General features: G+C 39.8%; 1 protein-coding gene across 1 annotated transcript; it reads right to left on the bottom strand.

Annotated features, from left to right (window-relative positions):
* Positions 1 to 6149: 6149 nt before the first annotated feature.
* On the bottom strand, positions 6150 to 49869 carry LRRN1 (leucine rich repeat neuronal 1). Its single transcript, XM_055557979.1, has 2 exons — positions 49424 to 49869; positions 6150 to 11802 (listed from the first exon to the last, which is right to left on the bottom strand). Exon 2 carries the CDS (start codon positions 11521 to 11523, stop codon positions 9373 to 9375), a length of 2151 nt encoding a protein of 716 aa, XP_055413954.1. The 5' UTR covers positions 11524 to 11802; positions 49424 to 49869; the 3' UTR covers positions 6150 to 9372.
* Positions 49870 to 72089: the final 22220 nt, after the last annotated feature.

A 72089-nucleotide genomic window follows, 5' to 3' on the forward strand; every position in this document is an offset into this window, starting at 1 on the left:
ACATTACTTTACCAACAAAGGCCTGTCTAGTCAAAGCTGGACCTACTTTTCTAGGTCCAACTAGAAGTTCTCTTCACTCGCCAAGGGAAAACCCAAGTGAGAGAAGGGGTTAGGTGTGATTGTAGAAATGTCAGACCACTTTGTCTAGAGAAAATGAGGAAAATGGGAGGGGAAAGGAGACTGACTCACAAAAGATCCATTTAAAAGGCTCTTTTTCAGCAAACTTTGTCCTTTGTCTGCTCCTACCGTGGTTGCATGGTACAGAGCTTTTAGGGAGGTGGATATCTCTCTGCTCTCTGTCCTTAGATAGTTGCCTGTCTACATTGTCCCCATTTTTTGGCATTTCTAAAGTGGCTGCATTGCAAGGCTTTTTTCCCGTTTCTCCTCTAGTGGCGTTACTCTCCCCAAAACTCTTTTGCAGCCTTGCTATTGGTAGTTGTGAAACATGAGATACACTGAATATGAATTTCTGTTTGTCTTCAAAGCACAAGGTTTTATGAGAAAAACAACAAAAAAAAAGTGGGTGGCCATGCTATTTTGAACCAAGCTTCCAAAACTGCAGAATTAGGAAGGTGTACTCCAGCAAACTAAACAAAATATGTATTCATTTGCATGGGGAGTGTCTGAGGCTCTCAAATTCACTGATGGTTGCTATGTGCCCAGACAGTGTAAGCTGCTGTGTGGTGTGTTCAGGAAATCCCAACAATCCTGGGTCACCACAAGTGGCTCAGTCCAAGCAGATGTTTTAGGCTGCATGATGCCCACAGACTTGGGTTGAAGTTAAGGCAAAATTTCCCAGTCCTCAATACAGAAAGAAAAAAAAAAAACACAAAAAAAACAGGAAGAGCAGTCTGTTCCCCAAATCAACCAGACGCACAGCTTGCTCCCTGCCGCAGTCCAAAAATCTATTACCAGACAAAAGAAAATCTAACTGGGAAGATGAATCTGTTTCTAGCAAAAACTTGTTATTCACTCCAAAGTCAAAATTGTGAATGAATTCATTCATTCAACAAACCACTATTGACTTCTGGATTGCCCAGTGTTTCTCATTGTCTATAAAACTGCTTGTCTCAATTTATATACCTAATGGGAGGCTAACTATAACTTACACTGTCTGTCTAGGGAATGAAGATGATTCCCAATGATTGGAATGAAGATACCTGTAGAATGGTTATTTGAATCTTTCTCCAGAGAGAGACCAATACTTCAGAGACTGAGTTGATGGAAGGTATAAACAGGCTTGGACAGATTTCCCAGTGGTGGGGGAAAATACTACTAAATATTATGTCCACTAATATACTTTTTAAGAGCAGAATTAGGAAAAAGAAACTTCCTATCAGTCTCTTCTTGCTGTCATGAATTTCTATTCTCAGGAATTAATCAAATTAAGAATCCCAAGGAAATCTCATATGAATAGATTCTAGATTCAGAAGTATTTTATATTAGGTTACACTGCAGTGTCTCTGATCTGTTTTACTTTGGGGAACAAAGAGTGGTCCAGTGTGTGAGTTTGGAGGTAGATGTAAAGGTACAGCTTGTTCTTTATTGCTATTGCCAGCCCAAGGCCTAGTTTAATACATTAAAAAATCAGATTTTTTTGAAACCAGAAATGTTTGTATTCAGTGGGTAAAGAGCAAGTTGAACAGAGAATTTTTGTGCTTTATAATCGCACATAATCAGTTTCCGTTTTCCAAACATGCTTCCTATTTCCTTGACACCAGGATCACTGAAGGAAACTTGAACTAATTGCAAGCCTCTCTGATGGTAGCAATTAGGGCAATCTCTCATCTGTGTAATGCTTGAGTTTTACCTATCTCCAGTGGAGACTCCATGTTTAGGCCCCAGGGATTGGGAGGTTTATCAGGTTGCTCCTGCAAGCTTCTCTTATCTCCCCAGGAAGGCCCTCCTCCAGGGATTGTGTGGAAAGGCTAAAAGGAATTAAACTGGGGACAAAGCTCCTTCTGGAGCCGATACCCTCCTTGTATTACTCAGCCTCACCTTCTCATCCTTGCACAAAAACTATTCTACCTCAGCTTCCTGTTGAGTTACTCTGTATTTTCAGTAGCCCTTTCCTCATCACCAGAGTGCCTCCAGAACCCCCAGCTTCTCTGAGAAGCCTTCTTCCAGGCCACAGGACACTCTGTGATCACGGGGCTTTGTTCCCTTCACCCAGGCCGCCTCTCTCTGATTGTTGGCTTGTTGAATGCTCACCTCATCTTCTAAATCTGAGCTTAGGTGGTGAGATTTGACGTCCGAGTTCCTCAGCTGACTAGGATTCTTTTTCCCTGTGCTTTCATGCAACCATTTGATCCTCTTGGTGGCCGAGCTCATACTGGGTGATGGTGTATGTGGATGTTCATCTTCCTTTGTGACTGTGCCCTGGAGAGCATGGGCACAGGATGCTTATTTTTATGCCTCTAGTCCTTGAGAGAGGTAAAATGCTCCCAAGAGAAGGAATTTTTCAATCACCAGATATCCATAATCACTGGATTATACAGACTTTAACAGCAGGCTTTCCATGAGAATTTAATAAATAATATGAGAAGATGCTCATTTTTTTTTGCATGAAGGGAAAAAAAAATATACAAGACCATTTATACCAGGATTCTCAATTCTATATTCATAAAGATGTATATTTTATAATTGTTGTATATATACATATATAAATATACACACAGAAGGGAAAAAAGGATTAGAAGAAAGTATACCAAAATCTCACTTGGTTATTTTGATAAACACTATTTGTTCTTACTATTTTTCTCCAGATACTCTATAATGAATATATGTTACTGTTATAATAGAAGGGAAAAAAATTACTATTTAAAAATGAATGGCAAGTAGGACTATCTTAAGATGTCGTGGACACATCTAAGCCAGTTAGAATAAAAACTGGTGAAACAGAACATTGTTATGTGTCATATTCTAATCAGAGGAAAAATAATACAGGAGCATACATTTTTAGTTACTGTTCATAGTGGGCTTTTTTTATAGTTTCATCGGTAGAACACGAGGTATTTAAACCAATTTGCTTCTTATAAGATAGAAAGTAATGTATTTTTAAATTAAAGTCTATTGAGATCACAAAGATATGGGATTAGTCTAGAACTCTTCACTTAATGGGTCCCCTGGGAGTTTATCTTCCCTTTCCTCCCACTATGGCCTCCCTTCCCCCACCCCCTGAATGATTTGCAAGAAAGTTAAGATTAGATTACTCAAGCATTTGTGTTCTCTGTGCTCTGAATGATGTGGTGTAGCTTTAAAAGGCAGAGCAGAGAAATGATTAAACTGTGAGACTAACCTTAACGTTTACAAAAGAAAAAGAATGAGGCAGCGTTTTTCTTCTTACCAGAAGTCTGTGGCGTTATCCCATGTTCATACATCTTTTGTGGGAAGGTCCTTTCAAGATCCTCACAAGGTCATGAAACCTATCCCTTTTCTTGCTCCTCACTCTCAGAAAGAACCAAATCAATCAAGCAAAGGAGCTGGCCAGCCCAGTCCTCTGGGTGCCTTTTAGCTACAAAAACAGTTCAGTGGTCAGTCATGGGCTTTAGAGTCTCACAGCCAGGGCTGAGATCTTGGCTTCATATCTGACTTCAAAGTAAGACTGATGAACTGAGGCTCAGTTTCTCCATGTGAAAAATAAGGATATCTGCATTTCATAAAAATAACCACTTCATAAAACTGTTAAAGATTACATGAGATAATATGGGTCAAGTGATAAGTACAATATCTGGAGCGTAAGTGCTCAGTATATGGCAAAATACGGCATCTACTCCAAGTTCTACCCCTACCCATCGCCCCCTGCCTTTTTTTGTTTTTGTTTTTTTCTTCTTCAGCTTCAGTGTCTTCCATCTGATTGTATGGATTTACTATCACGAATAGTCCTTTACTTTTTTCCTCTCTCTGGCTTACTGTTATTTCTGTATACTGATCTCAAGTTTGGGTCTTAAATTAGATCCCTGTACTCTGAGGCCTCACTGCTGGGCGTGCCTCCTTTTGCTCCATTTTCCCTTCTGTCTCAAGTGCCAAATTGGCTTTTGGGCTCAGTGTTCTACACTCCTGGTCCAGATTTAGCTTGCACACCATTTTATAATGGAAACACTGCAAGTTTTATTTATATAAATCTTGAGTTTAAGTTCTCCTTCTTAGAAGCTGTATGATTTCAGGTAAATTGCTTGCATCTTTGAGGTTGAGTATTCATTTTTCTCCTCTCTAGTGGAGGGACAATGCTACCTGCCCTGTACCCACTCCCTGGGGGAGGAGGGTGAATTAAAAGGATTAAATGTAAATAATCCACATGAAGCTCCTAGCAGAGGGCTACATACAGAAAAAAACGTTTTTCCCTCCTTCTTCCTTCATAAGTCACCACTGTACGTTTGGTTTTCTTCCCTCCAGGACCATCCTGTCTTGTTTGTATTAGTGAGACATGTTAAGGCACAGACTGAAGCATTAAAATGCTGCTTAATTCAGGGCAGTCCGCTAATAAGGAATTCATGACCATTTTATCAGGGCCCAGGCTGAAATTTACCTTGTCAGTTTAATCTTATGGGAGAGAGAGAGGAAGGCCAAGGTGCAAAGAGGAGGACTGCATGGTCTGACCCACTCTGTACCAAGAGCTACTTTCATGAAGGGAGTGAAACTGGCTTTGCTTCATATTAAGTAGTATACAACTGACAAAACTCGAGTATGTCAAGAGGGCTATCACATTTATTAAAAACAAGAAATCAAGACATCCTTTTAATGTCTTTCAGCCTCTGATACTTTTTTCCCCTGGAAACAGAGAAATCCCTGAATAAAAAGATCTCACCAACTCCATAAACTTGGTGGTTATGCAAAACCCATTTTTTCCAAGTATGTCAGACACACCCTTACAGTTATAGGAATTCCACATTTCCCTCTTTAAGCTTCAGAGCTATAGACTGAGTTTGTTACTAACTTTACATACACCTTCCATGATTTTCTGCTAAGGAACGGAGGAGCTTGGAATTTCTTCCACAGAATCTTTAAAATTTTCTGAGCATGTAACAGAGAGATTATAGGAGAATTGAAGGTTAGAATTAAAGTTAAGCCTCATGTGAACATAGTTTTGATGGGTATCTCAGGAATTCCTAGCACAAAGCTTTAGAGGGGAAGAGAGAAGAACTTGAAGATATAAAGTTTGCAGAGTCATCTCCCATGAATTCTCCGGTATGTGCTTTCTCTGCCTTCTTCCACATGCTTGTGACCTCCAGCCTCTCACCTTTGGTAGATGCTCCCCACCCTCCACCTTAGAAGGGTGCCAGGTGGATGTGGAGGAGACTGGAAGTGAAGGGCCCCATCCTGGCCACCCACTTACAGAACTGAATGGCGTCAGGCAAAAGGAGAAGGCAGCAGCAGAGGAGGAGATGGTTAGATAGCATCACCAGATCAATGGATATGAATTTGAGCAAACTCCAGGAGATAGTGGAGGACAGAGGAGCTGGCACGAGTTAGTGACTGAACAACAACAGCAAATGGGCCTTGGTTGTCTTTTCTATAAAATTGTGAAGAATAAATACCCAGTTTATCAGGACTATTTTGGAGATTAAATTAAATCTTCAAATTCTCAGGATCTGTAATACAGAATAGTAGCCTGAAGTAGCCTAATGGTGAAATGACTGGGAAATGCTATGTACTTCATATTAGTACCATCAAGTGTCTGAGGAGCTCTACAATACTAGACATCCATTTAGTTCTCTCAACCTGTGCTGGGCAATGCTGAATAAGCAGGTACAAAAATAAAGCACTCCCTTGCTATCTCCTTATTTTTACCATGTACCCTAAGTTCCTGACTTGGAGAACAGAGTGAAGGAGCTGGTATCACTGCAAGGGGGGCAGAGCAGAAATCTTGCCAACACCAGATCAGATCAAGTCCTGCAGGGATTCTAGGTCAAAATCATTCCAGAGCTCTGGATGAATGGTGATTGTCGAAGTCTTTTAAGAAACATTTTCCCTGCAGGTAATCCCTTATGAATAACAAAAAAAAAAAAAAAAAAGTCTATTCGCCAGCAGAGTGAGAGTGACAGAACTTAGGTGAAGAAGGCATTTTTCAGTTGTATTTAGAATGCATCGGAAGTAAACTCCCCTTTTCAGTGAATAGAAAGGCAAAAAGTATGGTTTTCCTGGCAAAATGTTAGGGATGTGGAAAATTCTTCCCCAGTAATGAAGAAAAGAAAATGCCCTGGAACGTGACTACAGAGATAGAAAGCAAACACCAAGTAAAGGAGTGATCATGGTGTCCTTAGCAAATAAATGAATGAATAAATAGAAAACCACATGAGAGAAGATAATAGATTTCAGTATTGTTTGTTTGTGAAAGAATGGATGTAATACCTTTTGGCCAATCACACAGGCAAATTAGAAAATTTGATAATCAAGCATTGCATTTGTTTTTATATTCATGGCATCAGTTCAATTAGGCAAATTTGGGAATGCCTGTTTTGAGAAACTGATCCAAAAATAACCTTGTAAAATCAAGTTAGAGATACATTATATGCCCTGAGGGTACAGGAAGTGAACGGGAAAAATATGAAATTACAAAGTGACCTATAATAGTCACTTCATTGGTAAAGGTGATATAACTTCCATTACCAGTCAAGACCTAGTTTGATGTCTAATTTCACTGGCTGTCTAATGTATCAAATTAAATTAGGTACAAATGAGAAAATACTTGGTTAGGGTAAAAAAAAGTACTATACCATTTTGCTTTCTCTCGACTGAAAACCAAACCAAGTAGCACGGACAAGGAAAAAGAAGCTCAAATATTTTATTGCAGAAGGAGTTAAAGGGTTTTACCCCCAAACTGACCTGGCTGAAGATAGTTGGCAAAAAACACTTGGATTTCCTGCTGCTTAGTGGTGGTGGTGGTGGTTTGGTCGCTAAGTCATGTCCGACTCTTGCGATCCCTTGTTACATATCCAGAATAGGGAAGTAGTTTTGTCATTGTTGTTGTTGTTGTTTTTCCATTTATGCCACTAATATTTGAGTGCTGATTATGTGCCAGGTTCAAGTCATTGCTGTATGGGATAAACAATGCCTCCTCCCTGGTCTGGGCCTAACGCTTTGGTATCATTTTCCTTTCACAGTTTGCAGAATTAGCAGAAGACTTTGTTGGATAGTCCATTACTTTTTGTAGATATTTGAAGACAAGAGTCCTCAGCAGGAAACCCTCCCCCACCAAGGCTGCATCCAAAGCATCTCTAGTCCCCGGTGTATCCCACATGTAACTGGCAAATACCCGTGAGGCAGAAGCTTTCCTGACCCTTTCGTTTGCCCTTTTGCTAAAATATGTCCTGAATAAATGGGAACTTGAAGATGCCATTGTGAAGCAAGGGCACCAGAGGTTGTGAGAACTGTAAGAGAAGCTCTGCACCGCAGTCTAGAAGGCTGCTGGTCCCAGAGCAACAGATGGAGGCAGCCTTCTCCATGGATAAAAGTCTGACCAGGGCAAGTTACAACCCTTCCCTGGGCCCCAGTTTTTCCGCCAACAAATGAAGGCTGTGGAAAGAGATGCTCTTATTCGGATGCTCTTTTTCTATGCAGCTCACTTGCTTCAGCATTTGAACTTCTCTTCTACACAGTAGACACTATGGGAAGGAAGGTGATGATTTTTTTCTAAGCGATTCACACACACAGAACAGGAATTTTACAAAGAAATCCTTCATCCTTCCTCACCTGCACTTCGTTCACCCTTTTCCTTGCTTTTGCTCAGCTGGCACCCGCTTGCTCTCAATTTCTTTTTACAATCTCATCGTTCCTGGTGTGACAGCATGTCTCTGGGAGCAGGTGCCAGCTGGAACAGTCTTTTAAAAACATTTCTCTGCTGTATCAATCTGCATCTTCAAGTGGGTCCTCTTTCCTCTAACTATACCTTTAAATCTTCCCCCTCCCCTACTTTGTGGATCTGGCCTCCTACCTAAATCTGGCTCCTGCTGTTCTAAATTTCATACACATTATTCGGGAAACACATTATTCTGCAAAACTGTTTATATATATATTATTTGGATGTACAAATGCCAATTATAGAGAAGTTGTTCTCTCTTCTGTTAATCACTTACTTTTCTCAGTAGCTATCTCCCCACTGATATGTGGATTATTATGTATCTAGGCATAATGACTGCTGTGAAAGGAATAGCATGCAATACATTTTGGAGCTTATGTTTTAGACTGAAGGGGAATGTGACTACTACTAAAAAAAAATCAGATTTTAACAAGACCCTTACAGAGAAGGAATGTGACATAGCCAATGTATCTATGTCTTTTGCTACATTTAGCTCTACATGGGATACAGTAATATACCTTCTTTCTTCATATGAACTTTTCCTTCCATTAGGTCTCATCAGTAATATTTAAAATATAGAAATCCTTTTCATTAAAATATTTATTTCTTCCCTTAGAAAAAGAAATCAAAAATTTTTAGGCCTAGTTTTAAAAAGCAACACGCTGTGGGTAATTTATTTTGGTGGTTGTTATTAGGGATGTGAAAAATATCACCACTGCAACTAGCAAGAAGTATAAATGATACATTATTGCAAGTGTTCTAAAAAATCAGAACAAAACTAATTTATTATAGTTCTGTCTTCATTATACACCACATGTTGGTGAGTTAAACACAACAAAATTATTCTTTTTTTTTTTAAAAGTGTCTACTAAAGATAAAAAGAATAAGGTAACAATTAACGTGTAGTTTGTTACATAAAAAATCTGATATACATATTTCTATTGCCTGTTAGCTTGTTCTAAGCCTTTTAACTATTACAAAAAGAAAAGTTGTTGTTCAAAAGCAAACATTCAATTTAGTTGATACAACATTACAGTACAGTCAACTAACATCATTCAACAAAGGTAACAAGTCTAGCCTTAGCTTCTTGAGTTAAAAGTCTATAGACTAGATTGCTACAAAAGTTTCAATGCTGCTTCACAACCTTGTGTTAGCTTTTTGGAGGACAGGGTACTGTCTGCTGATGGCTTCAGAAGAAGGGGTCATGCTACTGGTAAAAGCACAGGGGAACCCCAACCTGTTATTAATCATTTTATTGAGCATTGTAGTTAGAACAGCATTACTGAGTTTAGCACAACAACTAAAACAAAATAATAATAATAATATAATAATAATAATCATAATAATGATAAGAATAAAAACCGAACACAAACTGGAAGCCTAGAGACGCTGCCAGCTGTGTCAAACCCTTGCGATACGCTATACTAAAAAAATTTGAAATATCCACCCGTCCTCTCCACTCTGCCACAAACTAGCAAAGTCAAAAATACAAAAGTCTTCAACTTGTTACTTTTGCAGAATAAAGCAAAAACGTCTTTGTGCTCCTTACTACCAGAAGCAAAATATCCACTGAGTTACCACATGTAATAGCTTCTGGATGTGTCAACTTGAGTTGGCTTGGTGTCTGCAGTACCATCTTTGTCTTTCTCGCTGTCACCTTCCCAGAGGTTAATGAGTGGTGGGTACAGCTCATTTAGTGGGATGGAAGAGGTTTTTTGCATATACTTTTTCAATGAATGATGGTAGTTTTTCCTCTTAAATCTTTTGGCAATATACACAGCAATGGACGCAAGGCTAATGACGGCAAACATGGACCCCATTACCGCAGCAAGGGCTGTACTGGTTTCTTGATCAGAAATGTCCAGTGCAAAGGCAGCATTTTTGGTTGTGACATTAACACATGACTTTTGAGTCTGCTGATGAATATTGGACACTGTGAGACACACTTCATAATCTGTGGAAGGCTGCAGATGTGTTAGGTTGTATTCGTGAACATCTACCGGGACCCTGGCAGTGTATGTTATATGGGGGTTGTCAATCTTCATGGTGGCAGATGACCATTTTAAGTTTGATGTCATGACATTGGAATTGACTTTCCAGGACACTAAAATGGAATGAGATTCTGTCTGCTTGACATATATTTTCAGCACCTGGGCACCATCCAGAAGGGTTCCATTAACCTTAATCATCACGACTCGAGTGTCTGCCCCTTCCACATTCTGGGCAACACAAGTGTATCTTCCTGAGTCTTCAATCTGTATTTTAGATATTTCCAATGTACCTTCACTACTTAGCTTATATTTCTCTGAAAGGGTTTCCACAGTTATCTTATTCCCGAGGGGCGTGACCCAGTATATTTCAGGTTCCGGCTCAGCCATGGCCCGACAGTCTAGGAAAACCGTGGTGCCGATATCCATGTTTAAATGATTTGGAAATGTGTCATGAGATATCATTGGGAGGCATTGCTCACTGGAATCCTGGATTAAAACTTCCTTTACCTGTTGCCCTCTGTATTCAGGTGGCATGGCACAGAACATAGACAAGGGCTCCATGAAGCGGATGTTTGTCTTATTGGAGTTAATCCAGTGGATGACACAGTCACACCTCAGGGGATTGCTGTGGATACTGATCTCACGCAGATTAGGAAGGGATTCTACTGTCTTTTGATAAACGGCATTCAGAGCATTGTTGTTCAACATCAAGCTTTCTAGGGCAGGAACACTTCGAAAAGCCAAGCGGTGGATGTAAGATAATTTGGGGTTATTGGTGGCTTCTAACTTTGTGAGTTCAGGCAAGTTATCCAGGGCATAGCGATCCACAGAAACGAGCTCCCCCATATTGTTGATCCCCAGTTCTTTTAACCGAAGCATATTTTTGAAGTCCCCTTCCTGGATTTTGTGGATGGGATTTTTGTTGAGGTCTAAGAATTTCAAGTTAGGAACTTTTTGCAGGGCAAGTTGAGGGACTTTGACTAGTTTGTTATCATAAAATGACAGACTCTCGAGGCTATCCAAGCCCACCAAGGCATTTCCAGGAATATCAGTGAGATACATTCCGGCCAAAACTAAGCTTCTCAAATTTGAGAGAGGTTTGAAGTTCATATCCAGAATTCCAATCACGGGGTTTTCCCCAATCATGAGAATTTCCAGGTTGGGTGTGGAATCAAACCAGCGGCTATCGATCACTTTCAATTTGTTGGAGTTCAGGTGGAGCCTTAAAAGATTTTTTAAGCCTGAAAAAGCATTGGCAGAAATAGTGCTAATCTGGTTATGGTTGATGTAGAGTTCTTGAAGGTTGCTAAGGTCTTGTAGACAATAATCATTCATTTCCGTAATCTGATTTTCCTCCAGATGTAGAGTGGTGAGCTGGGTCAGGTTTGCTAGCCCTACCTCCTTAATATTTGTAAAGTTGTTTTGGGAGAAGTCTAGCTCCGTCAGGTTGAAAAGCTGCTGTAGCTCATCCACAGTCTTGGCGATGTTATTGCTCTGTAACAGAAGCACTTGAGTGTCACTGGAAAGGTTGCTGGGAATCCTTGTTAAGCGGAGATCATTGCAGTCAACAGTGGTAGCTTCTCTGTACGTTGACTGAGGGGTAAACCAGGGCCTAATTTCACATACACAAAGTTGTGGACACTCATTACTTTGTAGGGAAGACCCAGTTAATGAAGTCATGAGCAGGCTCAGCACCATCTGGTAAGCTGCTAAGACAAAGCTCATCCTAGCCATGCTGGCTTGCCAAGCAAGTTGAACTCCTGACAATTGTTAAGTTTTAATAAAACACGAGCACTATGTAGTGGTATGAAAGACAGCAAGCAAAAAATGTAAACATTTAAGCAAAGTCTCTGTTGAAAACCATAGAATTCCAGAGTCTGAAGGGATGATTTCCTGGAGTTTCAAAAGGCAGGAAGCAATCTGGAGTCTCTTTACCTGTATCTCTCAATTCCAGGCATGTGCACAGCTCTATGGCATAAGTTATTTCAGCCAAATCAAAGTCTGGAGATGTGCCTGAAAATCAGATTAGGACAAATGTTATGTTTACTCCATATACGTTCTACATTATAGCTTTTCTTTGTCTACTAAAAAGACAATCACTTATAAATCTAATAACATTCGAAGTAATTAAACAAGCTTTTAATTTGTAGAATACTTTTAATATATTATTACACTTACTAAACTAATTTTAATGTTCCTTCACTTTTATGATTAAGTTGGGACTTTTTGTATTACTGAGTGAAATCATTAAACACACAGGTACACACATACACACACACTTAATAAAAACACTTAAAAGCCCACAGATATCATTTCTTTCAAGATGAAGGTGACTTTAGAAACTACATATATTTATGGCTCAAAAAAAATTAAAAGGTCATTCCTCTTTGTATTTTAATTGTATTCTTCATTTGTTTTCATGAATTCTTTCTTTTCCAAATGGTAGACATATTCAGCCACAGCTGATCTAGCTCAATTACTCGTATGCAAAAAATTAATTTAACAGAACTGCAAAAGAAAAATATCAGTTTTTCTTGTATTCTCATAGACACATCTGATTTTGACTGAATGAAATTGTAAAAGGACTCTAGTCCACCACACTACTGGTCTTCATTAAAAATACAAATACACTTATACATGTATATATATAATTTTACATGCATGATTTCATCCGTCTCATAGGAAATGACATGGTCACTTAATAGCTATACAAGGGTATGTTATTCAACCTTATTTAACATGTTAAATAACAAGGGCATGTTATTTAACCTCTGACAGCCTCAGCTTCTTCAACCCTAAAGCAGGATTGGTCATAAAAGTATCTCTTTCATAGGATTATTGAGAGAACTAAAAGAATCTATGTAAAGCTCTTAGTGTAGTGCCTGGCAGATATTAAATGCTTATAAAAGTTAATTATATTTGTTATCTTATTATAGCTCTCATCTATTTAATTTTAGCTATGCAGTGGTTTGGAGAAGGCAATGGCACCCCACTCTAGTACTTTTGCCTGGAAAATCCCATGGACGGAGGAGCCTGGTAGGCTGCAGTCCATGGAGTCGCTAGTGTCGGACACGACTGAATGACTTGACTTTCACTTTTCACTTTGATGCATTGGAGAAGGAAATGGCAACCCACTCCAGTGTTCTTGCCTGGAGAATCCGAGGGACGGGGGAGCCTGGTGGGCTGCCGTCTATGGGGTCGCACAGAGTCGGACACGACTGAAGCGACTTAGCAGCAGCAGCAGTAGCAGCATGCAGTGGTTATTGGAGGATAAATAAAAGAAGGAAAGCTGGAGATATTTGATTTTATTTAGCAATGTATCATCTATTGATTTTGATAAGGTCTTCTGGAGTCAAATATGTATTGCTCACCTGCTTGTAAAGATCATACAGTAGCTAATGCCGATGGATTTTTAGATTACATCATGCGTAAAAGTCATTATGGATTCAGTGTCTGTCCTGCTCTCCCAAGACCAGTCCAGTCATTTGCTAAGATATTAAAAATAGAGATATATATTTTCTTACACTTGCTATAATGCAACTCAGCTTTGAGTACTGAAGGTACTTCAGTGACTAGTGTTTTCTTTATCTTCAGAAGATTACTGTAAGGATTCAATAAAGAAGAGCATATAACATGTTTGAAGCCTAGTGTTCAATACACAGCAAGCTCTCAATTCATATTAGCTACTATTACTACCCTCATTCTTTACAAAACACAGTTATCCTTGTGAGGGACCAAGAAGCATAATGCTACAAATAGTCCTGCAGTTCTCTATTTGTTATATATATATATATATATATATATATATATATATATGTAGAAAGAATGAAAAATTGTACATTTTTCAGGTTGTTTTATAAAATACACAAACCAAGTTCCTGGTCTAACAAGATGGAATTTTAAAAAACCATCGAGTACAGATCTGGCAAATCAGAAGCCGGAGAAGGGAGGCCATGTGCTGTGTAATGCTGCCGCTAAGTCACTTTAGTCGTGTCCGACTCCGTGCGACCCCATAGATGGCAGCCCACCAGTCTCCCCCGTCCCTGGGATTCTCCAGGCAAGAACACTGGAGTGGGTTGCCATTTCCTTCTCCAATGCATGGAAGTGAAAAGTGAAAGGGAAGCCGCTCAGTTGTGTCCAACTCCTAGCGACTCCATGGACTGCAGCCTACCAGGCTCCTCCATCCATGGGATTTTCCAGGCAAGAGTACTGGAGTGGCTTGCCATGTGTAATGCTAGATGCTCACTATCCTCAGTGGGGTGAAACATACTGACATCCTCCTCCTCTGGATGTGGATACTTGACCACATATCATGGATCTGCAAAACTTTTCAATGTTTAACACTACCTGATTGTGACTTTTATCAAGAAATTCCATAAAATAAAAGCATACCTCAGAGAATAGCATTTTCCAAACATCATTAACTCCACGAGTTTATTCTACTCTTGTTTCCATTTACAGTAATCTTAAAATAGGGACAGTGGTCACAATATATGTTCAGATAAGAACACTTTTGCCCCAGGTTTTTCCTTAATTTTAATTCATAATAGAAAAACCAGGAGTATAAATATACCTTTAATACATCTGAGATGGAATTTCAACTAATTTTAAAATTCTGACTGAACTGAAGAAAACATGGCAGAAAGTAAAACATATATTTAAGTTGTGTGAAACTCCCAAAACAGTCTGTTACCATTGAAGAGTATCTTTTATGGGGCTATCCTTTTTGAATATTGTCATGTGGAATCCCTCCATTTTAGTTTATATGATGAGGTTATTATATTGAAATATTCAAAATTCTCCTTTACACATACACAAACCTCTTTAAACAAACACACCACACAAGCTCAGAATGTCAGCTATCATATCAAACATAGAGGGAAGATATATTCTCTCAAACTAGCATTCAGTTCCTTTGGGAACTGAGAATAAAACTTCCTTAACACAAAAGGAGGTGTTTAAGATGTTTCTATTTGTATACCATTGTAAATTCTCTATATTTTATTCTCCAAGACTTATTTTTGAACATTATACATAGAACAAAGCTTCACAGAGTCCCTATACCATTTTAAAACATAGGTTATGTCTCAGGAGCCATTCATTAACAGTGTTTAAAAGTAAAGCCATTATTGCAACAAGAGAAGAAAACTACAGACCAATATCTGATGAATATTGATCCAAAAATCCTGAACAAAATACTAGCAAACTGAATTCAATGGCACGTTGAAAGGATTATACGCTACGATTAAGTTGGATTCATACATAGAATACAAAGATGATTCAATATATGAAAATCAATCACTGTACACCATATTAACAGAACAGATGACAAAACCCACATGATTATCTCAGTTGATTCAGAAAAAGCACCTGACAAAATCCAGCACCCTTTCATGATAAAAACACTCAACAAACTAAGAGTAAAAGAAAACCACCTCAACATAATAAAACCTCTATATGAAAAGCCCACAGCTAAAATCAGCCTCAGTGGTGAAAGAGTGTAAATTTTTCATCTAAAATCATGAACAATGCAAGGATTGGCACTCCTATTTACCTTAGAACTAAGCCACTCCTATTTACCTTAGTACTAGAACTCCTAGGCAGAGCAATTAGACAAGAGACAGAAATAAAAGCCATCCAAATAGGAAAAGTGAAAGTGAAGTCGCTCAGTTATGTCCGACTCTTCGCCACCCCATGGACTGCAGCCTACTAGGCTCCTCGGTCCATGGGATTTTCCAGGCAAGAGTACTGGAGTGGGGTGCCATCACCTTCTCCGTTTGCTGATGATATGATCTTCTATGTAGAAAGCCCTAAAGGTGTCATGCAAAAAACCTCCAAACTGTTAAAACTAATGAACAATTTAAACAATACTGCAGGACACAAAATCAGCTGTGTTGTTACACATGTTAATGACCCATCCAAAAAGGAAATTAAGGAAAGAATCCCATCTACAATAGCATCAAAAATAATAAAATACTTAGGAATAAAGTAACTCAACCAAGGAGGTGAAAGACTTGTACACTGAAAATTACAAAATACTGCTAAGAGAAATTAAAGAAGATGAAAATAAATGGAAAGAAATTCCATGTTCATAGACTGGAAGACTTACTACTGTTAAGATACTATCTACTCCAAAGGATCTATAGATTCAATGCAATCCCTATCAAAATCCCAATGACAATATTTAAAGATAATTAAATAAAAAATATTAAAATTTACATGGAATCTTAAGGAACCCTGACTAGCCAAAACAATCCTGAAAACAAAGAACAAAGATGGAGGCATCACACTTCCTGATTTTAAAACATACTACAAAGTAATAATGACCAAAGATAGACATACAAACCAATGGAACAGAAAGCCCAGAAATAAGCTCTTCCATATATTATCAGATCTTTGACAAGAGTGCCAAGACTATACAATGAGGAGAGGATAGTCTGTTCAACAAATGGTGTGGGTATCCAGATGCAAAAGAATGAAGTTGGGCCCCAAGAGGATAGCCACTGTCAAAAGAACAGAAAAGAACAAACTTTTGATGAGGATGTGAAGAAATTAAAACTCTTGTGCACTATGGGTTGGAATGTAAAATGGTGTAGCCATTATGGAAAACAGTATGGAAGGCTCCTCAAAAAATTAGAAATAGAATAACAATATGATCCAGCAACCCAAATTCTGGGTATTTATCCCAAAGAATTCAAAGCATGATCTCAAACAGGTATGTGCACACCAATATAAACTGCAGTGTCATTTATAATGGCAAGAAGTGGAAGCAACCCAGATGTCCACTGATGGATGAATGGAAAAAGAAAATATGGCATATACATAAAGTGGGATCTTATACAGCTTTAAAAAAGCTTTAAAAAAGAAGGAAATCCTGTCACATCTACAATATGAATGGCCCCCGGGGACATTTACACTAGATAAAATGTCAGTCACAAAAGACAAATACTATAAGATTCCACCTATATGAATTATTTAAATAATCAAAAGCACAGAATCAGAAAGTAGAGAGGTGGTTGCTAAGGACTGTAGGGAGGGGAAAGGGAGAGATTTTGAAAAAATTTTAAACTTCATATTGGAAACCTGATAAGAGTATCAGTTTTCTAAGATGAAGAAGTTTTGAGAGCTCTGTACAACAGTGTGACTATACACTTAAAAAATGGAAGATGGTAAGTTTAAGTGAAGGACAGGGAAGCCTGCATACTGCAGTCAGTGGGGTTGCAAAGAGTTGGACATGACTTAGCGACTGAACACCAACAACATTTAATGTTAGGGCTTTTTACTATAATAAAGTAAGTGAATCACAATACAGGCCAGCTTTTATCACCCACACACAAATTAAGATCTTAAATTCTGCAACAAATAACAAATGGCTAGCACAGATTATTTTAAAAAGTAAAACTGATTTGTTCTAGGGCTAATTGGACCAAAGTTGGTCAAATGTGAGAAGACTGTGTCTTCCATAAACAAGTGTGGCTGTTTAAAGGAACGGTCCCTTAAATAATAGCAAACCATAGCTTTAAAGGCCCAGAATTGGCCAGTGATGCCTTTCAAAGAGTCCACGAGCAATTATATAATTAAATTTGATGCTTCTTTTATATATGTTTGGAACACTCTGCTCTGCATATAAAATTTCAAAGGAAATGGACTGCATGGTCATCACCATCAGTGAAATTGGCACTGATTCCCATTTCCCCCATTGAATCATGCAGATGGATGTTAGTTTGATAGGAATTTGAGCTAGAATCTTTATGCATTAAGTTCTTAGGGAGTTGGGCAAAAGAAATAAGCAAGTCACAGTCACATGATGGTTGTGCAAATTGTAGTTACACTAAACCCAGATAGCTCTCAAATTACAGAAAGGATTCTGTCCTGGGGGAATCAAGTGATCTGGATTCAGAATCAGACTTCTTCACTTACTTACTAGAAGTGTTACCTTATACAAACTACATACATTCTTTGTGTCTCAGTTTCCATGGCTTAAAGTAAGACTAATTATACATACTTCATATGTGGAAACTAAATAAAATAATCTATGTGAAAGTATTCAGCCCAGAATCTGGGAAAGAGTCCAGCACAGACTGAGACCGCAAATCCTTATTTGAATCTCTGGAACCTCATCAAATTTGCCCGTTAAATTTCATTCTCACTCTGCAGTGAGATTGGGAGGTAATGAATAAGCAAATGTCTTTAAGACTCTTGGGTATGACAGGTATTTAGAAAAAGAGTTATTTTTTTCTAATTATTTCAAAAATTATTATTGCTTACCATTTCCATTATATTTTTACCCAGTATTATTGAAATTAATGTTAGAAACCCAGAGAGCAAATATTGCACTGGGGCTAAATTAAAACTTGTTGCAGGCAAGCAAATTGTGAAACAGAAACCTCTCACCTGGAAATTAACATCATCTCATAGACACTATTAGTTACATCAATGAAGAACTAAAACTTTGACCTGCTAAAAGCTGAAGAAAATGCCTTCAGCAGACGTATGCTTTTATGCAAAGTTTCTTTGGTGGCCAAATTCACACCATGTACATAATGTTCAGAAAAATAGGGCATAGATCCAGGGCTAACACAGAATTCAGGTTTGATTGTCTTCTTTTGGGAATGGCTTGAATAATGGAGAGAAGGGATTTTTATTCAAGTAAGCTTTCCTTCTGGTTAAAAAGAAAAATTGTCTCCATACACATTCTCTCTCTATCCACTCTCCTGTTATGGGGCCTGAAGTGGGGGTGGTACGGTAGAGCAAACCTCACTCTATGGATTGACCTCCCATAGGGAACTTCTGCTCCAGGTACAAGTGCCTGATGATTTAGATTCACAAAGTCTTTAAGCTTTTTGAAACAGGAATTTAGCATAGAGTTAAGAGTGAAGTTTCTGGAGAAGCAGACCTGGTGTCAAATTCAGCTCTGTAACCTTGAGCAAGTTATTGAAGTTTTCTAAGTCTGGTTCCTTTTTTCAGAAACTGGCTATCATAAAACCTTCTTTGGTAAGAGAATTAGGATGAGATGTTAAATAGGGAACTTTTGGTAGAGGATCTGGCACATGGCAAGTGCTCAACAGGTGTTAGCCATCACTACTTACAGGTTTGGTGTCTCATATTGAATCGGAGTCTCTTAATGGGCATTGAGGATGAAAGGGTGGTGGAAATCAGTAGACTGCCATTTTGGTAGCAGCAACTGCAAGTTCTGAAAAGGACTTGGCCAGAGGCCGTCTAACAAGGCAGATGGCTACAGCAGGTAGAACCAGAGAGAGAGAGAAGAGAGAGATTGCAGGGCTTTCTTATTGAAGGGTGTATTTTATTTCCCTTAAGAAAGAAAGAAGGTCTTGCTAATGCATTCTGAACTCTGAATCTGCAAGAACTGTTTTTAAAGGCATTCGTTTCTTGCACTTTCTTCTGGCCCTTGACCCTTTCTGACTTTTAGATTTCTTTCTCCAACCATTTCCCAAAATTATGCTCCTTGTTCGCACATTATCCAAAGTGAAGCAGCCTGTAGCGTGTGTTAGTGACCACAGATGGAGGGTGCGAACGGGAGAAAGAGCTATAATCACCTCCATAATACATTAAGGCAACAATAAAGTGTATCCCCTTGCAAGGATGTAATGGAGCTCGAAGAGGCTCTTTTGCATAAGGAACTGTTCCTGAAAGCCCACATTATTCATCAGCAAAGAGTGCAGCAGTATGTGTGAATGGGCTGAGCAACAGAATGAGGACACCAGGGAAACGATTCTTCATTTTGGCTTCACCACAAACTTTTCAGGTGACCTTGAGCAAGTCCAGTACTCTGAGTCCTATTTTATTTATCTCACAGTAAGTGGGTCAAGAAGAAAACAGTCACAGCTTCCGAGACCAACACAATCCTCGGGAAGTCATCTCATCAGTCCATTCTCCAGTGTCATGAAAACTACACTTCTCACCATTTCAGAGAGGTAATCCTTCTTCCTGCCCTTCATTCTTTCCTTTGTTTCTCTTTTTTGGTTATTAAATTGTTACAGAGGCATGGAGTTTGATGATTATGCCAAGAATCTCAAACTGCAGTGCCTTCAGGGGTCAGGTGGGTAAAGTCAGTTGAGTAGAACACGGAAGGAAATAATGGTCATGTAAAAAGCTGGAGAGTGCATGCACTCCAAAAGGCATCCACAGATATTTATATCTGTACAAGCTAAAACAAAACAAAACAAAACTATGTGCTTTATGAGGCCTGTAATGGCATGAGGCCAGTTTGAAATCTCTGAACTATTTAAATATCACCATAGGTAACAATATCACCAATCATGCTGAGCTAATGGGAGTATCTGATAATTAGATGTCAGTTTTATAGGTTTTCACGTGGGAAGTATTTGCCGATAATATTTGAAAGTTCAGTTCAGTTCAGTCACTCAGTCGTGTCCACAAAGAGTTGGACACGACTGAGAGACTGAACTGAACTTTCAAATATTATCGGCAAATACTTGCCACGTGAAAACCTATAATTAAAAGCTCAGCGTATTAAGGTGTGGGTGTGACTCTTTGCTCTGAAGAAAACTTCTTTTGTTGTTGCTCAGTCGCTCAGTTATGTCTGCTCTTTGCAACCCCATGGACTGCAGCATGCCAGGCTTCCCTATCCTTCACCATCTTCCAGAGTTTGCTCAAATTCATGTCCATTGACCAGTGATGCTATCTAACCATCTCATCCTCTGCCACCCTCTTCTCCTCTGCCCTCAGTCTTTCCCAGCATCAGGGTCTTTTCTAATAAGTCAGCTCTTCACATCAGGGGGCCAAAGTATTGGAGCTTCAACATCAGCATCAGTCCTTCCAGTGAATATTCAGGGTTGATTTCCTTTAGGATTGACTGGTTTGATCTCCTTGCAGTCCAAAGGACTCTCAAGATTCTTCTTCAACACTTTAGCACTTTTTAAAAGAGTATTCAGTTCAGTTCAGTTCAGTCGCTAAGTCGGGTCCGACTCTTTGCGACCCCATGAATCACAGCACACCAGGCCTCCCTGTCCATCACCAACTCCCAGAGTTCACTCAAACTCACGTCCATCGAGTCGGTGATGCCATCCAGCCATCTCATCCTCTGTCATCCCCTTCTCCTCCTTCAACACTTTAGTGCTTTTTAAAAGAGCATTACATTTACAGAAATTCATTTTACACCCCTTTCTTTTGGAACACCTACTTTAAAAGGCAGGACCTTAGAGATACCCTAGGTGATCCAGCATGACCAAGTTAATTGGCAGAGGAACAAAATAAAACACAGGTGCCTTGATCCTCAATTCAGCAGTTCCTGATCTGACCACTTTAAAATTCATTGTTGGTTTTTCTGATTCCTAGAGGAAATTGTGATCATCCCTTTCCTAATTTTATTTTCTTCTTGTATATGTTATTCTTAACTAATAAGGACTCAAAAATCCTCTGGTATGCTTAGGCAGTACAAATGCAGTAGTGTGTAAAGCAGAAGATGGCCACACATGATCTTTTGATTACCCCAAATTTTCCTTCCTGTTTTGGGCTGGGGCAAATCCATCACACTGCAGGTAAAGCATCAGCCAGCACCTCTGGGAAAAGCTCAGAGGTGCAGCTGGTCTCCAAGTTGAGGGTATAAGCTGGAGCCACAATTTATTAGGTTCCTGAGAGGAACTGGGCATGGACAGCACATTAGCCCTTGTGGGAGGGTTGGCCAGGCATGGTAAACAGAACAGGCTAGGACGCATGGACTGAAGAGTTGCAAAAGAAAAAATTTAAAAGATCAAAAGAAAACAAAAGCCAGAAGCCCAGAGCCAGTTGGGATGAACCCAAATCTAAATAGGTGGCTTGGTATGGTCGGGAAGGGGCTTGTGGAAGAGCCCTGGGGAATAAATCTACTTCAGAATCTGGTTTGGTTTCAACTGATCAAAGGCAAACAGGCTCATCTCCCTTTGAAATATGAGAAATACAAACTATGAAAGTTGGATAAGACCTTGGAGATCACCTGGCACATCTAAAACAAGCTCTCATTTCATAGAGGGACACCTCAGAGAGGTGAGATCACATATTTGGAGGCCAAGCTTGACTGCATTCCTACCCTCCAAACACAGGGCTGTTTATGGAACCCCACACTGCTTCACTTAGTCTTGGGTTAGTTGAAATTCATATTCTGGCAGGGTCTAAATGGGCAGGGTCCAAAACTCTCTGAAGAATGTTGGCCTCCAGCACTCCGTTAATCAGTTACCGTTCGTTTATTAGAAGCAGAGGAAAATGTCATTCCATTTAGTAAAAGTTCAGTGGCTTGTTTAGTAACCTCCATCTTAACCTTCGCTTAGGTGGATCACAGACAGGATAGCTCAATCAATCATGCTGATGGCCAGTTTATTCCAAAAAATTAGGTCAGCTAGACAATGTCTACTGATGTTTTTAAAACATGCTAGTGAATTGATAATAATGGTTGGTCTGTTCTACATAAGCACAACCAAATCACAAGTTTAATTTTTAAAATGCATTAACTTTTTAAAATTTGATGATGGACTGTGTATGTTGCAAACTTTGTAAGAAAGGGCACAGATATTCAAATATAATAAGTGGATTTGAAAAATTAGTAGGAGTCGGAACTGAGCATTCAAGGTAGAAGAGGCCTCATGAATACTATAATAATAATATGAATATAGCTAACTTTATTAATAGACTTACTTTAATAGAAGAATTACTATGGACTAACCACTATAGTGGGTGCCTTACATGTATATGCTATAATGTATGATCATCCCTATGTGTTATAGAGAGGTCAAGTAACTTGTCTAAGATCTCAAATAAGACTGAGTCAAGAACATAAAGCTCAGGCCATAATACGATCTAGTTGCGAATCTTTTCTGGTTTGGAGGCAGCTTGAAAATCAGAGTGGTGCCAGGATTGGTGGATTAGACCAACAGTTAGATGACCTGAGTCCTTAGCTCTGGTTGTGCCTCCAACTCAGATCATGCTGGCCATCTTTCCCGCCTGTAAGGGATGAGTTGGGGCCAAGTATAGATGATGTCTTAGGACTCTGGTAGCTCCAGGATTTTAGGTACTTGACACTTATTTTCTGAGTTTCTACTCATAGTAGCACCCACGTAAGCAGCCCTTCCTATGACTGACAGAAAAACACTACTTAATCCTGGCTTTTTAAGAGAAATTATGCTTAGCAATTTTTTTTTTTTTTTAAGAAATGGTCTAAAGAGGCAGACAGAGCTAGGTCCATATCCTGCCACTATCTATATCACCTTGGACAAATTAGTCCAACTCTCTGAGCCATGGTTTCCTCATCTGTTGGAAGGGGATCTTCATCTATCTGCCTCACATGGGTACTACGAAGATTTAATGAAAGAGCATGTCTTGAGCAGTGCCTGGGAATCTCAATAATCACACATTTACTCTGGAGTTCTCAACTTAAGAAAATACAGTCAGGTGCTGAAAACTGAGTTAATATCTACTCTTCCAACAAGGAAATGAACACATTTCCTGAAAATTATCTGGAACACCTTTCTCTTTCCTTTCCTTTTCTTTCCTTTCTCCTCTCTCTCTCAAGCCCAGTCTTTATGTAGTGCTTTACTTTTGCCTCACAACATCTTTGGGAGACAGGAACTCTGATTGTCCCTTTTCACACAGTAGAAACCAATGCAGAGATATTCAGTAGTGTGCTCAATATATACAGCTAGAAAGTGATGGAACAGGATTTGAACTGAGGCAGCCTGGCTCCATAGCCCATGGCCTACACACCCACATGTAACATGTGACCTCCCACATAATCATCCCAAAGAAGCCCAGACTTTGAATCAGAGGAGTATGATGGTCAATGAAGTATCAAAAGTATAGAGTGGCTGGCTGGGAGAATTTATTGCTCTTAAAGGCAATACAGATTCTTCCCAAATGATTGGCGCTTAATAGATCTAGGCATGGATCATCTCTTTGCCAAAATGCTCGTGTACCACTGAGACATCCTCTATTCCTCAGTTAAGGATAAAACAGTTTTCTAGAATTCTAGAAAGATTTTAGAACAAAGGCACAAGAACAGTTCTGCAGTTTGGTTTGGACTGAATCTTTACAGGAGACTTTGGTAGGTACCACGATTTTATTCTGTTTTACTCTAATATGAAATACAAGTATATAAGCAGCTGTCCTTCTCCCTCAGACAAAACAATGGGCAGGACTCAGAAAAGGCTCAACCTGCAAACTCTCCAATTATCGCATTACTGCCTTCAAAGTCCAATGCTCATTTCCAGAACATAGTTTCAAAGGCAATATCATTTTTAGAATTAAGAAAATATATTTATTTTAATAAGACAATGCTAATTAAATCTTTGCATGCTAGTTAAGTAGGATGTCAATTTTGCAGTTTAATGGTAAACCTCTTGAAAGAATTCTCCTTTGGAAGCACTATGTTTAGAAGTACATATACCTCTCTATACTGAGAGGTTGAATGACAACCAGAATATTTCCATTTCTAATTGTCTTAGAAATGTTCCAAATGAATTAAATCCTTTGCCAAACAAAGAAACAAAAAATGAAGCAAAGGATGGGCATTTACCAACATACTTACCTATTGATCTCGGTTACTCTGGGTGCAGAGATGTAAATAAGAAGCAAAGGGAATTAAATTGTTAGCCCAAGAAAGATAGGAAGCATCTTTTCTAAAAAAATAAATTATTTTCTAACCTTGTAGACACTTCTCATTTTTACACCTAATGTTTGTTGTGGGTTCGTGTTGACTGAGTAGTAGTCATTATATCAGTCCATACTTACTAACAGCAGTTCGCTGTTATATGCCACAGGCACTGCACTAAGCACTTTACATAAGTTATTTCATTTAGTGTTCACAACCCTATGAGGTAGGAAACATTAATTTATCTATTTTTATGGATGATGAAATGGAGACTCAGAAAAATGAAACAAGCTGGCAAAGATCAAGGAGCCAGCAGAGTGATGGAGGATCTGTGTGAATCCAGGCACCTGAGGCCAGAGCCCAAACCATGCTCTTCTACTGTCCCAGGCTGTCTGGGCAGAGCAAGTCCTTGGCAATGTTTTATCTGCCAGGGCTAAAGTGAGCTTCACAGTAGCTCAGAAAAGCTACAGAGCTTTTCTGTCTTGTTCATGATGACACTGGCCTGGCATCTACATAGTGGGCACTTACTAAATAAAGAAAATATCTGAATCAATTAAAATGTGCTTTCCAAGTGCCCAGATATGACAATGATATTAAGCCAGCAATTTTCACAGTCCTACTGGGTCTCTTCTAATTTGGGCTGATACAAATCCTATGCTTTTATTTTCTTTTATTTTTTTGGCTGTGCTGGGTCTTCGCTGCTGTGTGCAGCCTTTCTCTAGTTGTGGCAAGTGGGGCTCTTCTCCATTGCAGTGCTCGAGCTTCTCATTGTGGTGGTTTCTCTTGCTGTGGAAGGAGCATGGGCTCTCGGTGCCTGGGCTCAGTAGTTGTGATGAATGGGCATGTGGGATCTTCCTGGACCAGGGATAGAACCCATGTTCCCTGCATTGTCAGGAGGATTCTTATCCACTAGACCACCAGGGCAGCCCAACCTTGTGCTTTTAAAAGTCATACTTTTATTTAAATTAAAAAAGAAGAATAAAAAGCTTTCAATTTAGCATATAAACTTCCCCCCATCCATCCTAATGCCTGTCATTTAGGAAAATCCTGCTCTCTGATTGATCTTTTTTCCAGACTCTGATGAAATCCGGATTTAGTCTAAATGCAAAAGAGGTCTAATAAACTGATACCTAATTTAATTAGATTAATTTCATTACACAAAGGCTCATTGGGTGTTGACTATGTCACAGGGCCAGAAAGACCAGACCCTGGGCTTAAATAATTTATAATCCTTTCGAGGAGAAGAAGACAAAATATACAAATGACTCTGTAAGATAAGATACATGTCAGAAGGAAGGAAGGAATGAAGAGATATATAGATCCTTGAGAAGGAGAGCTGAGAGTTGCCAGCCTGTGACAGCTCCATCAGCAACATCCAGTCCAAACCTCTGATGACAGAAGTGTTCTGTGTTGGCTCTTCCCAACAGGGTAGTGACTGAGTACTTGAAATGTAGCTGGTGTGACTGAGGAATGGAATTTAAAACTTTTATTTAAACTTATTTCAGTTGCACTTAAATAGCCAGATGTGGCCAGCAGCTACTATACTGGGCAGCAGAGCCCTAGATTTATAGACTTAGTTGTTTATTACCCAGGGTTCTCTTTAAGAATGCAGATTCTTATGCCTTAAGAAATGTTGATGAAGTTGGTCTGGGATAGGGTTTGGGTATATAAAGCTCCACAGGGTGCTCTAAAGCACACCAAGTTTAAAAATTCCAGCCTCAGGCTATCCTGGGCTCTGCCCTGTCAGCAAGCACAAGCTCAGAGTGTCTGGCAGGCATGTCAGCCAGATGACATCTTTACATGGTAACCGTAAAGATGTCGCTTGGCTTGGCTTTGCTCTAAGTCATTCTGTTTCCTTCCTTTACCAACTCATCCAAGTGTTTTGGAGGTGACCCAAGCTCCAAGCTAATATTTCAGTGAAGTCCAAAGTTGTGTTTTATTCCTCTTGGTAGCTGCTGTGCCTAAAACAGTGCCTATGAGTCTTCTATAAATGTTGACTGAAATAACCAAGATATATCACAAAATATATTTTCAACAATCTTCCACTTAGGGAGACCGCCACCCCAGAGACCAAAGTCCACTTGAAACAGATGTACGTATGGATGACGGACTGCAAAAAGCAAACACAAAAAAGCCAATGCACTCTTTAAAAGATTCATAATTTGACTACAGAAAGAAAGTTATGAAAAAAGAATTTTTTTGTCCAGAATCTCAGGATAAGGCAAGTAAGACTCCTGCCTTCAAATTAGGTATCAGAGTGCACCATTGTTCTCCTTACCATCTTTGAAAATAGCAGTTATCTGAGACCATTCTGTATAGAAAACAATAGAAAATAACCTAAACAAAAAATGTCTTTAACCCTGTAACAAATGCCATCATTCTTTGTCTATTTCTTTACAAGGCTGAGTGTAGGAAACTTTCAGAAATTAAGAATTGCTGATGGCGTTTGCTGCCCAGTGCCTAGTAGAGTGCTCAGCACTGAGGGGGCACTCAACATTGGTTCTTGAATGAATAAGCTTTTGGGTGCTGTTGTGCCTTAACTATTTTGTTTTTTTAGGCACTTTATTTGGCCCTCATCAAAAACATTTGTCATTTCTGGATCACACCATTGGGTCAGATAATAGAAGATATGAAATAAATTTAAGTTTAAAAACCAGCAGAGCAAATTCATATTATGGTAGAAAAGGTGGAAATTGTTTTTGAGAACTCAGGAAATTATATTTCCCACCTAAAAGAAAGGGGAGGGAAAACATGTCAACTGATAAGGCAACTCTTTAGAACATAAGAGTAAACTTAGGCTTTGGAGCCAACAGATTGAATGAAAATCTGGTTCTACATACAGGAGCAGTGTGAGCATCCTTTCTTCATGGGTTTGTTAAAAGGCTCAAATGAACTGTCCTCCCTCAAAAAGGTATGTGTAAATCCTAATCCCAGGACCTCAGAAAGTGATCTGTTTTGGAAATAGGGTTGTTGCAGATGTTAATTAGTTAAGATGGGGTCATACTGGTGCAGGGTGGGCCCCTAATCCAATGTAACTGGTGTCCTTATAAGAGAGGAGATGATGTGAACACAGGGACACGCATGAAGAATATTGTTGTTGTTTAGTCACTCAGTTGTGTCTGACTCTTTGCGACCCCATGGACTGCAGTACACCAGGCTCCCCGTCCTTCACCATCTCCCAGAGTTTGCTTAAATTCATGACTATTGAGTCGATGATGCTTTCTAACCATCTCATCCTCTGCTGCCCCCTTCTCCCTTTGCCTTCAATCTTTCCTAGCATCAAGGTTTTTTTCCAATGAGTCAGCTCTTTGCATCAGGTGGCCAAAGTATTAGTGTAAGCATCAGTCCTTCCAGTGAATATTCAGGGTTGATTTCCTTTAGGATTGACCGGTTTAATCTCTTTACAGTCTAAGGGACTCTCCAGAGGCTTCTCCAGTACCACAATTTGAAAGCATCAATTCTTTGGCACTCAGCTTTCTTTATGGTTCAACTCAAATCCATACACGACTACTAGAAAAACCATAGCTTTGACTATAGAGACTTTTGTCAGCAAAGTGATGTCTCTGCTTTTTGTCATAGCTTAACTTCCAAAGAGCAAGTGTCTTTTAATTTCGTGGATGCAGTCACCATCTGCAGTGATTTTGTAGCCCAAGAAAATAAAATCTATCACTGCTTCCACTTTTTCCCCTTCTATTGTCATGACCATGATCTTAGTCTTTTTAATGTTGAGTTTTAAGCCAGATTTTTCACTCTCCTTTCACCTTCATCAAGAGGCTCTTTAGTTCCTCTTTACTATCTGCCATTAGAGTGGTATCATCTGCATATCTGAGATTGTTGATATTTCTCTTAGCAATATTGATTCCAACTTGTGCTTCATGCAGCCCAGCATTTCTTATGATGTACTCTGCATATAAGTTAAATAAGCAAGGTGACAGTACAGGGAGAATGCCTTTTGTCAATGAAGGCAGGGATTTGAGTCACACAGCGGCAAGGCAAGGAACACCTGTTTGCCAGCAAACCCCCAGATGCTAGGAAGGGGCCAAGGAAGGGTTCCTTTGCAGGTTTCAGAGGGAGCATGGCACTGCTGACATCCTGGATACCTCAATTTCCGACTACCGACCCCCCAAACTGAAACAGTAGACTTCTGGTGTTTAAGCCACCCAAACCTTGATATTTTATTATGACAGTCTTGAAAATAATACAGTATTCTTGCCTGGGAAATGCCATGAACAGAGGAGCCTGGTGGGCTACAGTCCATTGGGTCACAAAAGGGTTGGACCCGACTTAGTGACTAAACAATAAATATGTGTATTAGCTATTTTCCTAATTATTTTTCCATGAGTCATTGTTTTATTTGAGGTGCTGACTCTCTTTACCCTCCTTCTCCCCACTGTATACCTATGACACAGAAACTAATTATGAAAAAAGGTGGTTTTCTGCCATTGCCTGTATATCTTATGGATAGGGAAGTACTCATTCTTCAACGCTCTGGTAAACTTGATGATCTTTACAGCTTTGTCTCTAGGACTTAGCAAGCAAGACTAATGGTTATTCATGAACTCTCAGCTCTATTCCAAAATAATTTTTCCCCCAGTGTTTTGAAAGTCATAAAGCAGATACAGTTTGAAGAATTCTTGAACCTATCGTCTTTCTAATCCCTTTTAAACCTGAGATTCTAAGACAGCAAAGGAAGCTGGACCAGGATTTTTTTTTTTTTTCCTGTTTACATCACTTGCAGGATCAAGAAAGTTTTTTTCTTTTTTTCCTTTCTTTGTAAGAAATGAGCTATTTGCATAACTGGAATCATAAAGTAGCAATTTAACATTATTGAATTGAGAAACCGACAGAAGGCTAAACAGAACAAAACATGAACCAACAACTGGGCTATTTTTATTGCTCCTTTTTAGTATCAGCAAGTGCAGTGACATAAAAACTACCATGAAATCAATTAATTTTAGTCTTTTTACAAGTTATTTTAATTCTCCTCCCATAATATGTCTATATAAAATAATTGCTTTGTAATTACCGACATAATTAAATGTTAAATAAATGCAAAATTCTTAGTTTGGCAGCCTTTATATGTCCAGAAGGCTGTTTCATTACTTCTTTTTAAGAACTTCACAGTATATTGCTTAATATTTTCACTGCACACATAGATTTCACCATGCCATGTTAATAAATGTTGCATAAGGAGCCACCTGCTATAATGGCTCTTGATTATACTTTCAAAACTACAGATAGACCAATGAAAAAAATAGACTCATCATGGTTGGTTTTGAAAGTGGCAGTATGTCGGCTGCTAATGCCAACACTGTAGACTGCTGGATGCCAACCAAGTCAAGCAACTCCATTAGACTGTATCAGGTTTTCTTTTGCTCCCAGCCTGAATGAGAGTTTAGTCTATAATAACTTCTCATCAAAAAAATGGCAAACATTTTCACATCCACATCAGAATATTTTTTGCATTTTTCTTTGCTCAAAGAGAATTCTGTACCACCTTTTGTTATATTTTTATATCCAGTAGTAATCTTTATTAGCTAACAGACATTTTCACAAAAATTTTATTTAAAAAATGAAAACACCCAGTGTTCTTCTAAGGGGAGCTTGTACTTTTAGATCTCATCTTGAGGTATTTCTCTAAGGAATCTGACTGCTTAGAATTTGCCAACTAGAGGAGTAAGTGCTATTAAACTTTATACTGAGAAAATGTCAAAAACATATCCTTTTCACATTGAAATGTTCCTGTAAAATTTGGAGACCGATATACAGAGGTATACATATCTTCAGTGTAAAAGTTCCTGCTACCCAAGGTTAAAGATTGCAGTGTTTGGGTGAGTGACAGTATTTGCCCTTCAATTTGATAGACCTTAAGCACACTGTATTTCTACAGACTGCAATATTTTTTAAAGAAGCAAAATAAAGCCATCTGTCCCCTAACTCTTAAAATAAATGTGGTTTCAAGTTCTTTCTCTAAAAAGGGTGCCTATCCATTCAAATGTTCCCTCTGAAGGGTGGGGGTGGCAGTGGCTGTCTACGGAAGAGTGTCAAGATGGCCAAAGACCAGGGATGGGAGCAGGATATACAGCAAGAGGGCAGCACTGTGGAGCATGCTTTACCTACTTTCTCACAGCATGGGATGGAGGCAGATGTGATTATTCTCATTTTGTAAACGAACTTTTAGGGCCCAGCGACTAAGTGACTTGCTAGAATTCCCACAGCTAACTGGTGAAAGAGCTGGTATTACACCCAAGTTTATTAACATTCTTTAAAAAAAAAAAAAAGACATCATTTTTAAAAGTACATTTATTGTGATTTATTTTTAAATATGTATTTATTTATTTTGGCTGAACTGGTTCCTAGCTGTGGCACGCATGATCTTCATTGTGGAACGCGGGCTTAGTAGTCGTAGCATGTGGACTCTTTATTTGTAGCTGCAGACATAAGTTGTAGCTTGTGTATGGGCTCTAGTTCCCCAACCAGGGATCAAACCCAGGCCCCCTGCATTGGGAGCAAAGAGTCTTACCCACTGGACCACTGGGGAAGTCCCCCAGGTTTGTAACATTCTGAAGTCAGAACCCATTTTGTGAACCCACTTGCCTTGGTGATCTTACTGGACCTCCAAGAAGAAGTGTGAATGCACTGCAGCGAATTGCAGGTACACAGAAGAAAACCAACTTCTAAAGTAAAACCTTGGTTAACCAGAAGATTAAGCTCAGGGAATCTGCAACTTTAAAGCTTTATTAGAGAGCTTTTACTTTCCATCTTTAATACCCACTTTCTTGCCTTAGATAAAGGTAGTTAATTTTTTGTTTTAGACACTTTTTTTTCCTTCAAGGCCCTGATAATGAACTCATATTAGAGAACTATTTTTAAAAAATCTAGACCCCTTGTTATTAACTTCTTTTCTTCAAATTTCCCATTTTCTCCTAAAAGTGGACTCTGGAGGAAAAAATTTCTAGTTAATTAGGATTTCTGGTAATCAGGTTTTTAAATTGTTTTGGTAAATTAAAATCAGGTGAAAGCTACCTCCCTGAATTTGAAATAGCTTCTTATTATAGATTCTCCTTAATGCCAATGTGTTTGCCTATGTTAGTATGCATTTGAAATTAATGGTCCAATACACAAAGTGCTCAGATCGTCAATGACCTGGGGGCCATAAATCCACCAGAACACATTAGTGGGACGGTCCCTTAATTACACAGTTTAGGCTTTACGTAATCAATGGTGCAAAGGAACAGCTGAGAACATAAAAATGCCAGCAGGCATTGTAAATCATAATGCATTCCATAATCTCCTCAATTCATGTGTCTTATTAAATTAAAAGTAAAAAGAATAGTTTTAGTTAAATATCTATAATATATTGCCACATAACCATTAAAATATAAAATAATTCAATGCTATTATAAGATCATCTTTATTACTTTAGGAGTTACTTTTTGAACTTTAGATATAGGGATGATATTTTTAATGAATCAAAATGAAAGTTATCTCTTAGAAAGGTTAACTAAATAAGAAGGTTCTTTTTTAATAAAATACATTTTAGAATAAAATGCAGTACAAGCTTATCTATCTAGGACTAATGAACACCTTAAAAGCTTTCTTAGGGTTTTAAGTTTAAGAGTACACTATTTGTTCAACTGGTTATAACAGTGATGAAATAGATTAATGTTGGTTTATTATTACTTCACATTACATTTAAATGAGGATAATTAAGACATAATTTGAACACAAGACCAGAAAATGAGAATTACTTTCCTGGATAATTAGGCAATTTTAAATATTAAGCTTCGGCAACTTGGGATAAAACATGGACAGGTAGCTTAATTTTGCTTCAGAACTTTTAAGTCTCAAAAATCTAACAAGCACCCATGTTCAGTTCAGTTCAGTTCAGTCGCTCAGTTGGGTCCGACTCTTTGTGACCCCATGAATTGCAGCACTCCAGGTCTTCCTGTCCATCACCAACTCCCGGACTTCACTCAAACTCACATCCATCGAGTCGGTGATGCCATCCAGCCATCTCATTCTCTGTCATCCCCTTTTCCTCCTGCCCCCAATCCCTCCCAGCATCAGAGTCTTTTCCAATGAGTCAACTCTTTGCATGAGGTGGCCAAAGTACTGGAGTTTCAGCTTTAGCATCATTCCTTCCAAAGAACACCTAGGACTGATCTTCTTTAGAATGGACTGGTTGGATCTCCTTGCAGTCCAAGGGACTCTCAAGAGTCTTCTCCAACACCACAGTTCAAAAGCACCAATTCTTTGGCGCTCAGCTTTCTTCACAGTCCAACTCTCACTCCATACATGACCACTGGAAAAACCATAGCCTTGACTAGACAGACCTTTGTTGGCAAAGTAATGTCTCTGCTTTTGAATTTACTATCTAGGTTGGTCATAGCTTTCCTTCCAAGGAGTAAGCGTCTTTTAATTTCATGGCTGCAATCACCATCTGCAGTGATTTTGGAGCCCAGAAAAATAGTCTGAAACTGTTTCCACTGTTTCCCCATATATTTGCCATGAAGTGATGGGACCAGATGCCATGATCTTCGTTTTCTGAATGTTGAGCTTTAAGCCAACTTTTTCACTCTCCACTTTCACTTTCATCAAGAGGCTCTTTAGTTCCTCTTCACTTTCTGCCATAAGGGTGGTGTCATCTGCATATCTGAAGTTATTGATATTTCTCCCGGCAATCTTGATTCCAGCTGGTGCTTCCTCCAGCCCAGCGTTTCTCATGATGTACTCTGCATAGAAGTTAAATAAACAGGGTGACAATATACAGCCTTGACGTACTCCTTTTCCTATTTGGAACCAGTCTGTTGTTCCATGTCCAGTTCTAATTGTTGCTTCCTGACCTGCATATAGGTTTCTCAAAAGCCAGGTCAGGTGGTCTGATATTCCCATCTCTTTCAGAATTTTCCACAGTTTATTGTGATCCACACCATCAAAGGCTTTGGCATAGTCAATAAAGCAGAAATAGATGTTTTTCTGGAATTCTCTTGCTTTTTTCAATGATCCAGCAGATGTTGGCAATTTGATCTCTTGTTCCTCTGCCTTTTCTAAAACCAGCTTGGACATCTGGAAGTTCACATATTGCTAAAGCCTGGCTTGGAGTACACCACAGAAATTGGCAAACCCTAGGAATCAGGATTATCTTATTGGAGAGATGTTAAACATTTACCAGAACACTACTGGTGTTAAGGCACCAAAGTAGCAGAGTTGGAATAGGTACATGGAATCAGAACTACTTCAGTATGAATGAGATTCAACGTCTGCTAAGATAGCATGGTGACTATAGCCATGAAATTAAAAAGATGCTTGCTCCTTGGAAGAAAAGCTATGACAAACCTAGATGGCATATTAAAAAGCAGAGACATCACTTTGCCAACAAAGGTCCATACAAAGCTATGGTTTTTCCAATAGTCATGTACCGATGTGAGAATTGGACCATAAAGAAGGCTGAGTGCTGAATAATTGATGATTTCAAACTGTGGTGCTGGAGAAGACTCTTGAGAGTCCCTTGGACAGCAAGGAAATCAAACCAGTCAATCCTAAGAGAAATTGACCTTCAATATTCATTGGAAGGACTGATGCTGAAGCTGAAGCTCCAATACTTTAGCCACCTGATACAAAAAGTCAACTCATTGGAAAAGACCCTGATGCTAGGAAAGATTGAGGGCAGGAGGAGAAGGGGGTGACAGAGGATGAGATGATTGGATGGCGTCACTGACTCAATGGACATGAGTTTGAGCAAACTCTGGGAGATAGTGAAAGACAGGGAAGCCTGGAGTGCTGCAGTCCATGGGGTCACTAAAAGTCAGACATGACTTTGCGACTGAACAACAAGATAAGGGTGGAAAAATCAGTACAGAGAAGGAAGGATGGTACCTATCTATGGAGGGCTTTTAATGCTTCATTAAGAAGTATTCTCTCAATTTACTATCCTTGTCAGAGACCTAACAGAAAACAGAAGGTACATTCAAAAGGGAGTGAATTAAAAAAAAAAAATCCTAAAAGGGGACCATTTACAAGGCATGGACAAGGTTCAGATAAACTCACAAAAGATGACCAAACAGCCCTGAGCTAGCTACTGCAAGAAGCAGAAGCCAACAAGAAACCAGACACCAAGGGACCCACAGGGACAGTCCATACAGTCCGATTCCCAGGTTACAAAGTGAAGCAAAAAGGGTAGGGTGGATCCAGAGGGGTATAGAGAATATCCAGCACAATCTCAGTATCAGTGAGGACAACTAAATATCTTTGCAGGGAACTATGGGATTATTTCTATAAATTCAGAAAGACTGATTCTCTGGCTGTGTATGACAGGAGAGGGAACATGATGGATATGGGGAAACCCACCAAGAAGCACTTTGAATAAGCTAAATGAGAGGTAATGAGAACTGGAATTGGGGTCATGGTGATAGGAACAGAGTAGAAAGACCATATGTATGAGGTATCAGAGAGCTATAAGTAGAGAGGTATCTATCAGATATTACATTGACTAGATGTGGAGAAAGGGGAGAAAAGAGTTACAAGTAATATCAAAGTATTGAGCCTGGATGACTTTGAGATCCTGGCTGTGAAACAAGACAGGGCATGCAAGAGCTTATTTTGAAAGTGGGCTGAGTTTCCATTTGTGTGATTAGAAGGTGGAAAGAGAAAAAGGTTGGAGTACTTCTCCCTCTGGTCCCATCGCTGCTGGGCCAGTGTGTAGTGACTATGTTCCTCTGCAGAACACTATGGTATCCTCTCATACAGCCACAGCTCATTTTGGATCCAAATCATTGCCTCCTCTTGACCCTTCCATGATGTTGTGATTCTTTAGGGGTGAAAATATTCAGCAGATATTTGAAAATATAGGACAGGAGTTTGCAAGTGAGGTTATGGTCAGAGAGAAACTTTAATGTTTTTTTCATAAAGGTCTAGTATAGAAGACTTGAAATCTCAAGAGGCATGGAGAGAAAAGTAGAATAATAACAAAAGGGTTCAGGGAAGCCAGAGATATTCTGCCATAAAGCACAGTACAAATACAAAGGATAATGGCATCTCGCTGAAAAACACGTGACTCTACCTCCATCATCTCCTTTGATAACTGTTTGGTGACAGTGTCTGAATTAAGTTATATGTCAATACAAAGATGGAGCTAAAACAAATTATTACCAGGCAGCACTCTAACTCAGTATTGAAGTGATCTCTGTATTATGAACCATAACAATTGAGATCAGGCAGAAAAATATATCTCTCCACGGAGGACAAATCAATAACTACTAGGTTTTATGGTCATTAGCACCATAATGAAATTACTCACCATCTAAATATCTTAGAGGATCTTGCACATTCAACATCAGTCACCTCTTTCATGTTAACACCGCCAGATGTGGCCAAGTGCAACTTTTATAATGGAGACCATGAACAAGAATGATATTCTACACCTAAAACATTGGCATACCAAGCAAGAGGAGTTATTTAAATGATACTCCTAAACCAGTACTTAAAATTTTATAACTGTGGGCAACACAGTTGATATGTTGTTAGTTAGCCAGTGTTTTAGTCAGAGGTTCATCTACAATAAAGGGACATGTATTACATCTACAGTAAAGGGGGAAAACAGGCAATGGAAAGCAGAAAATAAAAGAGGTATATTAGTTTACTGGGCTTCCCAGGTGGCTCTGTGGTAAAGAATCCACCTGCCAAGTAGGATATGCAGGTTCAATCTCTGGATTGGGAAGATCCCCTAGAGAATGAAATGGCAACCCACTCCAGTGTTCTTGCCTGGGAAATCCCATGGAGAGGAGCCTGGCAGGCTACAGTCCATAGCGTTGCAAAAGAGTTGGATGTGACCGAGCAACTAAAAGACAACACTATGGCCCACTCTCACATGCATTATATCTTTAACCAAGAGGTGGAGAAGTTAAGTAACATGCCTAGGACCACTCAGAAAGGAAGAGAGCCTTTCTTGCCTTGTGCCTTTTTGGCTCTTAGTCTGGGCATGTCAGTCCAAATATGCCAGGCACCGGCATGCCACTCAACTGTCCATTCCTGTAGTTCATCTCTCCAGGAATTCAAGCCTTCTGCTGTCTTCTTCTTTCCATGACTAAACTCAACACATCCCATTCCTTCTGTACATAATGCTAACTCTTCCTTTGCAGAACTTCATAATAGCTTGCCTTGTCAACTCCAGTGTACTTTAGAGGAAGGGATAAAGGAAGGTAAGACTAATTTCCCTCAAAATTTTGTTCTATATTAAGCCTCACTGGTCTTCTCTCTTGTTTCTCAAACCCATCAAGCTTCTTCCAACCTCCAGGTCCTAGCTTACAAAGATCTCCCCTACACCCTTTTGCCTGGGTGATTTTCACTCACCCTTGAAATTTTGGTTGAAATGTCACTTCTTCAGGGAAGTCTTCTCTTAGAAGCCTCCATGGCATGTTCTATTTTGGCCTCTTGAACTTCTCTTTCACTGGACTTGACAGAGCCATACTTTTACATTTCCTTGTGTGATAACTGGATTAATGCTTTTTCCCCTATCAGAAGGCGAGCCCCACATGGGAAGGGACCACATTTCATTTGTTCTGCTCACCACTACATCCCCAGATATGATGCATGTGAGAGTGGGCCATAGTGTTGTCATTTAGTTGCTCAGTTGCGTCCAACTCTTTTGTGACCCTATGGATTATAGCCCGCAAGGCTCCTCAGTCCACACACAAAGATCTGCACCGAGACAGAGGTGATGCTGGTAGTGTCTGTCAAGTGACTGAAGTAAAAGACTGTCATGTTCTAAGCGTTACAGCAAGAGCTTGCCCACATATCCTCATAGCAACCCTGTGAGATCACATCATTCCTCTATTCCACAGATGAGAGAACTTGGGGCAGGGGCAGGGAGCAAATAAATTCAGTCTTTTAAACAAGATCACTCAGCTAGTATGGGATACAGTTGAAATTCAAACCTGGACCCATCTCATCTAAGCCCTTTTTTCCGTTGCTATGGAATTTCCACAGATGATCACTTTATTATTTTGTCTTGTTTCTATTCATTCTATCTCCCCAATGAGTCTCAAAGCTTATTTGGGATAGAAATAGCACCTTGCACATTATTTTTCATCCCCCCCCCATCACCCTGCTAATAGCACTTGATATTCTACATGCATTTAATGAATACTTTTTGATTAATAGTACTTTCTTGGCATTAATAACATAAAAGCATCCCCAAATGAGTTCAGCTCTCTATAACACCCTGTCTAAAATAGTAATGTACTAACATGTGTGAGTATAATACAGGTTTAAGAGCTACTAATTTTTACCAAACTTTAGGAAATAATTTTTTAAAAATTATTTGAAAGAAACAGCACGGCAAAATGAAATGGACATATGATATGGAAATCCCTTTCCTCTTTCATTTGCTGAATATTTGTGTGTTTCCAAGTGTACTCTTCTCGGTGCCAGGGACGTAAGACTGAGGAAGTCATAGTCTTTCTCTCAAGGAGCTGTTGGATGGAGGAGGTGGTATCACAGTGATGTAAATAAATAATCTTAAGATAATCTATGCTTGAAGAGGGGACAAGGAAATGTGGGAAAAGCAAAGACAATGTAACTAGCTCAGCCTAGAGGGAAACCAGAGTTAAAAGCACCTGGTCCTAACTGGCTGTGAGATACTGGACACATTCTGTGGGTCAGGTTTTTTCCTTATCTTTAAACTGGGGATAACACCTATGTCCCAGAGTTGCTGTGCCCTCCTCTCAGCACACTTAGAAAAAGCTGTTGGCAAGAGTAACCAGAGGTGACTAACTGGGTGGCACTGGCTGTCTGTCCCCAATGGCTAAGAGTAGCAGCATCTCCATTTACCTAATACACCCACCTACCAGTTGGGAAGCTCTGATTAGAAGGATGAGACAGACAATAAAAGTTCTCTGCATGTAATTATTATTTCCAGCCCTCATAGAATTCAAAGAAAATGAGGCACTTAATAGTATTCCAACCCTCTCCTTCATGTGTAAAGTAGAATCTGCTAGCTGAAACAAGGCAGAACAGTTTAAATCATAGCAGCTTTTTCCTATGTCACTCTACCAAGGGTCTCCTTAAGAGTCACCTAATTTGGCTAGACTGGTACTTCCTCTTGCTTTGTGACTGACCTGCTCCCAGGAGGACTTTTGGTTACATTGCATTGGATTTTAATCTGGTCCCAACCAGGAGTTTTGCAGTTTAGTCAAGAAGCAAGAAGGTAAATATTACAAAGACGGTGATTCAAAGAGTCAACAATAATAATGGTAGCAGCATGATTTATTATTTTAACAGTGGATCCTACAGAGTTAGAGTTGAAGCTTTTGGATCTGTTAATTGTAAGAGAGTTTTGAATTCAGCTCCTCTTTGGGGGAATGATAGCTCTGAACTGTACCTTTTCTCTCTGGTTAGAAAATCTGATTCTAGGAATCACAGCTTAGGGGTATTATAATATTTTCAAAGAAAGAAAAGGCAGGATGGATACAAAGCACAATCTAGAAACAAAAAAAGGCTCTAATGTATTCATCTGTTTGCCAGTTCTTTGAAAGTATTGTACATCCACTGATTGAAGATTTCTTGCTTGTCTGGACAAATACAAGCTCTCTTGGGGTCCACCACAAAAGGTGACAATTGTGTGTACAATCAACTTCTCAAACATCTTAGTCTGAATCTTCTTGTCTCTTAAAATACCTCCACTTGACTACAAAAGAGCATCCGGACACTATAGCAGTCAGAATGCCCGGCTTCTATATAATAATACCACTATGACCCACTGCTGCTATTTACTATGTACTTATGTTGATCCAAGAACTGTGCAAAAGGCTTTAGATGCATGATCTCACTGAATGAGTCCAGTGATCCTGTAAGGCAGGCCTATTACTATCCCCATTTTACTGAAGAGGATACTGAGGCTCACTGACTTCACGCCAGGTTACAGAGCCAGGATGCAGTTTTGGAACCATTTCTTCCCAACTCTTAGTCCTGCCTTGGGTTGTACATCCTGTAACACTATGACAGGGACTCACATTGTTTCTGCATCACTTGCACACCAGAAGGATCTCTTAAGGCAAAGCAGTCTTTAGAAGCAAAATCTATGCTATTGAAATTGTGTTTTGTTTTTACCTTGAGGAGCTTGTCTGAGAAGCAGCAAAAATAAACACCTAGCCTTCCATGAAAAAAAAAAAAGAAGCAAATCTCATGTAGTTTCTAATATGGATAGCAAACTCAATACTTTTCATAATATTCAGCAATCTACTTATCTCTGCAAATATCAAATAACTTTTTGTCACAACTAATCATTTTACTTCTTTTTTATGTGTACCATAAAGATGTTTTCAACTTTTAGAAACCTTCTAAATTTAAACAGATGAAATAACTCAATATGCCATGTGATGGTAATGGTTAGGAGAATACAGTTTTTAAGTATGCATTTTCATCCACTTAAAATTACTTATCTTAAATACAATTTAGAAACATGCTGTTAATAATTGCAATATAATTTTAACGGATAATTCAATGATGATGTTAAATAAAAACATCATTTTTAAATTTTAAGTAATAAATAAATATATCATTTTATTTTACATAAACCCTTAATAATGGAATTATAGAATTTTTAGAGCCAGATGGGCTATGAAAGCTAGTCTAGTCCAATCCTTTGTTTTTCAGCTGCAATTAAAGAGAAAGAAACACTGCCAAGGACTTTTAAAGCACAGTTTCAAAGTCAGACCCAAGTTCACATCCCTGTCCTGCCATTTACCAGTTCTAAGACTTCATTTGTCATCCAGAGCCAGTTCTTGAAAGTGCCCTGCTTAGAAAGCAGGACTGCTATAAAACTGAGAGTTCAAATAAAGGACTCTCTCCTCTAAAACATATATATTCTATTCATTCATTCGACATATCTATTGAGTACACACTAGTTTGTGGCCTTGGGCAAGTTACTTAATTGCTTTGTCCCTTAGTTTCCTGCGTTGTAAAGCAGGCATCTACATTATAGAGTAATTGCAAGGATTAAATGAATGAATGCAGGTAAGGTATGTGGGATGGTTCTGGGCACACTGGGAAGGCACAAGAATGTTGGACATGTTTCTTCTACTGCTTCTACATTTTATATTAGGTAACATGGCAGGCCCTGGGGATATAACTTGGGAATCCTACATAATATTTTCTTCCTAAAAACTAACGTATCTCACTTGCATGGAGTGAATCTCTGATTCCATTGCTCTATCTTGAGGGTGAAATCATTTGGAAACTTCTTCAGTAGGTTTATTTGGACAGTGTTATCCTTCAATGCATGAAGAGAACACTGTCCCACCAGCATTTGCCCACATCCTTTCTGTTTTTCCTTTAGATGGCTTTGAAGGGACCCAAGGTTTCCACCTGGTCTCCCAGGTGAGAAATGATGGGTTTGTGAGTATGTGCAGAAGTTGGCTGGGATTCCAGTGATAGACTATCCCTGTAGGACACAGCAAAGCTAACTGGTCCTTTGAGAATTTAAACCTGACGTGAAGTTCTCTCTGTGAAGAACCATAATTAGCTGGAAGAACAAGAGGAGAAATCCAGTTAATTGCCACTCCAGCATCTCCAGCGGTTCTATCATGGTTGGATAAGTTAATATAAATTCCATTAGTGTCTTGGAAACCCTCAGGTCATGGCTGAAGGCCTACATAACTCTCACTCATGATCTTGGAAATCACAGAATTACAAAGATGGGAAAACCCTGAACAGTCAGGCAGTTCCTCAGTCTTCCTTATCACAAGAAAACATTACACCATTCCAGAGAAGTGAGAAGTAGTTATATATTTAAAACCTTGAGAGAAGGCTCTCCCCAAAACTCATTTTTAATGTGCCAGTCTTTTGGTGGCTCAGACTGTAAAGAATCTGCCTGCAATGCAGGGCACCCGGGTTTGATCCCTGGGTTGGGAAGATCCCCTGAAGAAGGGAATGGCTACCCACTCCAGTATTCTTGCTTGGAGAATTCCATGGAATTCTCCATGCAGCTCTCCTGGTGGGCTCCGGTCCATGGGGTCACAAAGAGTAGACCCAACTGAGCGACTAACACTTTTGTGTTCTTTTTGCTTTTATTAAAAGCAAATACAGAAACTTCTCGGTGTGAAATCTAATATGTCATACCTGTTGTATGTGGGTGTGCAAGTGTATGTATGTATACACTGGTCATTATTCTCAGAAAAGTTAAAATAATCCTGCCAAAGTAAAAAAGCAAAAGCAAAGGCAGAAAGCCACACTACTATTGCATCTCTTTTCCTAGGAAGAACAGCCTCAATTCTGTACACATATTCTGGGTTATGTCATTTTCTTACCCTGGTATCACTCTTCTATGAACCTTTATTCCGAGCTTGTCACGGTATATTTTTAAGCTTTTAAGGTCAGCTTGAAATAAAATATTAGAAAAAGAAATATTAGTCCTTAGGTGTCTGGGAAACCCAGCTTAAGTTTCTCTGCATGATACATTATAATTAAAGCATCCCTTGCTCTCTTTGGTAACCCAAGAGCTAGAATGCTGAGTCACTGTCATATTATTACCTGTTCTGACTTCATGGCCCAGGAAGCAACTTCAGTGTGAATGGGAAAGGCACTGGGTCTGAAAGAGGCGGGGAGGCGGGTCTCACCCAGCTCTGTTGTTTCCTTAGATGTGTGACCTTAAACAAACTGAATGCATTATGAAGAAGAGCCTTGCAACCCTACTTCTTTTATAGATAAACCTTAGAGAAATATTAAGTGACTTGTCCAAGGTCACACTGAGTCTTTCCATGGCTCTGGTTCATTAGTTATTTAAAAAAAAAAAAAAAGAGAGAAGGAATGATAATATCTGGTGTCTCAGAATGCTGCAGGTCAAATGAGATAGATATTTAAGGACTCTGCTGAATTATTCGCTTTGTCAGCCACATCTCCTCTTTAAGCTCTTTAAGCAGCTTGTACAGCCCTATGTTTCTTGTCACTGATACTCATTCTGTTTCCAGCCTCCTCTCCTGATGACTCAAGACACTCTGAATTCTGAGTTCTACAAGGAATTAACAGCTCTGTCCCCAGTGTAGACTTCTTGAAAATTTAAGGCTTGTACCCTCTTTCAACCAACCGTCCGACTCATTCATGTTCAGTGAGGTTAGGTCTAAAATTGTCTCCTGCTGAGTATTGGTATTCCAGGTGATAGCCTGCTCAGGGAATGAATCAGAATGTTTCTTAAAGCATTTGCTGGCAGTCAAAATTTGGATGAAGGCTTCTACTTCTGTACAGATTCTGTAGCTCACACTTTTACCATCACAGAATGCTTTGTTGCACTTGCCAGTCTCCTTTCTGTCACCTGTACTAGACTTAAACTCACCAGAGCAGGATTCCTCCACCTCAGGCTGACTGACAGGTGGAACAGATACTGTTCTGCTATGGAGGGCCCGTCTGTTCATTTTAGGATATTTAACATCATCCCTGACTTCTAGCCAGTAGCAGCCCCATCCTCAGTTGTGACAATACCTGACAAAAGCATCTTCAAATGTCCCTTGGAGGTGAAGAGGCAAAGTCACCCCCAGTTGAAAACTTCCATGCTAGATCTAGCCAAGTGTCTTTCATACTGGACATTCAATAAATCCTTGAAGATTACGTGACTGATGGCAACAAAATGCTTATGATGATTTAGTGTACAAGCTGCAGAAAAATCAAGCTAATTTCTATTGGTTTTAGTGCCTGGCACACGTCTGGTGCTCAGTATATATTTACTGGGTGAACAAGTGTTCTATAATCCTAAGCAGCTCCCTGTATCCCAAGTAAAATTCTTTCCCTCAAAAGAATCCAAGTGAGGTGCTGGGAAATTGTCCTGTGGTGGGAGGGGTGGGAGGAATTTTAAAGAACAAAACAATCTCTTAAACTGTGGGATTAGGAACCAAGAAGATCACCTTCCTGTGTCCCCCAGACCTTAAGCTCTCTGTTTCATCATGACATACACGACAGAAATACATTCTTTGCAGCGGAAATACTAGAAACATGTACTAGTGTGCTTGGATCCTTTAAAACACAACTTGGCTAGGGACGCTAAGCACCAGGAGGGATGCAGGACATCCAGAAGGTCACACATTCAGTTATTAGTGTCAGAGCTGGGAAATGAGCCTGCGCCTTCCTGACTGCCTGTCCAGTACTTGATTACAGTGATTATTATGGATGCAAATTAAGACTTATTACTATTGTAAAATAGCAATGCAGGTTAATGATATTCTTTATTGCCATGCTAACATTTTTTCTAGAGGGGAAAATTATAGGCATGAAACCAATTAAGCAAGCTTTCTTTCTTTGTAAAGCTTTCTTAGTTTTCCTAAATGAAGATTCTCTTTGTGCTTCCTACTTAATACTGAACGCTGACTTTTTTTTTTTTTTTTTGTCTCCTGGGCCTTCCTGAGATGGATGCTAATACTCATGCTGTCCATTTTTCCCTATATGAATCAAAAATGACTATGCTAATACATTATCTCAAAGGGCAGTCATAAATAGGAGTAGCAAATATTTTGAAACGAATACTTAACAGACATCCTTCAGTAGAGGTTAAGCATTGTTGGAAATGCCTCCCTTAGAAATCTTTGTTAATCAAAGGCTTGCAGTTGCCTCTTTCTGGATCTCACTGTAGAATGACTGTCCTTCCATGAATGAAATGATGGCTCCAGAAATGGACAACAGATTAATCTATGTATTCCTCAAGCTTTACACAGTTGTCCTTTACCCCCAGGTCTACATAATATTTGCCACAAAAACCCTTCATGTAGAAGAATGTCCTGTCACATGTATATTGTTAGTGTAACTATGGTGACCAAAAAATGCCACCAGTGTGTCTGTTTCACACACAAATGAGGGGGCAGCTGTGGAGTCCACATGTCTGCCAGTGGTATAATAGATGTGAGCGAGGATGGCCTGGGTCAGAAAATTACCAGTCATTTATATTAATCAGAGCTTTCAAATAACATTTCAACCCCTGAGCGATGAAGAGTGTAAATGGAAGGCAATAAGCCACTGTAAAAGCAGTTTTCACACCTCAGTTTTTGAAACTAAATGTCATAAATAAAGGCAGCAGTATTTTTGGAGGGTACCTCCAAGTCAAAGTTGATAGACCTCCAGTAATGTATCAGTGCAAGTTTAAGGCTAGTTCCTTTGCATCTCGGGATGATTTTAAGTGTATTAAGTGTAAGGGTCCCATCCAAGTTAAATGTTTATGTTAGCTGTGGTACTGAGGGCACAACTCCCACAAACCTTTTAGCAATCTTACTTATTAGGGTAGTCAGTCCTTCCAGCCCTATCCACCTAACCTTCTCAGATACAAATGAGGAAACTGAGGGTTTGTGGCATAAAGAAACTGATCTAAGATCACCTGGCTATGATTAGAAAGCTGAGTTACCAACCAGATAACTGATAAAACTGCTAATAACATTCTACTTTTGTTAGACCTTTTGAAAATATTCAAAAAGTAAACAAATAATAATATATAAGCCTGCATATTGTTTCTTTAAAAAAAAACTCTGAACATAAAATGGAATAAATTTTATTTATTGAATAAAATGCTTAGCACTTCTGTTGGCATGGCATTGTTTAGTCTCTAAGTCGTGTCTGACTCTTTTGCAACCCATGGACCTACTGGGTTGGACTATAGCCCGCCAGGTTCCTCTGTCCATGGGATTTCCCAGGCAGGGCTTGGCATTTCCTACTCCAGGGGATCTTCTAGACTCAGGAATCAAACCCAGATCTCCTGCATTAGCAGGCGGGTTCTTTACCACTGAGCCACCAGGGAGCCCAAGGGTGTCCATAAAGTCTGAAAATATATACTATATGATTGTATCATATATTATAATTGTAATGCCAGTAAACAATTTATTATGCATTTGTCTGTTTTGAGACTTGGATACTACATCCAGTGATGGATCCATAAAGTAGGCAAATGTGAGTGAAAGAAAGTCAGTTGTGTCCGACTCTTTGTGACCCCATGGACTATACAGTCTGTGGAATTCTCTAGGCGAGATTACTGGAGTGGGTAGCCGTTTCCTTTTTCAGGGCATCTTCCCAAGCCAGGGATCGAACCCAGGTCTCCCGCATTGCGGGCAGGTTCTTTACCAGCTGAGCCACCAGGGAAGCCTAAGAATACTGGAATGGGTAGCTTATCCCTTCTCCAGCAGATCTTCCTGACCCAGGAATCGAACCAGGATCTCCTGCATTGCAGGCAGATTCTTTACCAGCTGAGCTACAAGAGAAGTAAGTAGGCAAATAGTACTATGATAAAACAAGAAAATTTAAAAAGCAAATTTTATTTAAGACTTATAGAACGAATGATTCCCTTGGTCACTAAAGTACTGAATTTTACATATAGGGTTTAACTTTTGTCTCTATTCTGCACTTTGAGCCAAAGCAAGAGAGAATACATGTTTTTCGGACTTTATCTATATAATTATAATTTCATCCTGAATAAAATATTAATCAAAACTCTATTCATGAGTTAAAGATACTTCCATTGTTCCCAGAAACCAAAATATGATTATGATTCTGAAATAGAATTTGCTTTATCTCCAGATTGCCTTAACCCAAAATAGATGTTCAGCATAATGATTTTGAAAAGTTAAATACAATATTTGAGCAACCTTACATTAGTGCTCAAGTGAATCATTCAAAAAACTATTATTTAGTAGCTTAAAAATAAATTATAAGAACGTATTATGAAAATCTAGTAAAAAATGGCATCCAGGTCCTATAATTTACCACATTTTACTTATGGTTTATGGTTTGTTTATGGTGGCATAAAAAGGTCTACCATTCTGATTATTTAAAATCACGCCCAACTGGCTTGGGAAGTAGCAGTATAATTCTGTAAAGGCAGATTTTCTTTAGTACCTACTGGGTTCATTCCCATGAGTATAACTGCTTTAGAATATGTGATTATTGTTCTAACAGTTCAGGTCAAAAAGCTAGCTTTAACAGGTTCGAACCAGAGAGAAATCAGTGGTTGTGTTTCCCCTGGCTTTTTGGGAATTACAGACACTGTGCGAAACTACCTATGTTACTGTTTAGAACCAGAGTATGCAGTTGGATCTGGTTTAAGATTTTATTTAGCAGAGTGATACTTTCTAATAATAGGTATTTTATTACTTTTATTTACCAAGGAATAAGCCCTAATTTTCCCTTTCATTAGACTTGTGGAACAAAGATCTCACACAGCCAGGATAACAGCCAAAGAAATTCTGATAAAAGGTGAGACTATGGTCATTTTAAAGTTACCACATTTGTTTCAAAAATATCTAGATGATAACTTTACAATAAAATGGCTTATTGCCTAGTTTAGAAATGCCAACTACATTTTATAGGTACCCTTCAAGTCCATAGTTAAGACAGAATCCCAAGTTTAAGTCACATAAGAGTTTATTATAATGATTTGTAACTTTCTGACAAAAGACAGAAAAATGTAATCTTGGCTATAACCTTTTCTTACTTAAATTTGACTCAGTTCAGTTTTCCCCTTCTGGGAAAGTACAGCGTTATGTGTTTAAAAAAAGTCACTGAACCAGCAAAAATAACTTAAGAAAACAGGTAAAATAGTAAACTAACATCTGTTACCCATCCCCTAAACCCCTCCCACCCTACTGAACTTCAAAACAATATTGTCTCTCTCTCTCTCTTTTTTTAACTTGTATTTTAATGTCCTTTTCAGTGAATATATAGAATACAGGGGCAAATGCTTTTCAGTGAATAGGTTCTTCTTCCCTTCAACAGTGATTGAGGCTGAGAAAAGACGAGGCCACTGGTTGGCTTGTCAGTAGGTATGATCCCTGGGACTCATGTGCAGACCACACTGCCTGCCTTTTGTTCAGCAGTTGATCAGTGCCAGGAGGTGAGCAGTGCAGTGGTCTGCTAGCTACTCTTAGACAACGCAGACATTTCTCTGTTTGGGGGTCCATTGCATGAGTGCCTCCCTATTCACTGTTCTGTCCTGTGGCCCTGAAGGCCCTCGGGTGACTAGGAGTGTGATGGTTTCATCTCCTACACTTCTACAAGTTTGGTGCCTGTTACTGAATTGATTTTGACAGGACTACGAAGATCTTCTAGTGAGATCTTCCTGTCAGCCATCTACAATTCTCTTCAACTATATTGTATATCCCTGAGGATGGAGAGCCTATGCGAGCAGGAGGTGGGATTACTAAAATGAAAAGAGAAGAAACTCTAAATAAAAGTTGAGGGGTCAATTCAGAAATTACTTCAAACCACCAGAAGTGGAATTAAGTTACCTTCTGCTTCATTTAACACTTTTCCTCACTAGCTCAGAACATCCAGCTTGAATATTGCAAAAAACACACAGCCAGGTAAAGATCAAGCAGTACTTGGAGCTTTCAGTACAATCACACTCAGAGATTTTGGCTCTTGAATAAAAGTGTCAGCAAGCCTTGGAATTCCCAAAGAGAAAAACTCACTGAGCCTTTATTCCATTTTCTTAAGGTCTATTGTTAACTAAAGACTCCTTGTCTTTTCAAATTCCTTCATGTGAATGGATGAGGCCAGACATCTGCCAGGATTTGCTCACATTTGCATGCAAATCAGAGACTTAGGGACACACATGGCCCCAGAGCCAACAACACCACTTTTTAACTGTAGACTTACACTGATCAAAGTACCTTCCTGAACTTTCCAGTCCTCTAGTGCTGGCTTTCAAAAATAATCGGCATATTCGAGTAGTGTTAATGCTTTTGAGGCCATGGTGGCAGAGCAAATTGCAAAACAAAACAATATACTGTGTTTCCCAAATATCCTACAGGCAAAAAGCTCTCAAGTCAGCAATACCTGTCCCCTCAATGAATTCTATTTTCTTTATTATCTGGGTCTGGGAATGAAGATGCTAATAGTGGTGTGAGATTTAGAGAAGGGTCTATTTTCCTCAACTCTTGGCCTGTGGGATTCGAGAGTTGAATGAATGTCTCAAAAGCTTCACACCCCGGTAATTCATTCATTCAGTTCCAGGCGCTATGGCTACAGAGGTGAACTCAGCAGGCAAGGTCCCCATCTCTCTCCCGAAGGCGGTACTACCGCCCAACCTCCCAGTGCCCGTATCCAGGCCGGCTTCCTTACAACCATCCTGGGACGGGTTTTCCCACCAGTCCCGGGTGCGCCGAGCCCCTCCAGCTACTCGATCTTTCCACCCTACCTGGGCCTACCAGGCAGGGGTTCCCCTCGGTGAAGGCAGTCACTGCCGGTCCCTGGGAAGTGCCGAGTCGGCGGCTGCCCACACCCCTCTCCACGCAGCACAAAAGACACCCGCTGGCAAACTTTGCTCATCCACCCCAGCCTAGCCGGGAACCAGCACCGGCTCCATGCCTGGAGCGGACCGAGTTTCCCAGACATTTCTGCATCCCTGGCAAACCTCCTGAGGCTGCCACCCTTTCTGCACTCAAAACGCGACGCAGGGTGAGGTCTTTCCCCACTTAGACCGCGCGACAGCTGAGTTGATTCTCTCGAATGCTTTCACTTCAGTACACTCAAGTGCTTTGTGAATTACGCCCCTTACCCTTTTGCCGAAAAGGCCACCGCCAAGACATCCTCTCTCTCTTCTCTTTCCACAGCTTGCCACCTTCTTTCCCCTTTTCTTAGCCCTCTTTCCAACTCCCCGGGCTCCCTCCGACTCCGGGCTGCATTCCTCAGTTCAGATTCCAGCAGCCCTCCTTCTTCCGGATCCACGGGCATCACCCTCCCCACCTTCGGTCCAGGGAATCTAACGGGTTCGCCTCCTGCACTGCCTTTTGCTAATTTCTGTTCGGCCTTCCTTCCGAATTACCGTTCTCCCCGAACCCAGTGATTCCCTCCCCCCCCCCCCCCCCGTAAGGAGGTTACTAGATTCCCGCTCCCCCGGATCCGTCATTTTCCCCAGCTTCATGAGCCGCGCCCCCTCGTATCTCTTAGGCCCGCGATCTTGTCCCACGGTTCCCCAGACCTTTCTCGGGCCCTCCAAGCCACCAAGTTTGCCTTGACTTCCCTTCGCTGCCGCCTACGTCTCCCGCCACTGCCCGGCTGAGCGAGCGCACTTACCCCGAGGCCCGGCTGGCAGGGGTGTCGAGGTGCGCACGGACCAGGCACCGGAGGCGGCAGCAGGAGGAAGACGAGAAGGAGGAGGACCGGCTGAGCGGCACCTCCCTCCAAACCCACAGGCACTGGCTCCTTAGGGGGCTCGCGGCAGAGCACCAAGAAGCGAAGCGAGGCAGTAGCACGAGCAACAGCTGCTGCGCGGGCCTGGGCTCAATCCGGCTCTCGGGGGCCGGGCAGAGGCAGGCAGGATTGGGATAAAGGATAGAAGCGGGATGCTGACAGCGGGGCAGCGAGTGTCCAGGTCCAAAGGAGAGCGTCTGGGGCGCCTAGGGATGCCACCGCGCGGATGCTGCTGCCCGCGCTGACGCCGGCGGCCCCTCTCCCCGCCCGGAGGGCGCTGCAGGCGCGGGCGCACGGGCCTCTCTTAGCTCGCCGGCTAGCTGCCGGCGCCCTCGGTGCGCCCCGCTTTGTGCTCCCCGCAGCCGGCGTGCACCTGGTGTAAGCAAAAGCGGTCAGCTGATGGGCTGCACTCCCATTGGCTGCTCCACGGTCTCCTCCCCTCCCGCCCGACCCCCTTCCTGGCCTCCTCCTCCGGTCCTCCTGCACCCCCACACCACCCCGACTCAGCCCGGTGCTGGGGCACCATCTGTAGCCGGCCCAACAAAAGCGTAACGCCGTGGGTCTCGGCTGGCTCGGCCTCCCTGAGTCGCGGCCGCGGCCGCTGCAGGGAGCAGCGGGCCACCGCTTTTTGTCTAGGGAACGACAAGCTGCGGCTGGGTTAGGCAGGCAAAGCACATTGCTGTTTCTTAGCAGAAAAGGTACCCAAAAAAAGGGGGGGGGGGACCTTTCTACCAGGCCACCTAGGCACAATGGAGCCAGATTTCTGCGCAACGTAGAACTTGGGCTTCTGGGACTGAGAAGCAGACAAATTCAACCCAGGAGACAGCTAAGTCTCGGTGTGAAACCTGACCCTTCCTCTTAAAATGAATGGAGATTTCTTGGGCTGTGTGTACACACCTGGACTTATATGCACATGAAACTGGTCTGTGTCCTTGCCGCAGAAGGAGACTATTATGACACTTAAATGGATGGTGAAACAGCTTCTTATTTAGGGACGCTTTCAGAAAACGTTTCTGAAACTTCGTAATTACAGCTCTCTGAGTTTTTAGGTGTGAAAGTTGTGTTCAAATAAGCGAAGGAATGAGAATGCAGTCTGTTTGAAGTGGGGGGTGTCAGAGAGCAAGGTGGAAACAGGTTTTTGGAAACTGAACATGAAGCTGAGTTTCATCCTCTAAGTGGGCACCTTGCAACCAGACTTCAGAGAAGCCCTTAGTACTTGTTACTGATTTAAGCTAGAGCACTATTAACCCCTCAGTGCCAAGTGGCTTCTGGCAAGAGAATATGACATTTCTTTGTGATGTCCAAGTTTAGAACTTCTGTGGAATTTGGAAGAATAAATTCATTATAGTATCATCTTTTAAATTCCTTGAAAATATGGTATGCATTTAATAATAGTAATGTTTTATCTTGATTCCTGTAGCATTCCTTGTTGTCTTTCATAGATGCCTGATAAATATTTGATGCTCTCAAATGTCCATTTACTTTCTTTTGTCCTGAAACTGTCATATAGGTATCAGTGGGTCGTAGTGTGCCTTAAAAGGCTCGAGGGAAAGAAGATATTTTGATTTAGGGAAACAGGTAAAATGAAGTGTAGAAGGACAGCTATACAAAAAGGCCCATTGCAAATAGAATGGGAGAGTGCTGCCTAGAAAAGATTTTAAAACTTTCAAAGCAAGGTGAATCTAGAACCTTTCCCAAGAGTCAAATTTTCTCATGCTGATTACATGTAGCTTGGAAGTAGCTTGTCTGAAAGGAGGTGGGTATCTAGCAGAAACACAGAACTTGAATGATAAGGGAAAGACTGAACACAGGTTTCTTCAGTTCAGTTCAGTTCAGTCGCTCAGTCGTGTCCAACTCTTTGCAACCCCATGAATCACAGCACGCCAGGCCTCCTTGTCCATCACCAACTCCCGGAGTTCACTCAGACTCACAGCCATTGAGTCAGGGAAGTCTCCTTTAGGTTTTTCGAACTGTCTTTCTGGGAGAGAAAGGGAAACAATGTTCTACTTGCACCGTGGAGTTTGACAGAGGTAAGTCCTGGGGAGCAGTTGAAGCAATTAATGGTGGTTAGGAATTACTGTTACTAGGAGGCAAGATCACTAACAGCCTCCAGGTTTTGGAAGAGGCTTCATGAGACTGGTGTGAAGCCCAGCTAAGAAATCAAGTTAGACACCAGTGTATGAGCTTTGAAACTAGGCTGACACTGCTTTAAACCCCAGCACTGCAAGTTATGAACTGTTTCCCTCTGGGATAAGTCACTTTACCTCTTTAAACCTTAGTCTCCTTGCCTATAAAGTGGGGATAATAGCAGTACCTATCCCAAGGGGTTGTGCTGGTTAAGTAAGAATAAGCTTGTAAAGTGCTTGGTGCAGTTCTTGGCGTCTAGTCAGGAAGTACAAGCTGGAATCAAGATTGCCGGGAAAAATATCAATAACCTCAGACATGGAGATGACACCACCCTTATGGCAGAAAGTGAAGAAGAACTAAAGAGCCTCTTAATGAAAGTGAAAGAGGAGAGTGAAAAAGTTGGCTTAAAACTCAACATTCAGAAAATTAAGATCATAGCATCTGGTCCCATCACTTCATGGGAAATAGATGGGGAAACAGTGGAAACAGTGTCAGACTTTATTTTTTGGGGCTCCAAAATCACTGCAGATGGTGGCTGCAGCCATGAAATTAAAAGACATCTCTTGCTCCTTGGAAGAAAAGCTATGACCAACCTAGATAGCTTATTAAAAAGCTGAGACACTACTTTGCCAACAAAGGTCCATCTAGTCAAAGCTATGGTTTTTCCAGTGGTCTTGTATGGATGTGAGAGTTGGACTAGAAAGAAAGCTGAGTGCCAAAGAGTTGATGCTTTTGAACTGTGGTGTTGGAGGAGACTCTTGAGAGTCCCTTGGACTGCAAGGAGATCCAACCAGTCCATCCTAAAGGAAATCAGCCCTGAATATTCATTGGAAGGACTGATGCTGAAGCTGAAACTCCAATACTTTGGCCACCTGATGTGAAGAATGGACTCATTTGAAAAGACCTTGATGCTGGGAAAGATTGAAGGTGGGAGGAAAAGGGGACACAGAGGATGAGATGGTTGGATGGCATCACTGACTCAATGGACATGAGGTTGAGTAAACTCCATGAATTGGTGATGGACAGGGAGGCCTGGTGTACTGCAGTCCATGAGGTTGCAAAGAGTTGGACACAACTGAGCGACTGAACTGAACTGAACTGAAGTAGGCTTTCAGGACAAAGAAGCATTAGGCATTATTAGCCCAGTCGTGAGGACTATTTAGGTCCTCATTAGGTCATTAGGTCAGACAAGTGGCATGATTATTTCACAGAGCTGACACAGGTGACAGAATATTTTAAAAGCACTCTTAGCTCCAATGAGAGAAACAGACTGTCCCTCCACTATTCGTTTCTTTTTAAACCCCCATATCATTTATTTAAACTACTTTCCTTCTTCCCCAAAGCAAGAATGAGAAAGGAAGCTCTGCCTATTTCCCCTTGACCACTGCATGTATTTGGCTCCTGACAGAAGGAGCATTATCATTAGGAAGAAAGATATGTGCCAGAGGTGGGAAGGGAGCCTGGTTGGTGCAGAAGACCAGGATTGCTGTTTGTTGGAAAGATGGCTGTGGGACAGAGGAAAACAGATATAGAAAGAACATTTATAAAGGAATCGGAAGTTTGATGCAGTCATTGGAAATGTGATGAATTGCCTAAATAGTTAATGGGTCCAAATTTTAGGAACTGCCATTTTGTAGCTCTGCAAAGGGGTGTCAGGATTATTTTATCAACTGAAATTTAAAAACCTCTTGTCACTGGAATGAATAAAGAAGAAATAGCCAACAGACAAGGATAACTAAACCAAACTCATTTGTTTCTTTTGTAGAATCCTCAATCTATCTAAATTACTCCTACTAAGCTCACCCATTACTGGTATCCTAAATTTATTAGTAAACATTTATTTATTTCTTACATTCTGGAAGACCTTGGAGGCTTTGGAGGAGAATGGAAATTGATAGAAGAGCCCCAGAGTTCCCAAGAGAGCCAGGTCTTACTGTTGATGTAGGGAGGCATTCGTGCCCCTGGAGTTGGCCTTGTTGAGACACTGCAAATTCCTCTGGGATCCCTCACCATCCCCTTGAGATTCTTTAGCTTCAGTTTGAAGAAACATTATAATTGGTATTAGCTTAATTGTACTGGTATATGTGGTAAAAGAACAGAAAAAAGAAAGATGGAATCTTTAGAAGGTAATCATATTAGAATAATCTTTTAATGGACATCTGTACTTTAAGAATGAAATTATAATATGCCATTTTAAGCCATAACTTTTACAAGCTGAAAATATGTCTCTCTCCAAGGGGTTAATTTCCAAAATTTACAAACATCTCATACAACTCAACAACAAGACAAATAACCCAATTGAAAAATAGGAAGAAGACCTGAACAGACACATTCCCAAAGAAGACATACAGATGGCCAATAGGCACATGAAAAGTTGCTCAGCATCTCTAGTTACTAGAGAAATGCAAGTCAAAACTATGAGACACCACCTCACACCAGTGACACATTCTGGTCTTCATTAAAATGTCTACAAATAACAAATACTGGGGAGGTTGTGAAGAAAAGAAAAGCTTACTACACTGTTGGTGGGAATATAAGCTGGGAAAGCCACTATGGAAAACAGTATGGAGATTCCTCAGAAAACTAAAAATAGACTTGCCATATGATCCAATAGTCCTATGCCTGGATGTATATTTAGATAAAACAATAACTCAAAAAGTTACATGCATTCCTATGTTCATAGCAGCACTATTTACAATAGCCAAAACATGGAAACAACCCAAATGCTCATCAACAGATGAAAAGATAAAGAAGATGTGGTATAAACAATGTCCTACTGTATAACACAGGGAGTTATGTGCAAAACCCTGTGATAAGCCATAATGGAAAAGAATATTAAAAAGTATATTACATATATAGATAAAACTGAGGACTTCCTTGATAGCTCAGTTGGTAAAGAATTCACCTGCAATGAAGGAGATTCCAGTTTGATTCCTGGGTTGGGAAGATCCCCTGGAGAAGGGAAAGGCTACCCACTCCAGTATTCTGGCCCGGAGAATCTCACGGACTGTATAGTCCATGGGGTTGCAAGGAGTCGGACACGACTGACCGACTTTCACTTTCATTTTCATGAAGTTGAATCAATTTGCTGTACAGCAGAAATTAACACAGCATTGTAAGTCAACTATATGGTTAGATAGCATCACCGACTAAGTGAACCTGAACTTGAGCCAACTCTGGGAAATAGTGGAAGATAGAGAAGCCTGGAGTACTACAGTCCATGAGGTTATAAAGAATCATACATGACATAGCAACTGAACAAAAACTTCGGTAAAAAATAATAATAAAGAAATGTCTCTCTGAGTAAAATATTATTATTTATTTAATATATTAAATATTAATATAATATGTACTAAATATTATATTAATGTATCTTAATAGTAAATATATATTTCAATAAGAGAGAGATAGTGTGGTCTCTTTCTGAAGGCCAGTGTTTTATACAGCCTCTGAATTAAGATTATAGTTTTAAAGCAATCATCACCAAGCTTTTAGAGGGTAATGACTGTAAAACTTATGTGATTGTTGTGATCATTGTTAACTTGCACACCAAACGTATTATTTCTCTAAAAATTTTTGACAATTGAATGAGTTTACTGCGTGTCCGTAGTTTCTGTTCCTTCAGTTTTGTACTGCATATGAAATCATTTCAACACAGAAAAGGTATTCATTAAGGTTTCTGTAATAATTTATATTGTTTTAGCAAAATAATTTTACTAATTATTAATGTAACTTCAGAAATTATGTTAATAATTTGACATGAAACTAAGGCATTCAACTATCTTGGTTTTCCTAGGACATTAGAGGTTTTAGTCCTAAAGTTTCACATATAAGAAATCCCTTAGTCTGGAACAAATCAAGATGGTTCATTGTTCTAAACAGCTCACATTCCTAAGTTTATGGTACTTTTGTAATTTTAGTCCCGCTATAACCTTGCACATACACCAAATAATGTCTTTTTGCCTAACTGAATCAAAAATCCCATTTCCAGTTAATTTAATTGCTGTGTAGCCCTTGTCAGTCATCTAGCCCAATCTCCTTATTTTACACATAAGAAAACTAAGTCTTATACAGGGATTGTGCCAGGATATTGACAAAGCTTACTCTATAAAGCTAGACTATATACTGGTTGAAGGCAGAAACCAGATGGCCATCTCCTAGCCCAGCACTCAGCATGTAATAGGTACTAAGTAAACATTTTTTGAATGGATGAATTGACTCAATTAATAAATTAATGTCTTTATATAATTAGAGCAAATTAGATCATGAGCTTTTTCTTCATATTATTAAAATGTCTTTGAAACTGTAATGCTTTATGGCTGTGTAATTCTACCAATCTTCTGTTGGTGAGAAATAAGGCCTTATCAGTTATTTGCTACAGCAGATGTTGTAGTAAACTTACTCATTAGAAATGCCCATTTTGGTTACTGAACTATAGATGCATAAACTATAGTTTGAAGCATCAATTTAATATATTCAATTTTTTTCTATTTCCATTGCTATTTATGTTTAGGCAGCCAGACCTTACTAATAAATAAAGGTTTATTTCGGGTTTTGGCTCTTATAAAGATTTTAGTTTATATGTTTGTTTTCAATTATTTGCTCTCCATTCTGATTTCTCTTTTGCCTGTATGATAATAGATAATATAAAGTAATGTAAATTAAGTACTTACTCTGTGCCAGGTAATACACCTACTAAAGAGGCAATATACTGTAATAGTTACAAGTTGCTGCTGCTGCTGTTGCTGCTAAGTCGCTTCAGTCGTGTCCGACTCTGTGCGACCCGATAGCACCCCACCAGGCTCCCCTGTCCCTGGGATTCTCCAGGCAAGAACACTGGAGTGGGTTGCCATTTCCTTCTCCAATGCATGAAAGTGAACAGTGAAAGTGAAGTTGCTCAGTTGTGTCCAACTCTAACGACCCCATGGACTGCAGCCTACCAGGCTCCTCCACCCATGGGATTTTCCAGGCAAGAGTATTGGAGTGGGTTGCCATTGCCTTCTCCAAGTTACAAGTTAGGGCCTCTTATTTATGTTACCAAGGTTTATATTCCAGCACAGCATAGCTGTGTGGATTTGAACAAGTTATTTAAATTCTCTTTGTCCTTGCATCTATATGGTGGGGCTTGTGAGGATTAAAAAATGTTTATGTTCCTAACATATGTTGTTACTCTTGTTCAGTCTCTATGTCATGTCCAACTCTGTGACACCATGAACTGCAGCATGCCAGGCTTCCTTCTCCCTCACTGTCTCCCTGAGTTCACTCAAACTCATGTCCATTGAGTCAGTGATGCCATCTAACCTCTGTTGCTCTTTCTCCTCTTGCCTTCAATCTTTCCCAGCATCAGGGTCTTTTCCAACAAGTTGGTTCTTTGCATCAGGTGGTCAGAGTATTGGAGCTTCAGCATCAGCCCTTCCAATGAACATTCAGGGTTGATTTCCTTTAGGATTGATTGCTTTAGTCTCTTTGCTGTCCAAGGGACTCTCAAGAGTCTTCTCCAGCACCACAGTTCAAAAGCATCAATTCTCAGCGCTCAGCCTTCTTCATGGTCCAACTCTCACATTCATACATGACTACTGGTAAAACCATAGCTTTGGCAATACAGACCTTTGTCGACAAAGTGCTGTCTCTGCTTTTTAATACACTGTCTAGGTTTGTCATAGATTTTCTTCCTATGGACAGTCGGTCAGGACATGACTGACTCAGGGTCATACAGCAAGGACAAGGCCATCATTATAGCAACAAAATACACTATAATACATCTGTTAAGGCTTTCCAATTCTCACTTCCTCTTTTTCTATTATAAATTATTTTAATTAAAGTATAGTTGATGCGTAATAGTCTGTGCTACAGATATACAATATAGTGATTCACATTTTTTAAGGGTTATATTCCATTTATGGTTATTGTAAAATATTGGCCATATTCTCCTCTCTTCTTCTGCTTCCTGCTAGGTGACTCAGTGGTAAAGAATGCAGGAGACGCAAGAGGTGCAGGTTTGATCCCTGAGTTGGGAAGATCCCCTGGAGGATGAAATGGTAACCCACTCCACTACTCTTGCCTGGAAAATCCCATGGACAGAGGAACTTTGCAGGCTACAGTCCATAAGGTCGCAAAGAGTCGGACATGACTGATATTATAAAATATTGGCTGTATTCTGCTCTCACTTCCTCTTAAAACTGTTCTTGGGGGAGGGCTAACCTCATTACCATCACTTTGTTGCCTTCCGAAAGTTCCCAGAGACTTAAAATAGGGAGAGGTGACCGTCATCTGCCCCCACAGCAGCTTTTACTCCTGCTTTCATTAATATCCTTTTTCTTTCAGTAACCATAAGACTTTTAAAAAGTTCAGAATATTTCCTCATAGGAAAACTGCACTGGAATTCAGTGCCCCATTACCATAAATTTAGTATCTACATTTACTTTTAGTCCTAGGGGTCTACCAGGCTATAAAAGAAAGATCATCAGGCAAAGGAGACACAGAAGTTTTATACATATCCTGCAGAAATACAGAAGCTCTTGGAATTTCCCTCCACTTCATTCAATACCTTCCTCTGTCAAGTTTGTCTGCACTTCATTTTATAATAAAGATGCTCACATTTTACATCTCTGAGCATGTTAATGGTTTCTTCTGAGTAAAGGATTGCCTGTATTTCATTTTCATGGATAATTGAGTACTTGCCTACCAGGCTAATCATCTGTTGAAATCATTATTCTCTGAAATTTCATTCACATTGTACCCTTGAGTCTGTATCTAGCCCAAACCTTGCACCATACACTGTCTTTTGGAAAAGGGCCTTAGCTTTTGAGCTTTGTGATTTTGGGAGATGAAAAAGCCACAGAGAGACATGTGATATATAAGTGGTGACTTAGGCTGGTCACTTGAATTGAACCTATATTGAAGTTCTGTTCAGCAAGTACCATAGGATTGAAGGCTGAAAAGAACCTTAGAGATAACTTAGCTCAACATTTTCATTTCACAGATGAGGAAGCTCATGGCTTAAGAATGTTAACATTTCCACGTACTTCAGTGCATCTGGGAAGTTTGGGTAGATTTAAATCCTTGTCCAAGGTCACACTGCTGGTTAATAGGCACACTTAAGCCTAAAATCTGTCTCTGATTTTTAGATTAGGAATCTTTCTCTAGTATTAATAGTATATAACTTTAACTGGGATCCTCAGGCTTCCCAGAATTTTGTGGTTATATTTGCAGGAGTCCACTACGTTGCTGTAAGAAAATTTTACTTGTTTGCATTCTAGTAATGATCTGAAAAATTACTGTCAATATAAGCATATTCTGAATCATTGAATGGCATCCTTATAACTGAATGAAGAAAAATGCTGTCAAGTGCCAGTATCTTTTTTTGTGTATATGACCGTGTTGATTACAGTACCACTTTGTATCAGAACTGATGAGAGAAAATGGGTGGTTTTGATTTATAAATGATGTCTTCTTAAAGGCCACATGATGTCTCAGCACATTCCAAGAAAGAAGGTTCCTGAGAAATTTCAAGAGTTAAAAGTGAAGGGAGAGAAAAAAAAAGGGATAAGAGAACTGAATCAGCCCACAACATGGAGTAGTCTAAACTAGAGAGAGAGACAGGGTGAGCACCATGTCCACACTTTAGAGGTGACTTAATTTTAGGGAAAAAATGGGAAAAGTTCAACTCTTACATAAAATTGATGGTTGAATTTGAGTTTAACTGGTTTGGTAAGTTTTTTTTTTTGTTTTTGTTTTTTTTTCCCCTAAACAGCTTTATTCAGTTATAATTGCTTGTATGAGTTGCATTGTCTTCTCGTATGCTGAAGTTATAATCCATGACTTCCGAAAGTGACTTTCTTTGGAAATAAGATAATTGCAGATGTAATTAGTTAAGATTAGTTTTGCTGAAGTAGGGTGGAATGGAGAAATTTGGACATCCATGCCCATGAGGAAAGCACTCAATGAAAACAAAGGCAGAGATTAGGATGAGGCTTCTACAAGCCAAGAGACACCAGTGTTTGCCAGCAAGCCACAGAAGGTAGTGGAGAGTCACAAAACAGATTCTCCCTCCCAGACCTCAGAAGAAACTAGCCCTACTGACACCATGATCATGAACTTTTAGCTTTCAGAACTATCAGAAAATAAATTTCTGTTGTTTAAATCAGTTTATGGTATTTAGTTTTAACAGCCCTAACAAACTGAAACAATTGCCATATGATAAATTCACTTATTTATATTGTTGAATTTTGACCTCTGTATACACCTATGAAACCATCATCACAATGGAGATAAAGAAGAGATTCATCACCCTCAAGGGGTTCTTCGTGTCTTCCTGTATTTTATTCCTTCCGACCCTCTGTGCCCCTCCTTGCTGCCCAAATCTAGATTCAGTAAACTCATCTTCTTTCTCTAAGTTCATTTATACTTTTCAGAATTTCTTTCACTCAGCATAATTATTTTGAGATTCATCCATGTTATTTTGTGTTTTAATACTCTGTTATTTATTGCTGAGTAGAACTCTGTTGTGTTTATATCACAATATGTTTATTCACTCACCTGTTAATGGACGATTAAATTGTTTCCAGTTTTTGCCTCTTACATATAACACTACTCTGAGTATTTATGTTCAAGTCTTTATCTGGATATATGCTTTTATTTCTCTGAGTAAATAGCCAAGCATGAAATGATTATATCATATGGTACATGGGCTTTTTTTTTTTTTTACTTTTTAAGAAAGTTCCAGACTGTTTTCCAAAGTGATGGTACAATTTTTTATTCCCAGAACAGTGTGTAAGTGTGGCAGTAAGCCTACACATTAACAAATCTTGAAGGTGATTGTTTTCAAGGGGTAGGGACTTTAGATGATCTCAGAAGCCACCCTGCCTATTACCTTACACCAGTTTTGAGTCACATACTTAGATCTGTTTGGTTTTGAAATGTACAACCTATGATTTATAAATTGGTTTAGAACTGGCTATTCAAATATATGAACAGAGACATTACTTTGTCAACAAAGGTCCATCTAGTCAAGGCTATGGTTTTTCCAGTAGTCATGTATGGATGTGAGAGTTGGACTAGAAATAAAGCTGAGTGCTAAAGAATTGATGCTTTTGAACTGTGGTTTTGGAGAACACTCTTGAGAGTCCCTTGGACTGTAAGGAGATTCAACCAGTCCATCCTAAAGGAGATCAGTCCTGGGTATTCATTGGAAGGACTGATGTTGTAGCTGAAACTCCAATACTTTGGCCACCTGATGCGAAGAGCTGACTCATTTGAAAAGACCCTGATGCTGGGAAAGATTGAGAGCAGGAGGAGAAGGGGACGACAGAGGATGAGATGGTTGGATGGCATCACCAACTCAATGGACATGAGTTTGGGTAAACTCTGGGAGTTGGTGATAGACAGAGAGGCCTCATGTGCTGCGGTTCATGGGGTCGCAAAGAGTCAAACACGACTGAGCAACTGAACTGATTCAAATATATTAGTCTAATGTTACTTGTATAGAAATCTCTAAAGAGTCCTGGACTACAGTCAGAGGATGTGAGTGTGCCATTGACCAGTCATGTCCCTCTCAGTGTGCCAACCACCAGTTTAAATGTGCCCCCTGCAAAGTCCATCCTGAATGTTGTTTTTTTGAATCAAGTCAAACTGTTCAATGAAGCAGTTTGCAATCTGTGGAATATGTCAGCCTTTTTTTTCTTGTGCCAGGAGATTGGAAGAGTCTCTGAGACATGGGGCTTCTAGCATGAGGTTCCCATAGACCATGACCTCAGGCACAGGCATGAGGTTGTTCACTGTTTAGTCGCTAAGTTGTGTCCAACTCTTTGTGCCCCATGAACTGCAGCATGCCAGGCTTCCCTGTCCTTCACTCTCTCTGGAGTTTGCTCAAACTCATTTCCATTGAGTAAGTGATTCCATCCAACTATCTCATCCTCTGTTGTCCCCTTTTCCTCCTGTTCTCAATCTTTCCCAGCATCAGAGTCTTTTTCAGTAAGTTGGCTGTTTGCATCAGGTGGCCAAAGTGTTGGAGCTTCAGCATCAGTCCTTCCAATGAAAGGAAATCCAATGATTTCCTTTCGGATTGACTGCTTTGATCTCCTTGCTGTCCAAGGGACTCTCAAGAGTCTTCTCCAGCACCACATTTTGAAAGCATCAATTCTTTGGCATCAGCCTTTTTAATGATCCAACTCTCATGATCAACTCTTTTATGATCCATACATGACTACTGGAAAAATCATAGATTTGACTAGAAGGACCTTTGTCAGCAAAGGAACAAAGAGCTAAAGAATATTCCAAAATGCCCCTCTTCTGGTGGAAGCAACATTGTCATTTGCCCATCACTTGATACCTACCGCACTATAGACTGGAAACCAGAAACTGTACACAGCTCTGCCTAATGATGCTGCCATTGTCCTTGCCAGAAGATCTGAGCCCCCAGCCTCTGGGCTGCCCTTTCATGTAGCTCGCTTTTATGTGTGTGTGTTGTTGATTGAACCCAGGCCCTGTACAGGGCAGGAGGAGAGCTAGAAAGGGGTTGAAGTAAGTGCTGGGTGGGCCAACTCATAATACATGCCATCAGTACACACTGAAGTTGAGCAGGACCCCTATTTAACCTTTTTCTGTCACTGTTCCTTGATGTTGATGGGACCCTGTTGAACAGTCACTCATCAAACAGGCTCCCATGGCTCTGTAAACCAAAGCTAGAAAACCACCAAGTTAGATTATTTCTAAGATCTCTCCAGTTGTAAAATTCCTTGATTCCATGCATTTCCAAGGTTAAAGTGGAGAAGTTTAAAGAAGTGTTTTCCTATTGGACTCAGCTAGTTCCAATATATTCTCTATAATTTTCAGTAGTTAAGGATATTAAAGCCATGGCCTATGGGTTCATTTACATTTACATTTGGTTGATTCCCTCAGTTAGATATATCTGTACAAGAACATCCAATTTACACAAAAGGAAAGAAAAAGGAGTGCAAGGGAAAGAAAGGTGAATATTTGACGAAGATGTATAGTTTGTTTGTTTTTCAGAGGGACATATTTTGGGCTTTTCAAGGGAAGAATTTTACCTTTGCTAGTACTTGCAGATGCAGTCATAGGAAAACTGCTTATAGTGTTAGGCACAGGTTCAGACCTACAGATTCCAAGTACAAAGTTCCAAAAATGAGAAGAGAGAACAAGCAAAGTTAAGCCACTGTAAATTATACAAAGTTCTGTTTACATAATCTTTTATTCCCTAATATCTTTCAATTACCAGAAAATAACTATTCTGATTATTTTCGACACTCAAAGACAATAGATGTCGGTGAGGTACCACATGATTAGGCATGACATGTCCATCAACTGTATGATTACATGGAATGTTCTTTGTCTTTGTGTCTAAGGGCTTGGTTTCTGATTCAGCCCCCTTAGAAGCTTTGGTCAAGTTATCCATAAGATGGGAATAATAATAGTAACGGTGTCATGTTGTTGCAAGCATTAGATGGGCTAATTATGAGCACATTGCCTGAGACTTGAGGAATGTTGTCTAGACAGTCACTGGGGCACTTACTTTGACCTTGGCTCCTTTGGAAGCCCAGCTGGTGTTGGCAGTCAAGCAGCAATTTGGGTGTTGGCAATCAAGCAGCTATTTGGGGAGGTTGCTGGTCAGGAGAGGAAATGTGGCTCCACCAATTGACCTTCTAGAGGAGAGAGATGTGATATTCATAAATGTGCAATCAAGCCCCAAGTCCTACACCATCATCAAGATGAAGAGACAGATCTCTTCCTTCCTTGGAACTTTCTTTACCTCTTTCAGATTGCCCTTAAAGTTTATTTCAGACTGATTTCATCTATATATGATTCAGCAAACATTGATAAACAATGACTGGAGGCAAAACATTGTGGCCCATGAACTGGAGAACTTGACAACCATGGACACTAATTCAGCAAATATTTGTTGAGTTTCTCCTATGTTTAGAGGTTGTTTTTGGCTCTGAGCTTTAGGTAGGCCCTAGGGGATCGGATGTAGGCTGTGGTGGTGACTTGGGAGAATGATGTTAGGACTGACTTTACCCCTATGTATGTGGCAAAACCATGAGTAAGATGGCCACCTGTCAAGTTTGCGTGCAAAAGTTTACTGGTGCAGAAAACTTCTTTTTTAAAGGGAGAATTTCCCAGGATGTAATATTTTGATGCCTAAAATCAGTAAAGTCAGGCTAAACCAGAGTAAGCTGATCACTCTAGCAGGTTTTATATCCACTATTAGGCAGCCTTTCTACATTTGAGGAATTTAACTCCCTGAGTTTAAAATAAGAAACTGCATTGGGATGTAGCTGTGTTGTGGTCCAAAGTGGTCTGGAACAGATTCAAAAGGGTAGCTGAAATTCTGGTCCTAGCTCTTGGTATTGTGATGACCCTTGACAAATTAATTCTCTCTCCAAACCTTAGCTCCCTCATCTATAGAAGCAATTGTCATTTAGATATCTACTCTATATATGTTTGAATAGGTTAAATGAGATAGTGCACATGTATAGCACAGAAAGGAAATAAAATATTTTAGGAATTTTCTATCTTAAATTAAGGAAACATATATACTGGCTTTAAAATAAGAAGTTTCATATACATGTGCTTGTCTTCCATCATTTGTGCTTCTGTATTGCTCTGGAAATTCTCTTTAAATGTTTTCACTAGTTGAATTTCAAGTTACTAATAAAACTATAACCTTCCCAAGTGCAACTGTGATCTTTTTATGTCTTAGGTATCTCCTGAAAGCTTTTAGAACTTAACATGATAAAATTTGGGGAACGCAAAATACTGAGGTTAGTTTGTAATGCCCTAGGGATAAAATATGCAGCAAATACTCTGTTTATTTTTTATAATCTACTTTTTTAAATGTTAGGTCTACCATGATGAATGTTATTTTTATATAGATCATAGGAGGTAGCTCAGATCATATGCTTCTGAAGCCTCCTCCCTTACCTAAATTATTGCATCTTAATCCCATTATCTGAATGCGCATTAATCCCATTTCCTTGCCATGTGCAAATTTAGTGGAAAGGAAAGGTGACAAAGACAGGATAGATATATACATTTTGCCATGCAAACTAGGCAGAAATCTTTCTGTGCCATGAGCCTGAGAAACACAGTTAAAATGCAAAAAAAAAAAAAAAAAAAAAAAGGAAAGAAAAACAGCAGATCCAAAATGGAGTTGCTTATGCTAAGCCCCATGTCAGCAAACCAAGATGTCATATTTAACCTAATTGCAACTTTGACCTCTCCCAGGAATATGACCTTTAATCAGTCAATCTGGAATTACCTGGTCAGTATAACTGAGGTAATCTGCCTGAAAGCCCCCTGCCTTTCCCCAAAGGAAGTGACTTCACTTGAAACAATCCATGCTTTGCTAGAATAGCTTTCTTGTCCTGCCTTCTTCTGCCTATAAATTTTCCATTTTGTACAGATCTTTGGAGCCCTTTCTATTGGCTGAGATGGGATGCTACCCAATTCATGAGTCATGAAATAAAGCAAATTAGATCTTCAGATTTACTCAGTTGAATTTGTTTTTTTAAACAAATTTAGTGGCCATGTTGGAATTGAAGGAGACTCCCAATGGGGCCTCTCTGATGGCTTAGATGGTAAAGAATCTGCCTGCAATGCGGGAGACCCAGGTTCAATCCCTGGGTCAGGAAGATTCCCTGGAGAAGGGAATGGCAACCCACTCCAGTATTCTTGCCTGGAGAATCCCATGGACAGAGGAGTCTGGTGGGCCACAGTCCATGGGGTCGCAAAGAGTCAGACATGACTGAGCAGCTAACACTTCCAGTGGTTTCAGGGAAAATGAGAAATAGAGGCCTGGTACCTGGAAAATCTTCTGAGTTCTCTTTTTCTCCATTTCTGAGGGCTGTGGGTAAGTTCCTTGTGGTTCTGAGCTCTGTTCTCTTTGTGTTGAACCCCTGATCTAATTGGCTTTCCAGTCCAGGGTAGGTCAGCATGAGCAAGCAGATGGCTCCATCTAGAACCCAAGCCTTTGGTTCAGTTCACAATTCCCCTTTTCATTGGAACATCACAACCTTTGCTTCTGTCTCTAGATCCACATTGGGAACTGCTGGCAGTTTAGTCTGCAGCCCCCACCACCACCAGCATTGGTTGTGCAAATGGTTTGTTGTACAAACCAGTCCTGCAGCCCCCATTCTTCGGGATTCACTGGTTCACTTCTTTATCTAGCCCCCAGTTTCATGGGAATTGCTGTTGATGGACACAGGACTTTCTGTCGGCCATTCCACAGTAACATTGATAATGCTGGTAAGTTAATGTGCACATGAAGTAGAAAGTACTGCTAGTCAGGATCTCAGAAAGTCACAGAAATGTACATAAGTTAAGCATTTAAAAGCCTTTAGAGTGCTCATCACCTAACACACCTGTGTTACATTAAGTTGGTCACACAATGGGTTAGATTGACACTAACCTGTCAATCTCAAGAAAATTTCTGTGCGACAAGGTACACTGAAAAACATTACACAATTCCCAACCCAGAGGCACATTCCTGTTAGCTATAGTTTGGCTCCAAAAGACTCAGAAGTTTAGCTAAAATAAATAAATAGAATAACAGCAATAAAATGGGATACTTAAATTCCAAAAAAGTTGAGCATGCCGTCTCTGGTACACCTGCTTATTTTATGTCTAAGAACTATGGTCCCAGAAGTTAAAAATATCTACAAAAATGGCAAAATCTTACTAAAAACAGTCTAGAATTACAATGACCATTGTGGTGAATGTTCCAATTAGACAAGATCAGTCATTTAAAAAGTGTGGTTGAAAGCAAGTGTTTCTGAATGGGATCCTAACAGAATGGGATACCTATTTAAGTTGGTGTGCACAAGCATCCAAAAGTCTTCTAGATTCCAAAATAGCCTCACCAAAAAATGTGCTGTGAAACACTAGTAGAAAATTAAAGACCCAAGAGGTACCTAAAATAGAGAAAATAAATCTGACATAACTCCTATTGCTCCCCTCTATCCTTTACCAAAGTACTCTGCTGGTGCACATATTGGTAGGACCTCATGATGCTAAAAAGTGGATATGGGAAGCACAAAGACATAATCCTGAGAATGAGATCCTCAGCCATCAACATGGTTCCCTCATGAACCAAAAAATAAAGCTCAGGAAATAGCAACCAATCTTTTAAAAGCCATTCCTAGTCTTCTCTGACCATGTAGGTTGGTGTATTATTCAAAGATGCAAACAAAACAAAAATGATTCTGTTGCAAGTTTTAAAGCCTGTCTGGAAGTGCTTTACCTAAGGCATTCCAACTTTCATTCAATAAATGAAGTCACTTCATCTGCTCTGGGCTTTCCAGGTGGCACTAGTGATAAAGAATCTGCCTGCCAGTGCAAGAGATGCAAGAGACGCTAGTTCGATCCCTGGGTCAGGAAGATCCCCTGGAGGAGGGAATGCCCACCCACTTCAGTATTCTTGCTTGGAAAATCCCATAGACAGAGGAGCCTGGTGGACTACAGTCCATAGGTCCACAAAGAGTTGGACCTGACTGCCTGAGCATAACCTGCTCTAGCTGCCCTGTTTGTAAATAAATTATCTCCTAAGATAAATGGACTGATAAAAGGGCAGAAAATAGGGTGGGAGACCATTGGTTTGACTGAATTCATGACCAATGCTGTGCACTTTGAAAGTATTTTGGAACAAGACCACAAGCAAAAGTCGGCTAAGCTATTGACCTTACAACTACAACAGCTTCACGTCCTGGCATCTAAAGCAACACCTGGGTGCTCTGCATCACACCCTCACAAGCATCATCAAAATGCTGGCCCAGGGATTTATGTCTCACTTGCAATCAACTAGGACACTGGGGAAAAAAGTTTGTCCTCATCGGCTCTATGAAAAATCTTCACAGTCATCTCCAAATCTGCTGCTTCTACCCTCAAAGGACAGGCCCTATGTGGGCCTCTTAAGAAGTTCATGGGGTTCTCTGGGACTAGTAAACTGCTACCAGTAATATTTTTAAACCGTCAAAGGAAAACTAAAATTAAAATTAAAAAATCTTGCCAAATTCTGGTGATATCATAGCTACACTCTACTTTAAACCCCAGTCGTAGCCTGCAGGTAGGATCCTGCAGAAGTCAGTAAAGGTTGAGAATTCCTACCAGAATCTGCTCTCTTGAATCTCTGTAATACCAGGTAGAGAAAGGAAAAGAAAACCTCTCTTGCATCCTTTTTGGGGATACCTCTTTAATCCAAAAAGGATTACTCTATGTTACCAAAATTATTTACTGTTCGTCCTGGCTAAAAAGTTACAAGATGTTTGAAAGAATGTCTTTCTTTTTCTTTTTTTTTTTAAAGTATCTCTCACATCAGAATTTGGCTAAATTTGAAGCTGATATTCATAGCCTGATAGGAATTTTTTTTTTTTAAGGCCTTCAGAGAAGGGGACGACAGAGGATGAGATGGTTGGATGGCATCACCGACTCAATGGACATGGGTTTGGGTGGACTCCAGGAGTTGGTGATGGACAGGGAGGCCTGGCGTGCTGTGGTTCATGGGGGTCGCAAAGAGCTGGACATGACTGAGTGACTGAGCTGAGCTGAACCCCTAAGCTAAAATGAAACCATGTGCCCAGAGGGAAAGAAAAACCTGAAGCTTTTGTGAAAAGATTTAGTAAAATATTACAAACAAATCGTAGGTATTATAAAAATTTTGGCCTTAGGGAACAAAAGTCCTTCTTGGAGGAATTACATTCTTTCACTGTGCCTTTGAGCTGTAAATATTCTACCTGGTCCTGTCCTAGAACTCTTATCTAGGCCATCTTCTTGAAATGAAAACTTCAGGGAGGTAATTCTTATCAGAAGAAAAACTAAAGAGGGAAAGGTTATTTTGACACTTAGGCAAATGAAAAATCTTAAGTGTCTTCTCCGCTAATATTAATAAAGGCCTTTAGCCATCTAAGGAGGTAACTTTAAATTATTCCATCTGTCAGAAATGTAGTTTGAATCCAATCATTTTTATAACTAGTGAGTTTTGTATTATTGTATCTAATTCATGGCTAAAATTTTTAAACAGAAACTATAAGGTGTCTATCTGTGTCTGTATCTATGTGTATGTGTTGTAGATGTATATTAATTTCTACCTCTGGATGATATGATGATATTATTGTAAATTGACTTGTAAAAGAGCTCCATTTCATTGGCTTGAAGAAAATCAAGTTCTTATACGGGTGAAAGTTTCTTAAAACTCTTGGAAATGCAAAAATATAACTCAGATGTTTTTCAAGTTCACCTTGAGAAACAGAGTACTTCCTGCCATATCAGTAAACAAGGATGTCTCAGTCATCAGAGATTCTGACCCTCCAAATGTGAATTTCTAGCCCTAAGGACAAGCAGGAAGGAGAACAATACCTGCGATCAGGCAACCATCAGGCTGCAGTCATTCCCTACAGTGAGAACTGAGGAATTTAGGATGGGAAAGATCACTGGATGCTGGCGCCAGATAGCTGAGATATGAAAGGAATGATTTCAGTGAGCCCAGACTGTTACATCTTCCCATACATGAAAGTGAAAGTGAAAGTTGCTTGGTTGTATCCAACTCTTTGTGACTCAGAACAGAATAATGGAATGGGTAGCCATTCCCTTCTCCAGGGTAGCCTATCCCTTCTCCAGTGGATTTTCCCGACCCAGGAATCAAACTGGGGTCTCCGCTGCATTGCAGGCGGATTCTTTACCAGCTGAGCTACTAGGGAAGCCCCATACATAGAAAAGCACTAAATTCTTTAACTTGAGAGATCAGGTTTTCTTTAATTCACAAAAATACTTTTCATGTTTAGAGTACTTGCCCTTTGTTACAAAATCCTGTCTAACCTGATCACACACAGTCCCTTGTACCCCCCTCCCTTCAGAGCAGTTCTCTCAGAATCACTTGAGATGCTGTCGCCTGGGGCTTGAAGTCCTAAAAATTCCCATCAAATAAAAAACATAATTCTTAACTTTTAGGTTGTGACTATTTTTTAGTTGACAACCTGATAATAAGTTCTTTAGAAAATAAAGGTTAGTATAAGGTTGTTGGTTTAATTAAAACAGATACGTCTTTGGAGTTATTAGCATGAAATATAATACTTTCATTCTACCTGGGTTTTCTAATTAAATAAATTAATGTTACCTCCGGCATCATTTGTTGGTGATAAAAATAGCTTAAGAAGATGATTACCTTTGTCTAATGTCCAATGAAGTTCATAGATATTCAAAACATGATTAAGAGCAAGTAGTTTAAAGATGTAATGAATATAATAGGTCTAAATAGGATCAGAGTTTCTAGGTTAACTTTTCAACCGAGTTTCCAAAACCTTTTGGTTACTTGTAGCCTTGAGGTTTTGCTAAGTTAATTTAAATGATGTTAAGTCAAATTTATTGAATATTTAGATTATTTCCAAATAAAACACTGAAATATTACTAAAAACAAGTTTACACATTTTTTTGGCTTCCTTTAACAGAGGAACTAAAGATATTTGGATCTAATGGTAAACATATTTTGTGCCACATTGAAAATGTACTATGAGGAAAACATACTTTGGGGAATTAATGGAATGTATTTATAAATTTGTCAGTAACAGACTATTCACAACTGTTTAATACTTTTAGAAAGGAAAAGGGCAACATGGAAAGTAGGATTGTGTTTTTGGCAAGAGAAGAAATGAGGAACAGAGGTGCATTTTACTGAGAGAAAAGAAGGTAATTTTGTTCTAATGTGAGACTGATTATTTCAGAGTGGGGAAGAGGGAAAAAAACAGAATAGAATCTGAATGTAAAAAAAAAGTTGTAGAAGGTTTGTGGAAAAAGAATCTGTGGAAAGAAATGTTGATGTGTGAACAAGCTGGATACAATTGAAAAGGCTCTAATTATATATATATTTTTGATGAATGGCTATGTGACATTGTTCAGCCACTAAATCGTGTCCAACTTTTTGTGACTCCATGGACTGCAGCACACCAGGTTTCCTTCTTTACTGTCTCCTGGAATTTGCTCAGATTCGTGTTCATTGAGTTGATGACGCTATCTAACCATCTCATCCCCTGCCGCCCTCTTCTCCTTTTGCCTTCGATCTTTCCCAGCACGGCAGTCTTTTCCAATGAGTTGGCTCTTCGCATCAGGTGGTGAAAGCATTGGAGCTTCAGCATCAGTCCTTCCAGTGAATATTCAGGGTTGATCCTTTCAAGATTGATTTGATCTCCTTGCTGTCCAAGGGACTCTGAAGAGTCTTCTCCAGCACCACAATTCAAAAGCATCCATTCTTTGGGCGAATGGTGTATAATACAGCAATGCTTTTAGGTTACCTAACTGTGCCCCTAACTCTTCACAGACAGACTGAGACACCGCACTAGTCCACTCCCTTGATTTTACATCATTGAGTTAGAACAGTCTTACCAGGATGCTTTCATAAATCAGTATTTGCTTCCTTTCACAGGCCTCTATTTCCCTGATTAGGAGTAAATACACATGAGGCTATGATCAGGAGTCTCTCCCTAACTCTTGAAAGTACTGTGGAATCCACTGCTAAAATAATAGCTGCCAAACAAAAATCCTAGGACTCTCTGGTCAAAGTTGTTCTTGATAACGGGACTGCCCTTGACTATCTTTTAGGGGAGTTAGGGAGTATCTGTTCTCTGGCCAACACAACCTGCTCTACCTGGATTAACACTTTGGGGTGGGGTGGGGGGGGGGTGTTGAAACTCACTTGCATTAGATCACTGAGCAATCCACTTGGCTTAAAAATGTACTCCTTCAACAGAGTCTTTCTTTGACTTACTTGATTTTGATTGGCTTGGGCCTTGGGAATCATGGCTCTGAAATACATTCCAGATACTGGGAATTATCCTGCTTATAATAGTCTTAATGTTTCCCCTGGTATATTATATTGTCTCAGAATCTTTAAATGAATGTTTGCAGGTGCTAATCACCAAAAAATGATCTTAAGACTGAAACATCAAAAAAAAAAAAAAAGAACAGAGAGAGTGACCAACTTCAAAAGAGAGAGAGAGAATACACCTAAAATCATGAGTTGTGGATACCACAGAGATTTAGCAAAAATGTCATGACCTATGAGTACCATGTGGCAAAAACTGCAAGAACACAGAGTGGTAGCTGAGAGTGGTGCTAATGCCTTAAGCTTTGATACATTGTCAGTTCAACTGAGAATCTGATCATAAGGGGGAAATTGTTTAAAAAAAAATGAAACAGATCCAAAATGGACTCCCTTGTGCTAAGTCCCCTGTCAGAAAACCAAGACTTCATACCTAACCTGATTGCAGTTTTGGCCTCTCCCAGAAATATGACCTCTAACAAGTCAATCTGGAATTACCTGGTCGGTACTAGTGACATAACTTGCCTGATAGACACCTGCCTTTTCCCAAAGGAAGGTGATCTTACCTGAGGCAATCTGTTTTTTGCTAGAATAGATTCC

Source organism: Bubalus kerabau, chromosome 20, assembly GCF_029407905.1.
Source record: "Bubalus kerabau isolate K-KA32 ecotype Philippines breed swamp buffalo chromosome 20, PCC_UOA_SB_1v2, whole genome shotgun sequence".
Taxonomy (NCBI): Eukaryota; Metazoa; Chordata; class Mammalia; order Artiodactyla; family Bovidae; genus Bubalus; species Bubalus kerabau.

Coding starts and splice junctions, on each gene's coding strand:
- LRRN1 (XM_055557979.1), bottom strand. CDS start 11,523: ATGGCTAGGATGAGCTTTGTCTTAGCAGCTTACCAGATGGTGCTGAGC.